Genomic DNA, 72,089 nt, shown 5'->3' with positions numbered 1-72,089 from the left:
CTGTCCCACGCTCGTGTCATGTTGATTAATTCACCTTCACAACAATGATTTACTATTATGCAAAAATTACAATACGTGAGTTTGAAATTTATTTTAGACAATCAACTGGAGAATGCCATGACTGCGAAGAGTGTTTTGCCCAATTTCACTTAAGTGAGACATGGACATTGACAAAATCTTGTTTACTTTAAGTTAAGTCAAACATAAACAATTTGATTGTAGCTTGCAGGTAAACAGGAAATCTATAGAAAAAATAAGTATTTCCTTCAATATTTTAAGAATGATTTCAGACGGTTTTGTTTCAATCATGAACCTGAAAGGAAGGGAAGGGAAGGGAATGTTTTTATTGAGTTTATAAGGTTTTTTTTCTATAGAACTATGTCCATGGAGAGGAGGCGCTCTATCCACTGAGCTCTCCAGGAGTTCTTGTAGCACAGTGGATAGAGCGCCCGCCCGGTGTTCGGGAGGTCATGGGTTTGATTCCTGTCGGGGACTCAGAATTTTTCTTTGTCCCACACTCGTGTCATGTTGATTAATTCACCTTCACATTTCATTACCGAGCTTAAAATTCTCCATCTTTATTAACTTATCACTACTCACGATGAATGCGATAGCGTTGATCCTAGCAGTATGCAGGACACCTATCATATATGAACTCAGTTAAATGACCTTGCTCTCCATGAGTTCTGGTAGCTCAGTGGATAGAGCGCCCGCCCGGTGTTCGGGAGGTCATGGGTTTGATTCCTGTCGGGGACTCAGAATTTTTCTTTGTCCCACGCTCGTGTCATGTTGATTAATTCACCTTCACATTTCATTACCGAGCTTAAAATTCCCCAGCTTTATTAACTTATCAGTAATCATTGTTATACAGCTGTTTCATAATGTTAACTGAACAAGGACCATAACCAATTTACCTTGACCCAAAATGCACTTGACTCATATACGTAATTATATTGTCAATTTTGGACTGACTGATAAATATGGTGAACTCTCATTTAGTGATTTTATTTTGAAACAGACTGTTGTTATTCTTTGACACTACATCATGTACAAGTTAATATGATAACAATGGTCCAATTCCAATGAAAATTATTATTCATTTTAGAATTTATAAGCTGTCTGTGTAAACAATGTGTTATTTGATTTTTGTATTTCTTTTCTATTTCGAGCAGTCTGGCCTCGCGCCCTGGCTGGGAACATTTTATTGTGTTCTTGAGCAAGACACTTAACTCTCACAGTGCCTCATTCCACTCTTGTGTATAAATAAGTACTGGCAAATTTAATATTGCGGGGTAACCCTGCAATTGACTAGCATCCCATCTAGGGGTGGTAGAAATACTCCTAGTCGCTTCATGCTACAGAAACTGGGATAAGTGCCAACCTGATGGGACACTTGGTTCATATGCAGACTTTACTTTCACTTCGGAGTTGCTGTTTGCCTCTTTTTTAGAACGAATGCTCATGCAAAACATTTCATATGAAAATGACTTGATTTTCAAGAGAACAAACCTGCAGGTGACATGCATTTTCATACGAATAGTTTTGCACAGACTCGTTTTGCCATAGAGGCAGAAGTCAACTATTCATCCACGAGCTGGCTCAGGGAGCCTTTGATTTTGGACAAGCAGCACCACAGGGGAGCAAACACTGTATCAGCAATAACTGAACTATTGAGTTTAATACCAGCCCACTGCGTGTCGGTTTGTTAGCATACGTTGCAGGCATAAAACGGGGAAAGTCCCCCTCCTTCCATTCGCGCTTTGCCTTTACCTGTTTAACGCCTGCTATGCAGGCTACAGTTTGTCAGGGCGAATTGAGTCTCTTGATCAATGGGATTACCACTTTCTTGTCGATTAGCACTCTCTATTGGTGAAAGGTTTTGTTCTAATTACAAGAGCCACTACACTTTTTCTGGTCTTTATCTAGCTTGGCTGCAGAGAGCAAAGAACATCTGTACAGGAAGCGTGTGTCCAGAGTACCACAAAAATAACAAACATAACATACAATCCCAGCTACCTTGACAAAAGTCTTTACTTTTTGTGACGTTCTTGTGTTCAAGTCACAGTACATTCCCGGAACATTTGGCCAATAATGTAATGTTATAATGTAAACTTTAAATAATACTATAGACTGCAGCTCAATGGTGACTAAACTCCACGTAAAAAAAATCATGAAGTTTAATATTGACGACAGCATTGTGATTTAGTATTCCCAGACGTACAGGTCTTTATAATCCGTTTTTAGGGTTTGTTAAGTATTCTTGGAATTTAGTAATTTTGTGTTCCCGGTTTAATTAATCCAGCGTTTAGGATTTTTCATGCATTCAGGATTTTAGTAATTTTGTGTCCGGGGTTTGTATCCTATATTTTTTAGGGTTTTTTTTGTAGTATTCCGGTGTTTAATTTTTTTATCAAAGTGAAATTACTTGATCTTGCAAAATTCATCATGTCCATCATATACCCAATTTGCAGTATTGCACAAGTGTAAGTAGCATACTAGTTGTAGTATGTCCCACAAATGAGAGGTTGTCTTGATTTAAGACATGCTGTTGCAGTGGGGTGGTTAAGCTGATAGATATATAATGCCCCTGTTGAGTTTAAGTTGATTTTGCATTTTAGTTGGCTTCACGTTACATTTCCTTTTCTCGTGTCAATTTTTGGGGATCTGACTGCCACAGAAAGTGGTGGGCAGAACAAGAAAAAGAAAGAAATCCAAACAATCGTAGGGATTTTATGGTGTATAATTTAGATCACAGAAGAGATGTTTATGTAAAGTAGATGAACCGATTTTTCCCTTTCTGGTCTGCCCCAGTAAATGTGGGAAGAAAATTTAAGGACTGAAGCTGGTGTCCACTTAATAATAGATGGTGTCCGCTTAATAGGGGGTCCACTTCAAAGGAGCTCAGTCATCACTGTGCTGGTGTAGAGGATTCACAGAAAAAATTGTTTGGTGTGCTTGATAGCTTAGCTCAGTCACGAGCACACCTTGTTGCGCATGAATCACGCGTCCCAAAAAGGATAAAGTTTGATTCCTGGACGGGCATCATTTTGTTTTCATTAAATTTCGGCTAATCTTTTACTTTTATAATATTTGCGTTGAATGAAACGATGAAATTTCACCATTGAAAGTATGGTAGGTATGGTAAAGTCTGCATACGAGCCAAGTGGCCCATCAGGCCGGAGCTTATCCCGGTTTCTGTAGCATGAAGCGACTAGGAGTATTTCTACTCCCCCCTGGATAGGATGCTAGTCCATCGCAGGGTTACCCCCAGCATTAAGTTCGCCGGTACCCATTTATACACCTGGGTGGAGAGAGGCACTGTGAGAGTAAAGTGTCTTGCCCAAGAACACAACACAATGTCCCCGGCCAGGGCTCGAACCCGGACCGCTCGATCCGGAGACGAGCGCACTGACCATGAGGCCACCGCGCCTCCCTTTGAAAGTATGGTAGAGACCCGTTTTCATTTCGTTCATACCGATCTCTTGCCATGATCGCAAAAAGCTTAATATCTTTCTGAACAGAGGAATGTCGTTTAAGATGTGCTACATATTATTTTCAAAAACCAACCAAGACAAGGTCAAGTTTTTAATAAGATACCTTAACAAAGCATCATCTCATGAATGGTACTTTGTTTAGCATCTGGTTCCAACTTCCTCTGCTTACTTTGAATAGGTTAAAACGAAAAGAAATTGCTTTCCATTAAAATTATGTACTGTAAATGTGAGTTAACTTGAAAGTTGCACAAGTTAGGAGAAAGCTTGCGCAGGACATAATACTATTTATTAATGCTATTTTTATGACGTGCGCAGAAATTACAAAGTTTACATAAGAATGCTGAAGTAGGCGCTGTAAGTGATCTACAGTAGAATAAAGTTATCCCACTTTATAAAAAAACAGTTCTCTGTTGCTTCTTTCCGAAAAGAGAACAATTTGCATTTTGAGAACCAGTGCCAGTGCTGGCTCCCTTTGATCAATAAATATAACTACCAATTCATTAAGTTTAAATTTGTTGGCTATTAAATCCACAAGCAAATATTTCAAACTATCTTATGTTGATTTTTTTGAGGGAGGGGTGGATGTGCACAGGCCTATTTTCAAATGCTAGCCTCCTGCGCAGACCGTCTTTGGGCTCGTCACGCAATCTTCATCCCCAGGAACATCTGCTAAAACCAAGGGCACATTCCTTTCCCTTTGTTTGCGCATGTCCTGATCATGGCTTCGGACTTTTAATGCAGCAAAGTTTTGCAAGAGACTTTTAACGAGTTTCGTGCACAAATTTTCCAGTCGATGGATTTTTTAAATTTTTACTGCAGTCAGATTATGAGCTACTTGTATCAGAAATGCACAAAAATTGGGGGTCACGGACTTTGTTTCAGAGATAAAGCATGCAGAAAAGTACCATGATTTTGAAAAATTGTCTCATGTAATTCAGCATGGTCTACAGGGGTTTATAGTTAAAAATATCGGTGAGTCAACAAAGGTAAACAATCTTACTCACATTTTGTAGAAGTGGGTCTGTTGCGTAAACTAATATTCTAAATGTTGCCAACTTTTTCACAAAACTTAAACCCCCAAGAAGCATTTGAAACTGCCGCACAGATAAATGATAAGCAAAAAAGAGTGGAATTCGATGGTGCATTTTCCAAAAAAATCAGACTTCTAATTGATAGATTTTCATTTTTTTGCTAGACATAGAAACTCAGTAGAGAAAATGATTCATCAAATGAAAAATAGAGGTCACTGAACGTCCAAGATTGTTAAATCCAGGAAAAGTTATAGCAATGGCCATCTGCCCTATCATTGTTCATTGTATCACTTAGCATGCGTGCTCAATGCATGACGTGGCGTGTGAATTTGCATGCGCAGTAAGGATGCATCTTAAAATGGTTTTTGCTCACCTGCATTATCCCAAAACCCTCACAGAGAACACCATCAGACATTTTATTGAAATGAAAGTTACTGAGAATGTGTGTTCTAAACAACAAGTAACCGACAAACAAGATGTTCCCATCAAAATTGTCTTACTGTTCAAAGACCAGAAATCAGCGAATGTGGTAAGACACCAAATCAGTGATCTCAGTCAAACGATTGATGCCGTTGTCCAGCCTGTTTACACAAGTCAGAAGATCAAAGGACAATTCAAACCAAAGGAACATAAACCTCCAATTGTGAATCAACAAAACGTTGTTTATTATTACAAGTGTGGTCTGTGCGATGCAGACTGTGTCGGCTTCACGAGTCGACACCTACATCAACGTGTGGAGGAACATAAGCAATCAACAATCGGCAGCCACGTGAAGGATGAGCACGGAAAGGATCCAGAGAACATTGGAAGCAATTTCAGGATTTTGAAAGAATGTCAGAGTAAACTCGACTGTTTGATTTTTGAAATGCTTTTTATTCGTAAACTTCAACCAAAATTGAACAGTGACTTGATCCGCGCGAAGCTATTTACTTAATTATTTTAATTATTTTATTTTTAAATCGTTTTTATCACCTTAACGTTTTTATTACTCATGCTGCAATTTTCTTGTATTGTTTCTATGTAAATATTTTAGAGTTTTAGTCAGTGTCTCATTAGCATTCTTATACTCAATTGTATATATTTGGGCACATGCAAAACTTTTACTTTTCAACCTGAAAATGACCGTCAAGTGGTCGAAACGTCGTTGCTTTTTAACGTTAACTTTTTTAGTGAGATCCGTTTCTAAAAATTTGTCGATTCGAATTTTAAAAAAATCAAGAATTGAGAAATCAAAAGTTCGATTTAGTTTGATTGTCCAATTATTTTTGTGAGTTCGATTAGGTTTGATTGCCAAACTAAATCGAACTCAATCAATGAATTGAGTTTGATTGAGTTCGATTGGATTTGATTGACTATGCCGGGTAATTTTGCCACAGAGGGATGAGAAAACGAGGTAGATTTACATTGATTTTTTTCGCTTAAACATACACTTAACATGCAATTTTGATGACAGTAAGACTCTTGCAATATTCCCATACTTTTCAAACATACCGTAAATCCTTGAATTAGCATCCCCCGCGAATAAATGCCCCCTTTGAATAAGCGCCCCGCTACTGCGAGAAATCTTTAAGGAGCCCCCCATCATCTCGTATCGCAAGAGAAAATCCCTAAAAGACATCCTAGTTAAAGCTAAGCTATGAAGGCTTTATAACTTATTGATCTGGGAATGGCAGGAGTCGTGCAGGCTTGTCAACACTTTTATTACTCAGTTTGACTATTAATGGACATGCCCCATCCTGCTTCGCATGAGATTACTATGCTTTCCACGTTCACTAAAGGCTTTAAGATCTTTTTAGAGCAGAAGACCTACATTTTCAAAGAACATATATGGCTCTCAGAGAAAATACCCTAGTCTGTACATTAGCAATCATATCTGGGAAGCTAAACGTTAGCCTTCTTCCAGAACCAAAACACACAGACCTTAACTGACATCTGGATCGAAAATCTCTTCATGCCAATGGCTGAGCTCCTAGAGAACTCATTGGTTCATTTCAGGAACGAATAGAAAAACTGGCGGCATTTTTCAATCTGAATAATGGTCAGTGGGGATATATAAACTCAAAACAGCATAATCTACTCTGACTGCTCACAGAACCATCAGTGGCAACTGACGAGATTCTTTTAGAATCGAAACTGCAGTCTCGCCTCAGCAATACTCTTGTGAAATGGCAGCGACCAAACTTACTGCTGATGGTCTTTTATCGACCAAAGAGACAGATCCTGCCACTGAGGATACCAGAATGGACACCGATGTCTTACGAAGATGTCGGTTCTAGTAATGACAGTGTCCCAAATGCTCAAAGACAAGAGTGCAAGAAGGAGACAACGAACGAGCCAAAGAAGCCCGAGCACAAAACCAAAGACCCTGTACGCTCTGACACGACAAGCAACGACAGAGACAGAAAGCGCCAAAGAGAAATACCACCAAAGTCCGCTAAAACTACTGGCAGCTCCGATAGAAAGAGATCACGACATGAAGAAGAGCTAAACTCCATCCAGGACAACATTGACAGCTCCAATTACTCTATCAGTCTGCTGAATACTCACCTGGAGAAGGGCTCATGCCCCAAGACTTTGAGATACAATGCACGGGAGAACATCGCGCCTGACAAGGACTTTAAGAAAGACATTAACTCCATTAGAAAGAAAGCCGAACAGGCTCTTGTAGGGGCCCTAGTGAAATTTCACCGCTGGCACAGAAAGGCTTAAGAATAAGTACAGCAAGCTCGAACAAGCTAAGTCTTGCAGAAGTTTCCATGAAACCAACCAGTCTTCCCGCAAAATGCCGGCTAGAAATAGAAATGCGAACGAAGATAAGAAAGACAACAAGCTAGCCGAAGTGTTGAAAGCCAAGATCAGAGAGGTCGATATATTGCTAGAACAAATGAGATCACAAGCCACGAATAAAAAAAGTGAATTTTATCCTGTTGTCTTATCTGACCCTTTAGAAATAAGGGAGGAAGGGAAAAGAAACAACACAGATAACAAAGCAGTTAAAAGCCGGAAAAGATTAGAGCGGAGAAAAATCAGAGTAAAAACACTTTCAAAACAACATTGAGTCACACAAACAATATATCAAAAACCTGTCAAATACACGGCTGACAAATGAGCAAATCACCCTGCTATCCAGAGCTTTGAAATTCATTCCTGCTCCCCTGACAAGAGAAAACATTATCAGGCACCAGCTACTCAATGATTTCAGTCATTTTGCCAGAATGCACCTTAAGTACATATTTCACGGTTACAATAAAAAACCTCATCCTTCCCACGTCAAGTCAGACTGGGACCCCCTTCCTAAAAGAAGTCAAATTTGACGTTGCTAATATCAAACTGAACAGGCTGAAAGACAACCTGTCACACAAAGAGCAAAATGCTCTCAAAGAACTATTGCGTGACAAGAACATTGTACTGAAGAAAGCCAATAAGGGTACCACAACCGTCATAATGAACAGAACAAATAAACTTAACGAGGGTCTAGTCCAACTTGATGATATACATAACTACTGACCCCTAGACAAACCTATGGTTGACACCACAGCCAAAAAAGGTCATCAATTGATTTGATCACTACTACAAGGCCACATAGACGAAATGACGGCTAAATGGCTCTCCCTCACACCCAACCCTCTGTGAATACCAGTTGTTTACACACTTACAAAGATTCACAAACCAACACCTGTTGGTAGACCAATTATATCAGGGTGTGACGGCCCTACAGAAAGGATCTCATTTCATCTGCGAATGGCAGGAGTCATGCAGGCTAGTCAACACTTTTATCACTTAGATTATTTTCTACAAACTGAAGGCTAAGAGAGAAGAAACAACAGATAAGAAAAATGCAAGCCATGAAGAAAAATTAAAAAAAGGAAATAAAAGAAAAAAGAAGACAGAAAAAAAGAAAGAAAAAGAAAAAAGAAGAAAGAAAAAAGAACAAGGAAAGAAGAATGTCTTTGTGTATAGCTTTTTATTTTTTACCAGCAATATTTATTTTCACAGTGTTGTTAGTTATTTTGCTTTATTGTAAATACAGATGTATATGGGAAAGTGGCAGAGAGGCGGGACCCCTGGATCAGGCTGTAGTCCCACAATTATTTATTGGTCTTTTTTATGTTTATGTGAAACAACTTGTGATTCTTTGTCAATACCATTATATAAGAAGAAATATTTTTTTATTTTCAGTTTTCTGTCACTGTTAAAAATACTGTAATATGTCACAATTTGTCTTCATTTTTCATTATTTTAGTGATTTTATTAATATTTGTAAATAGTTAAATTTCTTGCATGCTCCTCCTTTACTTGGTTGTGCTGTGAAATAAAAACAAAAATTATCACATTCCTTTATGACTCAGCAATCAACAGCCTTAAACAAAACCACTTCTTCAACGTTCAACATCTCTTGCAACGTTTTCAAGAACAGATTGCTCAATAGCGAGAAACTCGCCACTGGACAAAACGTCTTTTGCATTTTTGTCCACAGAATACCAGCAGTCACTGGCAAGATGATCATTTGAAAAGAAATCTGCGTGCTCCAAGACGGAAAACACATTTGATGTGTCTAAATTTAAATTTGGAAAGCTGCTACGTCTCTTGGTGAGGCTAGGAACCATGTACTTCTCAACCAGATACAAAACTTGTGCATCACGTTTATGCCACTCAAGTAAACTTTCTCGGTGTACAGGAAATGCAAAAACTCAAGCATACCTTCATATTCGCAGTCAGGGAGATTGATATGTTCTTGTTCAGCCAGTTCACCACCAAACATCACATTGAAAACTAGACTTTTTCCCGCCAACAGCAACTTATGGGCCGGAACAATTTTGCCTTCAACACAAAACTTTACATCACTTAGGCAAGTACTGTTAAAAAACATATTGAACATCGTAAAAGCTGTGATGGTGGGGGGCAAAGGAAAGTCTGTGGAGGAGAAAGAAAGAACGAGGACTGCAAACACTCTTGGAATAGCAATAAGTGATAAAATGAACCTTTTAGAAATGCAGGAGTGTTAAAAAGGTTTTCATTGGTAGATTTTGATTTGTTTATCTCATTGCCACCTTTGAACAGTGTTCTGCTTTGAGCCCCAGGTTTGCGCAATAAATATGATGAGCGCTTGGCCGGGCACTTGGCTCCTACAAATGTGCTACAGCTGTTATTTTCATTTATTTTCACTTGCGTTGTTAGCTGATTTTGCAAATTACAGAAGTTCTCCTATCAAAAATAATTGTCCTACAAGACATACGATTGACGAGTCATTGTGAAATAGTTTGTCAGACTGCCCAGATGTATTTGCAGCTAGCTTGTTTCTTGATTAATGGGATTATAACTTTTTTGAGAATTAGCACTCCCTTTTAGTGAAATGTTTTACCTTGATTAATACAAGAGCTGCCATGCTGTTTCTGGTCTTCACCTAGCTAACCTGCAGAGAAATAATACATTAACTGAACATCTGCGTAGGAGATCTCCGTAGGAGAGTCCTTTTTTTCAGGATTGGTACTGTACCACAGTTTCATATTCTTTCACCAAGCGGAGGCATTAGAAACTCTTACACCACATGAAACTTGGGTGCAAAATTGTCATGTTTCCTGAGCGAAAGAGAAAAGCATGTCAGTATTAAAGGCCCGGGAAGGGGGAGGGGACTCCCGCATGAAAATGTCAGGGATGTTCGTCGTCTTGATTAGGAGTGTCAATTACGGATTCGACATTTGCTTCGAGTATCGATAACTTCTATTGCACGCTCACATAATGTAATGTTCCCAGGCCTCTGAATAATTGGCTGCTTCTCATCGCTTCCTGCCCAACATGGTCTCACACGTTTCACTCGTAGCGGCGGGTAGCAATGTGCCTACTCTTGTTATCAAAAGAAAATATTGGCTTTCACGAACAAAGAGTGCTTGTTGTTAAGAAGTAATATTTATAAAATAAAGAGGAACCACCAAAGTAGACCAAACAGTCCAAACATGTAGAGTATGTGCACGAATGCACTGCTCTACTCTTTGATTGCTACTAGTAATATAAATAACAATACTGAGGCTGTGCAGATGGATGGGTCGAAAATGAAGACCCAAAAATGAAGACCGAAGATCAAAGACCCTGTGGTCTAAAACGAAGACCCACCGCTCTAAAACAAAGTCCCACCAGTCTAAAACGAAGACCCACTGGTCTAAAACGAAACCCACCGGTCTAAAACCTTTTTTTCTTCAGGGAAAGACTATACACTACGCTAAATTGCGCTATTTCTGTAACGCATAACTTAAAATATCATTTGAGCGTGCGACAAACTTGAGTTACTTTATCTCAGTCGGTACTGCGTAACGCAATTAAATTCCAACAGTATAGAAATACATTTTAGTGACGATTTTAGTATATTGTCGTCAACAACATTCTATTTTTCAAATGCGTATGAGAAAATGACGATGAAGTGACTTCATTACTTTGCTATACTGTCCTTATCATATAAAGGCGCAAAGGTCAACTGTGCATAACTCGCAAATTTATTCACCGCATGCTACAAGAATTTAATTTTTCCTGGGAAAATTACATTGTCACTCTCACATGCATCCCTGCATTAAAAATATGATGTGAGCAGTCTGTTATTGTTTCTCTGATCTTCCTTCTGACAGGAAAAAAGTTGATATTTATGCAAATGATGGACTGAAACATGGATGCTCACGCTTCTCGTGGCCACTCGGCATAGATTTCTATTTGATTATTCGACTTATTCTCTCATGGGACTACACGTTGTTTCCTTCTGTAAGAAAACTACTCTAACAATTGAAACAATGGAAACAGCCAGTGTTTACTAGCACAGCTACTTCCAAGCGAGTGAGATTTATTAGCGTGTTTATTACACGATAGTTTGCAAGAGGTAAATTTCCCTTGATTTCATTTGCAAGACAATTTGGAACAGAAGTCTATTGTATTAATCAGTCAATCTGTTATTTCACACACTACTACTTCAACGGTCACTCACGATGTATGATTTGCAGTTTCACTTTACGGTTGCCGTGTTTTTTGTTTTATGTTGCCCCTCTGATGGGGCAACATGCCGAAATATTTTGATGAAAGTTTGTGGCATTGCCCATTTCATAATCCAACTAATGAAGACCAGGCACAACAGATCAACCGGAAGTTATTTTACATTTCCTCCCATTGTTTACATCCAGATGTTCATTACTTTCAAGAATTTTACTTTGCTCAACCTTGTTCCCATTTTGTTCCTCACATTTTGTTTTACATTCATGTAAAGAAGTTTGCTTTGCTGTCTACACCGCCTGCCACCATGTTTTTACTGCACATTATCAACAATGGCCCACCTACCTGAACTGCTCATAATTTCCCTCATCACCAAGTTTATGTTTACTTCCTTCATCCTATATTCATCATTTGCCTCCGTTGAACACTTCGTGAAACACTTCAACACAGTTGTCTACATTTTCTGCCCTCAACCCATATCTGGACTTAACCTCAAGCCACTATACACCAGCACATTGTGGATACCCAACGCACCTCCTTTATCTCTTTCATTTAACACAACTTTAATTTTGGTTATTTTGGCTCTAGTTCGTCTGATAATTTTGTTTTTTAGATTCCTCATTCTTCACCACGTATTTTGTTTTCATTGTGCACCACCAGTGGACCGCAGGAACGCTATTATATACAGATTGCCATCCCTTCCTTCACCAGCGCCACCATCTTCACCAGAATTTACGCCTCCTCTACCACCACGATCACTGCCAGAATCTTCTCCTCTGCTACCACTACAATCTCTGCCAGAATGTTCACCTTGTCTGCCAGCTGGACTTTTGCTACAGTCTTCAACACCAGACATTCCTCCACCATCCCCACCTCCACCAGCACTACCTCCTAAAAGGAAAAATCTTCACGAAACAGCTTATCAGAACACTGGAAACACCACATCATATTCAACTGAACTACCCTGATATTTATTTATTATTTTAGTTTGTTGATGTTCATGTTAGACTTAAAGGCCCTTTTACACGGGCAATTTTAGGTGCGATTTCAAATCGCATGTGTGCAATTTCAGCATGATATCGCCAGAGATTTCAATCTTACAGTGAAAAAACAAATCGTAGCAAAAATTGTCTGTGTAAACGGGCCTTTAGAATATATTAAAAACGTTGTTCATTTCATCATAACCGTGACATGCTGCCCATACTATGGATTATTGCTGACGCTAGTAGGTAGCTATATGCGAACTTTGTGACAAAATATTAGTTGTTTTGAGTGTAAAGCCCTTGCTGTAGAAATATTGCCAATTGTGATGCAAATAGTGCTGATTTTCAATGAGCAACTCAGAGATTTGTTCAAAAGCTTAATTTTGCTCATTCGTTTAACACTTTTCACCGTACCTTTTAGCTTTCTTAGCAGTAATTAGACAGTAACAAATGCAGGTTCTTTTTAAAGCAGGAACATTGGTTTGCTTGAAGTTTTGAATAATCACCCCTGAAAATTTGAGCGCTTTGAAAATTTAAACTGCCTAAAGATCAGCCATTCTTTGACTTAACTTCTTTTGCATAAGTAGTTCAACAGTTCAGTGCTTTCTTTCCAAGGCTCAAAAGCAAACAATTGTAGCCGCACTAGTTTGAACTTAGATTATTTCCTACAGACTGAAGGCTAAGAGAGAAGAAACAACAGATAAGAAAAAAACAAGCCATGAAGAAAGATTAAAAAAGAAAATAAAAGAAAGAAAAAAGAAGAAAAAGAAGAAGAAAGAAAAAAGAACAAGGAAAGAAGAATGTCTGTATATAGCTTTTTATTTTTTACCAGCCATATTTATTTTCACAGTATCGTTAGTTATTTTGCTTTATTGTAAATACAGATGTATACAGGAAAGTGGCAGAGAGGCGGGACCCCTGGATCAGGCTGTAGTCCCGGCATTTGTGGTCCTGGTGGGGGTACCCGAATGGGTAACCACGCCAAGGCTACTGTGCATGCACTACTATTTCAGTAGCAGGTTTACTCTGGTTCAAGAAACCGCACAATGCTACTTTCCCAGCCCTCAGCTAGCACGCTCAACTGAAACAGTTGAGTTTGGCGTTGTCTAGCTGAGGTTTTATTTTATGTATTTTACGTAATTTGGGGACTCACGGGGATGTTCCTTGTCTTGATTAGGAGTGTCAATTACGGATTCAACATTTGCTTCGAGTATTGATAACTTCTATTGCATGCTCACATAATTTGTAATGTTACCAGGCCTCCTGGCCACTTCTCATCGCTTCCCGCCCAACATGGTCTTGCACATGTTTCGTGCGATGCAGCTACCATTGTTATCAAAAGGAAATATTGGCTTTTATGAACAAAGAGTGCTTGTTGTTAAGAAATAATATTTATAAAATAAAGAGGAACCACCAAAGTAGACCAAACAGTCCAAACATGCAAAGTACTGTACAAACGCACTGCTCTAATCATTGATTACTACTAGTAATGTAAATAACAATACTGAGGCCGTGCAGGTGGATGTGTTGAAAACGAAGACCCAAAAATGAAGACCGAAGATCAAAGACCCTGTGGTCTAAAACGAAGACCCACTGGTCTAAAACGAAGACCCACCGTTCTAAAACGAAGTCCCACTGCTCTAAAACGAAGACCCACCGGTCTAAAACCTTTTTTCTTCAGGGAAAGACTATACACTATGCTAAATTGCTCTCATTACTGTAAAGCATAACATAAAATATCATCTGAGCATGTGACAAACTTGACAGTTACTTTATCTCAGTTGGTACTGCGTAACGCAATTAAATTCCAACAGTATAGAAATACACATTTTAGTGACGATTTTAGTATATTTTGTCGTCAACAATATTCTATTTTTCAAATGCGTATGAGAAAATGATGAAGTGACTTCATTACTTTGCTATACTGTCCTTATCATATAAAGGTGCAAAGGTCAACTGTGTGCGACTCGCAAATTTATTCACCGAGCGTAGACTGGAGCCTATCCTCCCCGATAGTAAACCACGTGACAAGCACTCTGTTCACCGTGACAAATCCAGGAATAAATATCTTAGACCATTACATTGGATGGTTTACACTTCTTGTAAGCCACACAACCAGAAAAAGCGTAGCAGCTCTTGTAACCTAAACGAAACCTTTCAGCAATAGGGAGTGCTAATTGTCTAGAAAGTGAGGATCCCATTGATCAAGAAATGAAGTCGTTTTAGGTATCTGGACAATCTCTCACAAACTGGGCTCGTTACAAGCTCAATAGTTGTGGCTGGAAATAGCATGAAAACCACATGCTCTATGGAGCTAACGAAGCTCAAACAACCTTGGACTCTCGTAAGAGCCCTTTAATAGATCCTAACACTTTGATGACTTAAAAAGTCCTTGTTTATGGTTTTGAAGTAAAAACTTTCAAAAATGCGATCTCAAATGTTTACGAAACGGAAGCCCTTCCTTGGTACCAGAGATTATTAATCAGATACCCCTACTAACTTAATCAATCTTGAGTCGGGGCTGAAATAGGGTACAGAAAATCACATATTTTGGTCTGAAATTGGTTATGGAAAATCACATATTTTGGTCCAGCTGAAACAAGACAAGGGTTCCCAGAAGCTGGCCACAAACTCGCACCGAAAGTTTCAGGAGCATCCCCAGGGTCTCATCGCCCCATCAGTGAGGCACTAAAGAGTTGATCACAAATAAGAGATGATTGATATCCCTGCTACCTGGCCCTCTTTGAGACATACAAACCAGACGCAAATCAGGCCCAAAGCTAATAAACATGTAGCCTCTGAGCGGCCGCAGGACTTCCACAATGCAAGGTAAATGTAATAAATGTGGTCATTGATTTAGATTTTTATAACTAATCTGTGCTGATTGTATTGTCAAGCATCACATGTGAAGTTGGACATCGCCCTGGCCAAACAGGGTCACAGGTTAGCATAGCACAGCCAGCAAACAAGCATTTATAATATGCGCCACCTCCCGATCATGAGTTGTTTACACAACGTATTCGGGGTTTTTCTGATTCGAAGTTTCTCTGTTCCCATCTCAATGGATCAGAGTGACATGTGAACTGTCAAATGAGAGCACTTGGAAAAAAGGCTTTACTGTATTAGTTACCTTAACATTAGCCTCCAGCGCAGATGCTTATTGGGCTCATCATGGCGTGATAAAGAGATTGCTGTTGCGCGTTAGAATATTACTGTAGGTACAAAGTTAAGAAAAATGTCACTTTGTAGTTGTTGATATTGCAATTATTTGGCTGCTTCGGTAAGTTTTCAAGACTAGTGTTATATTACATTGTGAGTCCACAAACCAGGCCACATGGGCCAAATAGCTATTTTTAACTTTGTTCACTTGGGCAGAGTTAATTATGCAATCAAAACGTTAATTGAGAACAAAGGCTGGAGATATCTTTTTTTGTAAATGACCCACTGATCTTGAAGAATATAACAGGGTTTGTACATGTCATGGAAAACCTGGAATATCATGGAGTTTAAGAGTTTCATTTTCCAGGCCTTTAAAGTCATGGAATTTAATTGTAGGTCCTTGAAAGTCATGGAAAATTAAAGTTTTGTTTGATTGATTTGTTACTGCAGATGACAAGGCAAGGACAATGTAAGATAGCAAACGGCACGCATTTTGGTGGACACCAGAGTTTGCGTCTCTTGAACTGTTTAAGGTCAAAAAAATACTCCAAAACAAGGAAAGTTTTTAAATTTTTGAAACTGACAGCTAAACCTAAGGTCTTGGAAAACTTGAAAAAGTCATGGAAAGAGTCATGGAAAGTCATGGAATTTGAAGAGCTCAAACGAGTACGAACCCTGTTAATAAACTAGAAGTTGTTGACCTCTCAGGAAACTATTTCATGTTTTTATTAATTAGTTTTGATCTTATTTTTTACAACAGGTTTAGACTTTGTGAGCCAATAAAATTGTACAGGTAAAAGTTTCACATGCAAAATTCCCAGAAAAAAAAAAACACCCAAGTGAGATAGAATCCAAAGGGTGTGGACCGATGAACAATCAACACAATTTGTATGTATAAAAATTATCTCATTGTCGTGAAACCACCAGTCATATAATCAACAACAAGTTTATTGATTGGATTATAACTCAATCTGAGACATACACATATATTTTACCATTATCATGTAGGATCAAAACTAATGAATCATCAAATGACCAAGTTTTCCAAGAGCTACGCAACTTCTTGCAACTCTATCAGGTTTCAAACTTTGTTGTCGAACTGTACTGTTTGCATTCTTTGATTTCAGTGGTTGGTTTACACAAAAAGACACCATCCTTTACTCTTGCCGATGTTGCAAGTGCCCTGGTTGTTTTTCACTGGTATTGAATTATACTGCATTGAATACTTTGTATTAACCAGGACTAAATAACTTTTGGTTAATTAGCGAAGTTGTGTTTCAGCTGCCAGACACAAACGGCTGTATCATGTTTGATTCACATGTCTTCGTAATAATTAAATGACTAGAGAAGGCCGGTTAACTTCTGGCTACTGGCTTGTTTTGTTTTCTTCTTTCCTTGGATGAAACTTCCGACTGACTTCCCGTGGTCACACTGCATCTCTTAGGGATGGTTTGTAACATTCAAATCCTCCGAGCGAGAGCAAAGCACCCTAACTCGTCCTCAGGACGTTATTGTAGAAAGGACTTAGCTAGTTGTTAAGTGTAAAATTATTTCCTTAGAAAAAAGCATATTATCACTTAACCCTAGATAAAAGTTTTTGTTGAAATTTACTCAGCTCTTATTGTGAGCGGAACGGGCCACACTTGAAGGGTTTAAGGGCGGCAACTGTTGAAATAATTCTATTTTTTGTCGCAGTGGGATTTAGAATATGGTTACCACCCAAATCAAATTGACATTTTCAATGGTTAACAATCACCCTGCTCCAGCGTGATTGATTGATTGGACTACGAACAAAGTCATTTTCTTTACTTTCAAATTCTTGCTGTCATTTGTTGAAAATTCTCGGCTGGCTCTGGTTGAAGTCGTTAAACAGAAAAACATAACATTGTTTATCAGGCGTTAATTCAAGGGCTGGCGTTTAAAAACAATATGAAGCCCCAGACACAGGGTGTAACATTTTGAGCATTGTTTTGCGCAAATTTCTTTTTTTTGCTCAATCCCTGGAATTGTTACCCACAATATTGCAGAAGTAGAATTAGATTCTACTACTGCAGGTGTAGTTGCAAGTCTTGTTTTCCCCTTCAATATTGCACGCAGCAATTTCAGTATGGACACAAGATGTAATTGGGCAGAATGTTGCACCGTATGTCTGGGCCTTCATTATATAATCGTGATGTTTCTGAATGCCATCTGTCATGTGATCTTGGGAAAACAAGTGCAAAAACGACACTGAGTGACTTGTCCCCAGGAAATGCGAGAAACTATTAGCACGTGAAAAAGGTAGCCTGCATAGCTCGACGGTTTAAGTAATTTCATTGACAAAATATAAAATCAGAAAAATTAACCGTACCCACAATCACGATCCTCTTACTAGACTGATAAATAATGTAAGCATTTAAACAATTGTAAACATATTCTTAAAAATGATATTGCGAAAAAGGATTTTGCCTTCTCATATATGACTATTTCGTATATTCACATTCATGAAGTTAACTGTGTTATTGGATAACAAGGATCTCCAAATTATTTACTTTTAGCCGTACATTTCTCCTTGTGCATCCCAGGAGGGATGCTGACACCTCTATTAGATTGGTATACTAGGTAACACTAATCAAAGTTTATTTCCTCTTTCAGATCGCCGGTGAGCTACTCAGACAGATGAGAAGGGCAAAACAAGAATAACGCCATCATTGGCTTCTACGCAAAGCTGACCAACAGTGGTATGTGCCATCGAATCAACCACAAATTTTTAGAGAGAGGGCACACTTACTTGGAAAATGATAGAGACTTCGCCCAAATTGAAAAAAGAAAAAAAACAGCAGAAGTTTTTGTTCCAGACGACTGGGTTCATATAATTGAAAAAACAAACTCAAGGAAACCCTTTGTGGCAACAAAGATGCGACAGGAGGACTTCCATGATTGGAAGCCCTGTACGGAGGAACATTATAAACCAGTATTAAGGGACAATGACGGGGAGAGGGTCTTGCAGAGACATTCACTGGATGAATTTTGGGTGGGGTGAGGAAAAAGGAGAGAATGAAAAAATGGCAATGAAGCACCACCCTGGAGAAGTCTGGGTGCCGTTTGGATTCCAAAAGGATGAACCTTGGAAAAAGATTAAAATAACCAGGCCCGGTGCTCAGCAGACAGCAGCACAACCCAGACTTTACACGGAGCACATTTCACTCAAGTCAGACAAAGTCAAGGACCTTAAAAAACTCGCCAAATTTGTTCCTGAGCCCCAGCGGCAATTTTATGTCAACATTTTGAGTAACCCCACCATCGAAGACTCAATCAACAACGAGGATTATGACTAGGCAATTGGCAACCAACCAATTCCTTGGTACATTTTTTGTCATATCATTAATAAATTTGATACAAAACGTTAAAGTAGGAGGTTATCTATCTACATCTACATTTATTAAGTTGATAAAATCTTGGAAGACATCACATCAACTGTACATAAGAACTAAAATAGAATATATATATGTACATATGCAAAAGTCAGATAAAAGTAAATGTGTCAAAATAACACTATAAATAAATAGTAATTTGGCATCGTTGCCTTTGAAATAAATTGGTTATCGTCAGCAAAACCGCTTAAACTGCTTAAAATCATTTTATAACTCTGTACATAAAAAGCCGTAGTTTAATTTTTGTCACAGGAAGGTTATTCAAAGAAAAACAATCTGTGCCGTATAGTTTACAAAAACAATCGGCCTTAGTATCCGTGTGCAAAAGGGAAGCTTGTGACATGAAGAGAAGGAAAAACCAAGTCAACAGAAAGAAAAGCGAATCACGCTTATTAGATTCAATCCTTCCACTATTCTAGACTATTGCCAATTACATGTCGCTGTCCGATTTTTCATTGTTCTCTGTAGTGTAAAGCTCACTGCCTTTTTCAAGTTGTAGATTTCACTTTTTGAAAACGCTGCCCACTTTAAATGCTCAAACTTCACTTTTAAAGACCTTGGAGTTTATTAACGCATGATGGAATTTTAAATCGGTCTATAAATCTTTGGAACTTTATTAATCGAAGGTAGATTTTGATGTGAACTTAAACGGTTTATTTTAGTAGCATCAATAGTAAGGGCTATTTTAATGTTTTGGTTTCAAAAAGAAGAGGAGAAATAAACAGGAAAAAACGGGCTGACGTTGTGTCAAACCGGTCTCACAACAAAATGTCAATTTTTGCAATGCGCGGCACATTATTCGTTTGTGCCAAGAAGACAACATGACCTAATAGCATTAAGTTTATAAATACAATACTTGTATCAGCTCTGTGGGGCTGCTCGTTGGCAATGAATACCATAATTTTTTCCTTGTTTTGTAAAATCCGCCAACAGATATCAAATCAAACGGTATATATCATCTGGTTATTTATAGGAAAATTGTATGATTATCGCAATCAATTACTGATCCATGTTTGGCCGTGTTTACCCAAGCGATCTTTGTTGATCTTTTAAGAATTATCTTTTAACATTTTGGTTATGTGGAAGGCAAAGGCCTCCTGAAAGGCTGGACGAAGTCAGCCTGCAGCAGGTCCCTAGGGTTTAAAGCTTCAAGAGGTTTAGCTCCCCAGAGGGCGTTCTGCCACTTTGAATGTGGAAGAGGAGTAGGAGGAGGAGTGATTCTTTCCTTTGGCTCTTACATATTGTGATTTCACTGAGCTTGAGAACAGTGTGAAGTACATTTACGATGTAGTTGCCATTACATATGGGAGCATATTTCATGTACACATGCACATTGGCGAATCAAGTGACTTGGGGCCTCTTTATATGAGCCTGGCAACTGGGCTGGCTCGCTTACCGAGAGCAATTTTGTGATCTGTTCGTACGGGAAATTTCAGCCCCTTTGACCAGGGAGAAATTTAAGAAACAAAACATTGACAACTGGCAAGTGTCTCTCTTCCACCGTGAACATCAAAAATAGCGAAGAAACTCTTGTTCCAGACTATGGTCTACGTCCATTTATATCTTCTAAGAGGTTGCACAATAAACGTTAAGTGAAATGAAGTGAGGTGGTTAATCTTCCCGTGGTATCCCATCGAATGAAATCAAACTATATTTTCATCGTACTTAATCGAACGATTAAATTTGATTTTGTTCAGTCATTGAGCAAAACTAACTTTAAAAAACTACCTTTATTTTATCTATTTTAACCCATTGACGCCTGTGCCGCCTGTAACCGCCCGTGCGAAAAACTCCTCCATTTCCCTGTGCCGCCCGTAACTGCCCGAAAAAAGTACATGGTGACAATTACCTTTCCTACCCTCCCTAAAGACTTTTTGGTTCTCCTATTGTTCTATTGTTCTTGAGGACAAACCAATCAGAATGGGCTTTCTGAGCATATTTTTAGAGGACTTTAGGGGTCCTAGAAAGACGGCTTTTCTTCCTAAAATCGCATGCTCGAAAAATGCAGGTAATCATGGCGCGTTGCGGGCCAAATCTAAAAACTTCCAAGGTTTTGTTTTCATTCCTGACACGGATAAATTACTGATTTGGGCTTTAAAATAGAAAGGAAAAATACAAATCAATGTTTAGGTGGCCTCAGAATGGAGGATCAAGGAGTACAGAGTCCTCAAAATTTTCTGGTGAAGAAGTTTTTCTTCCTACAACCGCCGTGAAAACATGAAGATTGGAGCGCTTTCGAGTAAGTTTTGACGACAGATTGCAGATTGAAAGCAACTTTTCGGACTTGAGAAACAAAAATGGTAATGTACATTATTACTTTGAAGTTGAATTCAACTTTTGAAACGATTCGTAAAGCCACGGGCGTTAAAATGACTGCAAAAGCGGTTGGCCAGAACTCAAGCTTTCGCGTTAGCGTGAAGAATAATTTGAACATGAGGTTCATGCAGCGAAGCACGTCTGCGAAATTTTGAACAATTTTTTGCTTTTAAATAGGTTTCTTCACCTCAGCTTGAATGAAAATTTATTGTTATTGAACTTCCTTTCATATTTCTTTCATTTAGTTCCCTGTATTTGGGAATTTTAGGTTTTAAAAGCGAACAGTAATTTGCACACTGGATTTCTGCATATTTAATTTATGGCAACCTCCAGGCACTTTGTTTATTTGGTTTATTCGCTTCGTTGAAATATTTTTTGGAGTGTTATTCAGCTACTACAGAACCGCTGAGAAAAGAGCTAAATGGCCACTAATTAACACAGTTGAAATTCGACTGATCTCAAAATAATCCGCTTGTTTTTGTCGTCTTTTTGATTTACGACTTTCATCTTTCTTTCGCAGCGTCGTAATATTTTCATCGCACGGTGAAGAAATTACTCGATTTCTTGTTTTCAGATTGAGTTTACATGAGTTCTTCGCTTTTATTTTTCGTTTTTTTCTCAAATGTTAGCCCTTATAGTGCAAGAATGAAATTCTGTCGAATTTGGTTTCATTTTTTGTCCTCCAAAGTCAATAATTAACTCATTTTCGCAAAGTCAATTTTCTCAGCTTCTGTGGGACATTTTGTCGCACCGAAAAAGAAATAATGCAATTTCTTGTTCACTTATCAGTTTTACACATCAGGTTGAATTCTTTTTGTCAATATTTTTTAATATTTTGGCTCTTTAATTATTCAACTTTAAATAAACGATGTCTTGAAACCTGATCTTGTGTCTGCGGTTACTGCGCATATTGTTTATTTTTGTGCTTTCGCTCACTCAGAAATATTTCAAAAAAACGCCAGGGAATTAGGGGTGGGTCGCAGGCAATTTCATTCAGGCGTCAATGGGTTAACAATGTGAAAAATTATGACAGGGTACCACAAATCCCAAGGGAAAGCAAAACTTTAAAAAAATTGTTCGCTGTGTTTTATGCAACCTACAATAGTATTAGTTGGTAATTTGTGAAAAGCCTCTGCTACCGGCAGTGGCTTACTTGCAAAATGATACTCTGCTAAAATGTGGTGCAATACAACAACAACAACAACTTTACTGACTGGCATATTTACAAATTTACAGAAAATATATACACATTAAGTTAAAAGAGCTTGACAATAGCAACAGTGCGAACCCGCAGATAGCCTGGGCTAATCTAGGAGGGCCACATCTATATTTATATTAGACCGTTAATACATAGATAAGATTGTTATGCAACTACTTATAGAAGGATTTACAAAACCGTTTAATACAAGTACATTTACATATTTTGATTGACACTAGGAGCTACAATCTACTAGAGATAAATTAAACTATGGGTTGAAATTAATCAGGAACTAAATTCAAGAACTCGAGTCAGTGTGTCAACTTCAACATAGTCATCCCTATCTGAACAAGTCTCAAATAAAAATCTATGAATTTTTTTCTTAAAGATTGGTTTAGATAAATCTCTCCAGTCTGGAGAAATTTGATTCCATAATATCGCTCCAGTTCTTGAAAAAGAGCGTTTGAAAATTTCCGACTAGCATGAGCATCACTGGGCACAAAACAAATCAGTTGAAGAGCTTGTTTTTGGAGATCAAGTAGTTTGAAAGTACAATTTGGCTGCACGACCCCATACACAAATCCCATAGGATAAATATGGCAGAATAAGGGAGCGATAAATCATTAAAAGAGTTTCAGTTATTATAAAAATGTGGTTGTCAATGTAATTATCTTTCAATTCAAATTATGACACGATGAACACTCATAACTATTCAATTCTAATGAAGTAACTAAGAACTTCAAAGCAGTAGCCAGCCAAGGCAACATCAGAAAAAAGACTTTCATATATGTTACTGTTACGTTTACGATTATTTTTCAAGCTATAGCCTCTTACAGGAACCTGTCAAAATTGCTAAAATATCTTATGTGAAATTACACAGCTAAATATTTTCTCCAAGACACACAAATGGACACAAAAATAAAAATAAAAAATAACCCAAATTTAAATTTTTCAGAGGCAAGTGCCTCGGTTTGCCTCATACTGGCTACGGCCCTGAACATTTTTAGCAGAATTCACTGATACTGGTTAATACTGTACACTTTAGGTCTCCACCTCAGCAAAGAAAGTGTTTCTTAACGGGAAATTCCTTGGATAACCTCAAACATCAATCATACACAACAGTTAGATCACACTAAACAAACAATCCCACCAAGAGCAAAATGCCAAATATGTTTTCACTTGCTGTGGCCACCATATTGAATATGTGAACAGCAGTAGCATTATTTTTCATTCAACAACAATTACACCAGTGGCCCCTCTTTCACCCTAATTTTCACCTTAACATGTAAAAAAGAACTTACTCTAAGTGATTCGTGTCTGTGTACGTGACATAAATGTAAATATGGGGCTCAAAACTTTGCCGTAAATGACCCATGAAAACCTACCTCTTCGCGTTGAAAACACTGGTTCAAAAGCACAAACGTCACTTCAGAGCCTAATCACGTGATTTCTTCATGTTTGCCGTCAGAGGGTTTTGCTGAAAAACCTGGTGCTAAATGTCTCTAATTTTACAAATACAATACTTGTATTGGCTCGAACAACTAGCATCACTGATATTTGCATTTTGAAAACGCTTCACACTCAAATGTTCAAACTTCACTTTAAAAAGAGACCTTGAGAAGTTTATCGACGAGGGCATCGATAAATGGGTGAATCTTTCGATACACATCGAAAGTTATTAATCAAAGGTGTATTTTGATGCGAACTCAAATGGGTTATTTTAGCACTAGCAGCCTCGACAGTACAGGCTATTTAAATGTTTTGGTTTCAAAAAGAAGAGGAGAAATCAACAAAAAAAAAAAAGAGGGGGCGGCATTGTGTCGAACTCGACCCACTATAATTGTACCAGCTCTCAGTCTGCGTAGCACTTTAATCGCCTGTACTAACACAAAACATATATAAAAGCAACTTTTTTATGACTGGAATACTTGTATCGGCATGAACAATGAGTGGTTAATGTGATGCTTTGTTGATTTCATTGTCCAGCAAAACAAAAGGTTTCTTTTGTTTCACATTCAACAAAAAGATGCCGCTAGGAAAAGTACCTTTTTTGCATATGTTATTTCTCAAAAACAAATTGCAACCCAGCAAAAAATAAATTACAGGGCAATATTTTTAAGCTGAAATGAGGTCCACATGCAAAAATTCAGCTAATTTGGAGCAAAAAAAGCAACCAAATTTGTCACTCCTCGCATTTTATGACTAGCTTCTTCAAATGAAGTTTATAGATTGTACCTGTGTACCTTGACGTTATTCAGAGTTGGAGTTATTTTGTGAATGTGTTCACTAAAGTACTTAAAGTACTTGTACAGGTGTAAAGTACAATGCAATAAGGTCTACCCATCTACCATGTAATTGGCATGCAATCATGCGGGTGTCCAATTACATGTATCCAAATTACAACCTTTTGTAATTGGATACTTAAGCCATTCACAGATCAATAATTATTATGCATGCTTTAATGGTTGAATGTCAGATGGCATCCATTTTCAAAGCAGAATAAATTTTCCTTGTGCAGGAACAATTGCATTAATATTCATGCATTATCAAGTCCAACTGGGTCTTTCCCAGGTTCCACATGGTTCATTGATCAACAGAACAGAAATTTGAACAGTATCAATTTCTGTTTTGTTGCTCCAATTTCTGTTGCATGGTGTTCATGATGTTTTAAATTCCATTCTGCTTGTGTAATTTCAAATCTCTCATCATAAATTCTATTCTGTTTGTTCAATTTTCAGCAAAGAATTTATAAACTACATGCAGGTTCCATATAACAGAATTTGAAACAGGATTTTGGTGGCGATGACCGCTCATAAGGATCAACATGATTCTCCAATTGTTAATGTCTTAAATGAGAAAACTTCAAGATGGATTTCTGAGGTATTGTATGTTATGAATGTTGCTACTATTCAATAACTGCTTGGCAAGAATGATTGCTACAGTTTGCTTTTTGATATTGTTCTGAATTATTCAGGGATCTCTCAACAAAGTTATGAATAACAACAATGGTAATCAGCATATACTCAAAATAAGGAAGATCACACCAATGAAAGTGGCACAATATCCAAAATGTTGCAATAATTTTTCGTGTTGAAAAGGCAAGTCTGGGTTTATTCTTGACTGCTCAAAAAATGACTGTTGACTTGTTTGTCAGAGTGGTCAATATTGCTGCAAAAGTAACGATCCCATGTTGTGCTCAGAAAGAAGGTACTGGCAAAAGGGCTGGCCTTTGCAAAGTCCAAGATTGCTCTTTGATGTTAAAAGCTACTACAAAAGACGACTGCAAATTTTGTGGACACCAATGACCAACATTCTGAAAACAGTAAAGAGGATTCTGACTTGAGTGAGGTGGAGTGGGATGACAGTAGGGTGGATAAGCCTGATAGCATATTACCAGAGCCCTCGTTGAAAGTTAAGGTGGGGTTTCACCTGAATTTTGTGAAAAAATGAATTTTTGTTTTTTCTCAAAATTGCAACTTTGACTATTTAACATTGGGGAAGGACTTTTTCGTTTTTCTTACCATTTTGCTGTAAATTAACAGTCAATTTAAAAGAGGTGAAAATCTGGGGATGTGTTACCATGGCAATGATAATAGCATTTTTTGTTTTTCTTGGCTGTTTATGGCCTTTTCTGACTGATTTCTTGAGGAAACACGAATGAGATACTTGGTGACACATACATGACGGAACATACTGCGAATTGTACCCTGGAATATATTTAATTTTGAAACCGAAGGTTGAGATCACTTTTTGAAATACGTGTGTTCAAGAGTAGTGAAAATATTGTTGTAAATGGCTGGGAAAAGGCAAAGAAGCCTCTACAGACCAAAAAGGGAAGGAAAAGGATTTGGTGGGTGTAAAAAAGGGAAAAATTTGGAGACAAAAAGCATCAGAAGAAGTAGAAATCGATCGAGCAAAACCGAGGACCTCTCACGAGGGAGCTGACGCTTCAGACTCTGAGGACTCTGATCAAGCACTCAGTTCATTGATGAAGAAGATGAAGCTGTTCCATTCAACAGAAGAATCACTGAATAGCTCGGATGAAGAATCAACTGGGCAATGCGAAGCAACTGGCTACAGACTAATTGATTTGCAAAGTCTATCTTCAGTGCTCTCTGCAGCACACAAATGTGAAGAAGGTGAAAAAATTACCTTGACAGATTTTACCAAACCATTTGATTGTTCTTCTGGGCTGAAAAACAAACCGATTTCAGTGTATAATTTAACTTCGTGATTTTGTCGCTTTGATTTTGTTGTTTGTGCTTAAATATTTTGGCACTTGTTTTTCTGTATTTATTGAACTAGGAATTTTGTTTTCAAATGACATACAACAGATGCCACACTAGACATTTCAAATAAACAGTGTCTTATACTGTATGTCTTTTTGTTTCTTCAAGAAACTGAAAGTGGTCAGGCAGGGTTAAAGTCTGACCTTTTCCTCATTTGCAGTGCTTGTAATGAAAGCACTTCACTCCAGACATCTGCCAACATCACAAAAAGGGGAAAGTCCATCGATGTAAACAAAAGAGCTGTTTTCCACTCTCTGGAATCGGGGACTGGTTATGAAGGGCTTGGATCCTTCTGTGAAATCATGAACATGCCTTGTATGTCGACAAGTGCCTACTACAAACAGGTAGACCGCATCCTAGGCATTGCACAAGATTACGCAATGGAAGAGCTCAAAAGTGCAGGTCAGAGGCTACGAAACATCACCCTTGATGAAAATTCGGAGCTTGACATTAATGAGACTTTGGATGCAGCTGTTAGCTTTGATGGCACCTCAGCCAAGCAAGGCTTTACCTCTAACAGGAGTAGTCTTTGCAATCTCAGTAGACAGTGGTGAGGTTTTGGACTACGCTGTCTTGTCAAAAGCTTGCCAAAAGTGTGCTCGCAAAGAGTCACAGTTTGAAGGGGAAGACAAGAGCTTTCAGGAGTGGAGGAGAGAACATGTGGCCTCTGGTGAGTGCGATATTAATTTTAATGGTAGCTCACCAGCCATGGAAGCTGAAGGAGCTTCTATCCTTTGGAGAAGATCCACTGAAATGCATAACATGAGATACAAGTGGATGGTCTCAGACGGGGACAGCAAAGCATTCAACACTGTCAAGAATGGTGATTAAGTTGGATTGTGTTGTCCAAAAGAGGATGGGCAAACACCTTTTAAACTTGAAAGCATGGACAAAAGGCAAACTGGAGGATGGCAAACCCATACGGGGGCATGGCAGGCTCACTGAAACCAAAATTAAGAAGCTACAAAAATATTATGGCCTCACAATACGTCAAAATACTCTAAAAAAAGTCCAATCCAACTGACAGAGAAGTTGATGTTGCCATCTATACCATGAAGAAGAATATCATAGCAACTCTTAACCACAGTGTTAAGGGACAGGATCCTGCTAAACAGCACCACTTCTGTCCTGTTGGAGAAACTTCATGGTGTAAGTGGCAACAGGATCAGGCAACAGGGACAAGCACCTAGAGATGACGAGTGTTTGCCTGAGGCATTTCTTGAACTTGTAAGGCCATCATTCATGACACTGAGTGATACAAAACTTCTCAAGAGATGCATTCGTGGGACCAGGGAGCAGAATGTACAAAGGACATCATGGATAAACTTTCAATTTCTGGTGGGACACACACCAGCCATGCCTTCAGGCTAAAGGATAACTAGCGTTTGCAGAAAGCAGACAACCAAGCTACGGCCAAGGAAAAGAAGTGCCGCCAGGCAGTCCAACTTGTTCGCACACGACGAGAAGAAGTCCTTCAGGACCTTGAAGGAATTACTTATGAGGCTGGGGGATTCTGATTGGTTACCTGTTGCCTCTAGAAACTAAATCTGACTAGTTTTCCAACCATTGATGTTTTTGTTCAAGATTCATCATAATATATAATCTGTTATAAACTTTAAGTCTGTTTTCTCAAAACGACAGATTTTCACCTTTGAGAAAAGATATCTAAAGAAGGATTTAAGCTATTGACCTGAAATTTTCAGGACAGTTAGTGCTCATTTAATGAATTGATATAAATGAAGGAATTTTCCAAAGGCTTGCTGGGGAAAAAATGACCAATTAATATTCACCTAGTTTTTCAGCATGTAACTTGAGATGGTTCCTTTGGTGTGTGATGTTATAATTTTGTAAAATCCTTCATTCATATCAACAATTAGTTCTTATTCTTTGAAATGACATAAAAAGTTTATTTTCTATCAAATTTATAAAGAGAAATCCATGGGTTTTGCACTGCAGGTGGTACTTTTGACAGCCTGGTGTCAAGTTACTTTTGCTGTTACGCAAAAACAGCCATTTTTAGAATCTTTGGTTCGTAAGCTTTCCAGTGATATATAGTTTGCCATGGTTTGGATTAAAACTGTTAGAGCTACTGAAGATACAAAAAGTGTGCTTTTTTCAGGTGAAACCCCGCCTTATACCAGTTCTCTCTTTCGATGGTGATATGACTACTTGGATATTCCTGGCAGAATTCAAGTCAAGCAACAATGGCTGTAGTGGTAGCAGTGCTTGCAGTGATATTTCCCTGGCTGTGGCTCACACGTTTTTAACTTTAGCCATTCATTTTCTGCTTGGAAGCCACCTGTCCCTCCGTTGGACCAAGCTTTTGTGTTTTGCCACAGCACTATTTGAATGCCACAGAAGGTGCTTAATTGTTCTGCAGTTATGACCCTGTCAGAGTTGGACAGCCATACCCTGTAAGAATGTAAGACCAGCATCCCTTTCCCACCATTGAGCAGCAACTTCATGTCAGAAGAACGAAAAAAAAAACAGTGCGGCACTATTTATTCATGATGAAAAGGCTGTTGCTTTTCAGTTTGTCCAAGATAGCACTATCTAAGCTAACATATGGTACAGCTATTACAGTTGCTAATAGCTTAACTTGTCTATGTGTCATGCAGCTTTAGCAAATTTACCCTTGTAGAAAGTTAGCAATTCAATTTAGGTTGTTTGAGTTGTCTAGCAGGCTTTCTAACTCCACTGGATAAGATGTTGGTCTATCGCTAACATCCGTGTCCTCCTCTTCAACACTATGCCAAGTTGCCCTGCAAAATTTTTTGTGGTAAAATGGTAAATTACTGTTAATTTTGAAACAACATAGGTTAAGTTAACTTAAATTAATCTTATGCTATAGAATACAATTAAAAAATAAAAACAAGTGACCACATCTTTTTGTTTTGCTTGTTTTTACTATGTACCATGCATTGAACATAGTTCCATGGCTGTATCCTTTGCCATCAAGCCAAAGTGCCAAGGCAAGTGTTAAGTCAAGATTTTAATCCTATAAGGCCTAAGAATGTGAATTTACACTTCATTGTAAAAGCTCTGAAATCGGAAAAGTACAAATCAGCACTCTTTCAGATACCATCTTTTATTGTTGCTCAATGGTTACCAAGCACTATCACCCAATCAGATGAAGTGTCAGATCAAGTCTTGCCAGGCTAATGGAATGGGTTTTATACAAAATATGTGAGAAATCTGACTTTGTTCACATCAGTTACTATTTTTTACTACTTTTATTTACTATATTACTATTTCAATCTGCGAAATGGCAGCTGTAGATACTCTGATGAATCGGACTTTCAAGACCAAGAAGGAGACAATAGTGGCAGTAAAAGCGACAGTTTCATTTCAAATGTAAATACTGATGATCTTTCTCGGAAGATGAAGGCAATGAAGACGGATGGAGTCGTGATCCAGCACCGGTAAACACAACTCCTTTCGTATCAAGAACAGGAGCTGTTAGTAGTATTCCAGTAGACAGCACTGCAAAAGACTTTTTCAACCCTTTTGTCTCTGATGAAGTGTCTGAGGCCTTTGTGGAAGAAACCAATTGCTACACGAGGTTATGCATTACGCATAAACCAAATCAAAGATTGCAAGAAACTAACATGGAACAAATTAAGCTCACTTTGGCCCCAACATTCTGTTTCGTATCAAGAAGCTTCCTGATACTGACTTGTATTGGTCAAAGGATGCAGCTGTTGGTGTTCCTTATGTGCAAGAAGTAATGCATAGAGTAATTCATATCAATGACAATGAAAAGGCTGCTCAACACAGACACCTTAACCATGACTAGCTATTCAAAACTGGTCCTTTGTTTGAGGCTATCAACAAAAAGTTCTTGAAGAATATCAACCATTCCAAAACCTCAATGAAGCAATTGTCGCATAAATACACGCCAACTCATGTCTATCTCTCACTTTAAAGGGGAACTAGCAACGAAACAATATCTCCCCATCAATCCCGAGAAAAGGGGAATTAAAGTGTGGTTGTGTGGTGACGTGTCAAATGTTTTTTATTTTATAAGTACTGAGATTTATCCACAGAGATGACAGTGATGAAAAATTGTTCTGTCTTTAGTCGCAGCCAATCAGCGACGCGAACAATGAAATTTCACTAATGAAAAATCATTGTTCGCAGCGTCTGATTGGACGAATGATGTTTTTCACTAGTGAAAAGTGATCATACAGCAAGCTACGTCATCCTTGGCACAAAAACTGGCAAGCCGCCTTTTTATTTTCAAGATGTCGTAAAGGTTTGTGGACGTCAGTTCAGTTGACAATTCTATTGCAGAACAAGAAAACAAAGCCACATTACAAAAAACACAATGAGTTGTAAAACTTTTGCAAACCTTTTTAGGAACCAGGAACGAACTTAGAAAAGTTGAAGAAATTCCAGCATTGCAGTTAAACGAATACATCTGCAAGTGTATCATTTCGATCAGAACCAAAGATGGGAAAGACTATGAGCCTTCTTCACTCCAAAGTCTATTGGCAAGTTTTGAACGACATCTAAAAAAGAACAGCTACTCTGCCAGTATCATGAATGACCTCGTATTTGAGAAAACAAGAAAAGTCCCCCTGTCCAAACAGAAAGGGTTAAAGAAAAAAGGAAAAGGAAACAGGCCAAACGCTTCGATAGCTTTAACCAGTGATGAATTGAATACACTCTATGAAAAAGGCCTCCTCGGTACACAAAATCCTGAAGCGTTGTTAAACACACTCTGGTTAAACAGCACTATGCATTTTGGGCTCAGAGGCTGCAAAGAACATAGAGGCATGTGCTGGGACGATGTAAAGTTGAAGGAAACAGCTGACGGCAAGGAATATTTGGAATGTAATGAAAGACAAACCAAAACAAGAACCGGTTCAGACTGCCGGATATCAGGGTAATCCTGCCTAAAATGTTTGCCACTGATGGATCAGTGAGCGAAGACAACTTTCGTTCAAACCTCACACTGAACCACTAAGACTGCGTGTGTAAACAAATGAGATGGCTCCGATGTTGTAAATTTCTGTTAGAACTTGTTGCAGAGTCATTATTGCAGACAAAGAAAACTTTCGCAGAAAAAATATTTCGTGTTTCTAAACAAACGGTAATCAAGTCGCCAACAGGGTTTTTCCCTACCCAGTACAATGCAGGGTGGAACTCCTAAAAAGAGCTATTTTACATTCCGGTTGCTTGGCCTTGAAGTTCAACCACTCTTGGTACAACCTTTGTGCGAACATGGTTTATGTATCACTGACACTTCTCCTTTGTCACTCTTGTTGTCCAGAATTCGCAGATCCCAGCAACAAGTTCTTCCTTCATCCTTGGCTTTATGTGTTTGCGAATGTACCATTTCAATTCATGCCACAACAGTTCGATAGGGTTCAAGTCCGGACTTTCAGGCGATGTTTCCCACCAGTTTATGTTGTTGTCAGTGTAAAACTGCTTCGCGTACCGTGAAGTATGCTTTGGATCATTGTCTTGCTGGAATCTGTGAGCAGGGAGCGTGTTTCTGATGAAAGGAAGGAGCGATGTTTCCAGTATCTGACAGTAAAGTACAGCGTCCACAATGCCTTCAAAAATTACCAGTTCTGTTGGCCCGTGCTTGCTTATTCCACCCCAGACATGGACCTTAAGGGGATGTTTTGGAACTGGTTTGTACATCTCTCCTTGCTTGTGGAATCGGATCGTTGTTGCTCGTTCGATTTCAATGGAGGACTCGTCAGTGAATATAACATTGCCGAAATCATCATTCATTTCTATGATCTTCCGGCAAAATTCCAAACGCTTGATCTTGTTCGCGTCTCTGACCATTTGACAATAACGTGTCTGTGTGCAGATCCAGCCTGCTGCCTTCCGTGCCCTCTTAATTGTGCTGACTCCAATTCTAATGCCAGTAAGCTCATTCTCTAAAACATTTTTCAGTTCAGAAGCCGTGACCTCGGGATCCCACCTGTAGACCTCGTCGATTTTCCTCTTCACAGGTGAACTGGCTTTTGGTGGTCGCCCACGGCAGTCTTGAAGCTGCTGTCCTTGCTTTCTTTCCCTGGCTCGACATATAATTCTAGCGACTGTTGTTCTTACAACAGCAATGTTCTCTTCTTGAAGAATGATAACAATCTCAGTTGGAGTTTTGTTAGCGTTAGCGAGAGCGAGTATCAGATTTCTCGTGTATTCACCATACATGTTTAGTTTTAATTTGACGTCAACTGGATGTCCACAGATGTTCCGACAAAGTTCTGGTTACTAAGGTAGCAAATCTGAATCAATCCTGGAGCCGAACCATTCTTGTCCCCAGAGTCCGCGCTCCTCTGAGCATTTGTCTCTGGACAAGAATGGGAGCTGAACGAGTAAAATAACCTGAAATAATGAAACCTGTGTGTTCTTCGAGCCTCTTCTTTAGACATAATTCAGATCTAGCGAGTTACCAAGTGATGTTCCTTGAGCCTGTTTGAAAACTTCCGAAATTACAAGCAGAAAGGTAGATTGGAGGAGGTAGATTGTGGTGTTTCTGTAATATTACGAAGGACACACACAGAGTAAAACGAAATACACTTTACTTGAGCTCCATGCGATTACAACTGAACTTCAAGCTATAACAGAATACTAACTAGATCTAGACTGAGGCACCACGGGAACAGGTCCCTAGAGGCACATGCTAATGCATATTATAACACCCTCCCTTTTATGGATAAGGAAAAGAAAACTGGCTTATAAATACACAATACGAACAAGCATGAATTGATAAAGAAAGTAACTGAGCTCTGTGATAATGCGGTAAAGGTTTTAGTGTTTTTGAGTGTTCTTAGTGTTCATGGCTTCATGTCAAAACAAAGTCATTTAAGTGTTTTGGTGGACGTCGCGACGCACTGATCATCTAAGCACCAGCTTGGGTGGTGACATCACAGCAACTGAAGGAACTTCCGAGTCACTCGGAGACGAACCTCCTTGACTCGACGCGGGTAGACTAACTTCTCCAGAAGAACTTGTCTGCGACCTGTACGACTGTGCAAAAGAGGGAGCGGGCACCTCTGGTACCTCAGCAGATATCTCATTAGGTATCTCGTCTATCAGTGGCGGTGATGGCTCATTTGTCAAACGTAGGTGAACATGGTTGCGACGTACAACATTGTAAGGTGTCTCGACCTCGTACGCTCTCTCGTCCAGTTGCTTTCGTACAATTCCTTTCTGCCATTTGTGCTTGCCCAACTGGAACGGTTTCAGTCTCACAGTATCTCCTCTCTTTAACGGATCCAGATCTATAAAGCATCGGAAAGGAGTGTTTGGAATAGCTGCCTTGTCAGATATCAGCGATTAAATTCGTAGGGTAATTCCGCAGCAATCAACTTTTGTGCCAGAAGAAGCTAGAGCAGGGCATCGACGAAACATTCGCTTGCGACTTGCACTTGCGTTTAAATGTGTGAATGCAAAGCACCTAGCCTTTCACAACAAGAGACGAAAACAATCAACAAAAGCGAAGATTTCTATGCGAGAAATTGCAAGACGTAAACAAAAGAAGCGAAATACAACTCCGTGGATGAGATCAGTTGCCGCGAAAATTGTTACCGCTCAACTCAAAGTTTGATGCATTTTAATTGGCTTATCACAGTTTGCGGTTCATTTTCTTGTTTTAAGAATTTAGGTCTTTGAGGATAACTTGTTCGCCTGTAAGTTTTTGAAGTAATTTTTTTTGGAAAATTCAGATAAAGTAAAAGTCTTGAATTTGGTGTAAAAAAATAGTTTTGAACAAAATAGGCCCTTGAAGGTCTACAGTAACCTTAAGAGTCTACTGACCAAAGAATTCGAATGTGGGCACTACATTATACCCAAGTGGCCTTGTTGATTTTCAAGAAAAATCCAACATGGCAGCACGGCCATGTAGGATGAATGTAGATGAAGTTTTAGCAGAAATTTTCACAGATAGGGACTCTCATCTTTGCTATGAGAGTGATCAAGAAAGTGAAGATGTTTCGGAATACAGTGGAAAGAGTTCAGAGTCAGATGATGAGGAAGAGGGTCAAAGTGTAGAAGAAGATGACCCGCTTGATGCAAGCGACAGTGAAAGTGAATAGGATCCTGTGGGAGCTAATAATGAAGGCCAAGGGAGAGGAAGAGGTCACCCTCGAGGTCCTGCAAGAGGTGGTCATGATGCTGCTAGAGCTGGTCCTGTCAGGGCAAGAGTCAGGGCTCGACACTAACACTTACGCATTCACCATTGGAGAGTAAAATAAGTTGAGTGGAAAGTAAAAGAACAAAATCAACCAAAAATACTTGCCCAATAAGGCAAGTGGTTTTCTACAGTTTGGAAAGTAGTTTTTGGTGTTAAAACAGCCAGGTAAAAAATAAATGGTAATAAATAACTAAATAAATATACAAGAACAACTCCATTTCGGAACGCAAGAATATCCACAAAATCTGCAGACATATTCCTGGTATAGGAAGACTGGGTTTGAGATGGATGATGCAATAGCAAGTAGGTCTGGGGATGAGAAATGTGATCGGCCATTTTGAGGAGTCTACCATCGATCAACAATCATGAGCCTTTTTCGTTTTGGTTTTTCACGCACTCCTGATGAAGTTCAAAGTGCTGTTCCTGCAGACAGCCAAGAAGGAACTGAACAGAAAGAGTCAACGTCACAGGAAAAATATGAACGGAAGAGAAAGATGACTGGAGGTGGATTTCAAAGAGTGGCATTCAGAGTTTACATGGTTGGATTACAGTGAAAAGGAGGGACAGATGCATTGCAAAGTGTGCAGAGACTTTCCTAATATAGCTGACAAGAATAGCTCCTTCTTCAGCGGAAGTAAAAGCTTTCATGTGAGTAGTATTAAAGAGCAGGATCAAAGCCGTCGCCATACCAAGTGTGTGGAAGCTCAGAAAGCTAAAGAAGCTCCAACGTCAACTCCCATACGCCTTGGACTAAGAAATCTTAATGTGATTACTGAGGAAAACCTAGTCAAACCATTTAATACAGCCTATTATATTGCTAAAAATGAGCAACCATTTTCGGACTTTAATCAGTTGTGTATGCTTCAAGTAAAGAATGGTGTTACTTTAGGAGAAACATACTTAAATGACAAATGTTGCCATGAATTTGAGGCAATTGCAGAGATTATGGAACTTGAAGTAAGAGAGGAAATGAATAATTCTCAACCATGTTTTTTCTCATTGATGGGTGATGGTGGAACTGACTCCAGTAACAAAGATTTTGGAAATAATCTATGTTAGAATGCTTTGTAATGGCAAACCGGTTAATAAGTACCTAAACACTGTGGAGTTACCTAATGGGACAGCAGATGGTGTGATTGTAAGCTTTGATGAAGCAATGTTTAAAGTTGGAGTAAATGACTGGAGAAATGGACTAGTCTCTATAGGTTCTGATGGAGCTTCAGTGTACACAGGTTTGCGCAATGGTGTTGTTGAATGAAACGAAGCAGTTTGTTGCTCTTTCCTTGCTGATGGGGATTGTAGTGAAACCAGAAATTTCTGATTATTGGAGCACAAATCCTCTCCTCAAGGGGTCAATCTTCAATAGTGTGATGTCCAGAAACAGGTTTCATAGCATTATCCAATTTCCTCACTTTGCTGAGAACAGCCAGTTTGATTCAAATGATCCTGATTGTGACCGCTTAATACAAGGTCAGACCTGTTGTTGACTACCTGGTCAATAAATTCAAAACTGTGTATATTCCTGAGGATCACATTTCCATTGATGAGGAACTCCTTTTATGGAAGGGAAATCTGTCATTCAAACAGTACATTCCAATGAAAGGGCACAACTTGGAATAAAGATGTTTAGTCTGTGTGAGAACTCGGGGTATCTATGGAACTCTTTTGTTTACCTTGGCAAAGAACCCAACAGAAACGATGATGACCCTCAGCTAGTCTGAAGGCTTGGGGAAAATGGAGCCATCATTCCCAGGCTGATGGAAACCCTGCTAAACAAAAGCTACATGCTGTATGTGGACAACTGGTACACCAGGCAGGAATTGTTTACTTATCTGCATGAGAATGCCACAGCTGCATGTGGCAATGCCTGAAAGAACCATGAAATGGACAAAGTAGCATTTCACTTCATTGAGGAAGCAGTTCTGTATTCCTTCCTTTTGAAAAATAAATTTGACATCAAAAAGGCACTTCTTGAAATTAAAGATGGAGAGAATTTCATCACTTCTTGCTGCAGCTGATACAGATCTTGCTGCTCCTGTTGCAACTGATCATTTGTGAGGACGCCAATTCCCTGAACTTATACCTCCAACGCCCATGAAACAGAATCCCCAGAAGGTGTGTGGTTTGCATGCGAAACAAGGAGAAAGGAGAGCAGATATCAATGTGGGGACTTCCCTGAGAAAACAGGACTCTGTGCTGCACCATGTTTTCGACTGTTCCACAGACAAGCTGACCTCAGCAGCCCCTAAACTCTGTTTTCCTCATTATGAATAAGAATCTAATGACATAGACTGTTTACAATAGCTTTAGGAAGAAAATTCATCGCCTCATTATAAATTTAAGATGGCCACCAGCATAACTGACTGAAAGAGAAGAGCCATAACATTCACAACTTTTTCTCTATTGAATATTCTAGAGTTAGCGAATGATATTATGGTACGCAGAATACTTGTGTGTTTTATGCAGAGTGTTTGAAAAAAAGTTTACTGGCACAAATCAAGGTTTTATCATAAATTCTAAGATGCTGCCATACCAGTCGTGACTGCCTCACTAGATCATTAAAAAATTCAACGGTATTGACTTTTCTAGTGACAATGGAGCTTCAGTGCTTAAATTATGAAAAATAAATTTCTATGAAATATTCAATATGGCCACCGGTTGCTGGGGTTACACTTGGGTTGGCATTCAAAGGGTTAATATGTGAGCTTGGAGAAAATCACTTTTTAGAGCCTAAATTTTGCCTTATATATCAAATATAACTGTTTTTTGGCACCAATTGTCCCTTAAGAAAATTCAAAATGAAGTCGCACAACCGTCGCACTTACAATATCAAAAGCCGTTGAAACGGAGTTTAGAATAATTTGGATTAAAATACCTTCTTCGCTTTTTGATTTAGGAAGGTTGACATCTTTACCTTCCATACCAGTTTTGCTGGGAAAAATTCAGGCCTTTCACAAATAGCAATCATACATTTGAGTTAATTTCCACAAAGTGTAGTCATTGGAATCCACCGTAGCGACACTTTTTCTTCAAACTCGAAAAGAATTCAACCGATTTTCGATGGCACACACTTCTTCGATCCCTCGAACACCATGCTTTTACTTCTACGCATACATCACCTACATGACAAGATTCCGTTTGTTAAAAGTTCCAGAAGCAACCAGGTTGCCATAGACACGAATGATGTTTGCATATTTAGTCCAGTATTTACCAGCGGAAGAACTCGTGCATAGAGCACATGTGTGAACTAAGTTTCCATCACAACACAGCCACGTAATAATACCAATTAAGCATAGGGAATATGCCCCTCCTACAACCAAAATGTAAAGGAGCATCTGCCAGAGATAGACCGGGATGAAGTTATTTTTCATCTTAGACCACTTTTCCACACTAGATGCTCACCACTCACATGGATATTTATTTGCTCCATTTTGTTTCCATCATGATTGCCTTCTGAAGTTGTCCTTCCCTGCTGTGATGTTTGCTTTTCCATTCACAACATCACAAAAGGACTGAATATCTGGACTGCAATAAGCTACCTACACATCCAGGTTTATGTTTATGTTTATGTTTAGAAACAAGAGGAAATATGCCATTCAATATTCATATCAAAATATTGCTACTCTTGAACAAAGGAAAGCTCTTGCTGCATACTGGTACAAAAAGTCTGAAGAAATGAAGTCCAAACCACATGACTTTTTCGATACATTTCGACCTTTCCTGACCAACAAAACAAAAGATGCTAATCCAATATTCCTTAAAAGCAAACACAAGGATGGCATTATTGAAAATCAAAAGCAAGTTGCTGAGACTCTTGACAACTATTTTCCTAATATTGCATCTGATATCAGTGGTAACCATGTGGTCAGTTTAACTGAAAATGACTTTAACAACCACAGTAATGTTCAAATGATCCAAACCAACTATAGTAATCTTCATTTCAATTCAAACATATAAATAAAAGACATACAAGATTAGTTTGAAAACCTCAACCCTAGAAAATCTTGTGGTGACACTGGACTAATGCCAAAATTAATGAAGAAAGTTGCAGAGGGCATTGCAGCATCAGTGACGAATCTTTACAACAGATGTATTGAAACTAGTAACTAGCCAGCTATATGGAAAAGGGGAGAACTCACTCCTATTTTCAAGAAAGGGGACAAGCATAATGTGGAAAATTATCAACCTATCATGACGCTTTCAATTATTGACAAGGTTTTTGAATCACTGCTTAGCAAACAAATAACCCATTGTTTTGACCCTACCCTATCTCCAAGATTAACAGCATACAGAAAGAATCACAGTTGTGAAACCATGCTAGTAAGACTTACAGAGGACTGGAAACACTCTATCGACAGAAAAGAATTAGTGACCATTCTATCTACAGACATGAGTAATGCTTTTGACTCTCTACATCACAACTTAGTCATCAAGGAGCTCAAAGCATATGGGTTTACTAGTCAATCCTTGGATCTAATTTAATTGTTTCCGAATGACAGATACAGTCATGTAAAACTTGGCACTATTAGAAGTGAATGGTCTAACATGTCACGAGGTTGTCCTCTGGGATCTTCATTTGGTTTATTATTATGGAACTTATTCCAGAATGACATGACCTTGTTGGTTAAAGACACAAACCTTTTCATGTATGCTGATGACCATCAGCTATATGTAACAGGGTCAGACTACAACATCACATCTTCCAGGTTACAATATCAAGTAAAGTTAGCCATGTCAGGGTACAGGGATAACTTTCTACTTGCCAACACAGAGAAGTTTCAATGTCTTACTATTAATCTAAGAAACATTGACCCAGATAAACAGACTGAAGCCCTGCAGATTGAAGATCAGATCATTAGCAACACTTTCCAAATCACCTTACTTGGAGTTGAAATTGATGACAAGCTTAATTTTACCAGCCATATCAGTAACATTTGCATAAAAGCAAGTCAAAAAGTAATAACAATAATAATAATAATAATAATAATAATAATTAGTGAGGGAATCCAACTCACTAAAGGCGGTTTTCAGTGGAGCCCTCCTAAATAAAAATCACCTAAAAATGACATAAGAGTTACCTAATAAATTACTACAAGCTAAAATAAATAAGAGTAAAAAGAGTTCGTATTGGTTAAAAAGTTAAAATTCTAAAGATTCTATAGTTGGTGTCTTATTGAGACTGCGCAATTTAATACCATGCAAAGCAAAATTGATAATCTACAAATCATCCATCCTACCTCACTTAACATATTGCCATCTGGTATGGCATAACTGCAGATCTTCTGACAGTGGAAAAATAAAGCGGATTCAAGAATGTGCACTTAGAGCAGTATTTAACTCCCATTCAGAATAATATGGAAACCTGGTTCGTGCAGAGTTACCTTCACTACTAAATTGAAGACTACAAGATATCGCTATATTAATGTACAAAGTAAAATATGGCCTTGCACCAAGTATTGTTGACAAACTGTTTAAGCAGAAAAGTGCTATTTATTCATTAAGAAACAGTGATTTTGATTTTCCTACTTTTAACAGTATTAGCTATGGTAACAGTATTAGCCATACTTCATATATGGTCTAAACTAGATAATAAATTGAAAGGCTCCTCGAATACTGAATCTTTTAAAAAGAACATTAGGAAAAAAGACCTAACGTCACTCTTAAAACAACAATAGCTGCTGTGACCTTTGCAATTCTCAGAGACTACCTCTTATATACCCATTGTTTTATTGTGCAATTTATACATGCTACATATTTTAATTGTAAATACATTTTTATTATTATTCCTTATTTCTAAATATTTTTTTTGTTGTGTCCCCAATTAGTTGTGAAAACTAAATACATTGACTCATTAATAAAGCTTTTACTCACTTACACAAGATCAGGTTTCAAGACATCGTTTATTTAAAGTTGAATAAATAAAGGACCAAAATATGTTTAAAGTATTAACAAAAAGACCTCAATCTGATGTGTATCCCCCGCAGTAAATGAACACAATACTACCAGTATCAACATAGCATTCTACCGACTTGCGAACCAAATACAGTGGATACAGTTCAGGGCGACACACACCCAGAACCTCCAACACACCGACTTCCTTACCTATCCACAATCCAAGCACATCTACAAACCGGATTCCACAGGCGAGCTAGAATTCAAGCTCCAAAACATCCATCAAGAACTCCACCCCACACTCAGAAAGCTAGACCCCCAAAAGAAATGGTCCAACATCAGCCACACAGACAGGAAAACAGTTAAAGAACTCAAGGAAAACGACCTTGTCTGCCTTCCCAGCCACAAAGGCACCCAATTCTGCATCATCCAAAAGAGCAAATACACACAAGTGGCACTAGACCACCTTAATGATCCCAGCACCTACCAGAAGGTACCCCGCATGTCAGCCAAAACCATACAGAACAAAGTCAACTCAGTGTGGAAAAGCATCTGCCTACAATACAAGTTCCCTCAATTTATCCTAAAGAGTTTTATCTCCACAAACACTGACTTATGCAAGTTCTACCACCGAATCAAAATGCACAAGACTGGCCCAAATATCAAAATAAGTCCAATCATATCAAACATCAATGGACCCACACAGTGCATCTCATGGTTACTTTCCAGAACCCTTGGGCCCACGCTCAGGAACATCCCAGCACATCTCAAAAACAGCCTCAAACTCATTAGACGCATACAGGACGGAGAGCTCAACAAGAACAACAACAAGACACGACCATACTCCCGCAGCCTGGATGCTGTATCCTTCTACACACCCATATCTATCCAAGAAGCTATCAGCAACACTATCAACAGAATCCAGTACACAACACACCACCTCTCCAGACAAGACATCACTGACCTACTTGATGTGACACTCCAAAACATGTACTTCACCTTTGAGGACTGCATATTTTGCCAAACCAAAGGCCTCCCTATCGGTTGCAGCACATCAGACATCTTAGCCATACTGGTCGTGGATAAACTGGAAAGTATTGTGCTCTCCTCACACCTCATCATCAGCCCATACAAGAGCTATGTAGATATCTACTTCCAAACAACCAATGAAGAAAAGACAGACAAATTCCACCACAAAGAAGGCCTCCCAGTACGCGTCACTCACAAATCCTACATGCTGAGACAAGCTCTCTCACCACACCCAAAACATATGCACAAGAACAAACTGCCTTATTGCAATCTCCAACCTGTGCCTATGAAGAAATACCATGTACCAAGTCACCTGCAGGAGATGTAACAAGTTCTACATCAGAAGCACCACACAATCTGTACATGATCACATTAAAGAACACCTAAACAACTCGTCCGTACAAAAACACATTGCAACATGTCAAGAGGCAACTAACAACCAAAAAAAAGCCAAGGTGTTGATGTTAAAATAATTACAAAAAAAACAATCCTGTCAACTTGCAATTATTCGAGGCATTCTACATCCAAAAGTACACATCCGAACTTAATTCCCATGAAGAATGCATCAAACTCAGAGACCTTCTTTTTTGAACTATTTTGAATTGCTTTATCAATTGTACTCATTAATGATTGTCCATTTTATTGTATATTTCCGAAAGAATGTATCGAACTCAGAGAACTTTTCTCCTATTTCATTTCATTTTACCTTGAACTGCTTTATTTTAAACAGCTTTATCACTTATACTCATTAGCTATTGTCCATATTATTGTATACTGCCATCACCATATTTGCACTCATTGTCCTTAATATATTCTATCATTCGCATCACCTACACCACTTTTATATCACACTACGGAATATTTTCTTTCATTCCCTGATGCTGCTGTAGAACGGCAAAAGCTTGAAATTAAAATACAGTACAGTATCCCAAGACCTCAATTGAATCAAGAAATTTATCCATTCCCAAATGCTACTGAAGGACAACTTCAAACATTTATAATACAAAATGATTGTTATTAAAAAAAAGAACTCCTTTTTGGAATACCAAGAATGTATCCACAAATCGTATGCATCCTGCCTGGCATAGGAAGACTGGGCACAAAATGGATGATGCAATAGAGGAGGTGAGCATCACTGGGAATGAAAATGTTATTCACCATTTTGACTGCATTCTTTCACATTCATTGCCAGGTGTGCCTTTGATTATCTTCGATCAACATGAGCCTTTTACATTTTAAGTTATGCCAAGGAGTCAAGAAGGAACAGACCAAGAACAGCCAACATCACGAGAAAAATACATTTACAGAAAAGGAAGATGACTGGATGTGACTGTTTTACCAAAATCATATTCAATATTCTGAGATATCTTATTTTCTTTAAAGAAGAAAGTAACACGGGTCTCATCCACTCGTGGGCCAAAAATTGTGGAAAAAGCATAACCCTGTAGTTCCTTAGCAAGTTACAGGGTCTTGCTGCAAGGCAACACCCATTGCTACTGTCAAGGGGTAAGCAGAGTACATTTGACACTTCTGCATATGTATCATGATCATCTTATAAACAAATTCTGAATAAAGTCTGTGCAATCCATGGTTCCGTTTTGGAAATTTATCTAATTATTAATTTAACAAGCCTTTAAGTTAACAGCTGTTGCATCAGCCACATATACACAAACCTGGAAGAGAAAATAAATAAAACAAATGAAGATCAGCTAGTAATCTGCTGTTAAATTTGATATTAAGTTATTAAAGATAATATTTGACACTACATGTATATTAAATCCCTAGGCTCATGTCTACCCAAAAGTCTTCTTTTTATGTTGGGCTTATGTGTTTCAGCTCACTTTTGCAGGGAAAACCTTTTTTCACTTGCTAGTTTTAGTATTTATCATCACTCCCTTACCCTTTTGGTCTCACTCCCATAATAATTATTATCAGATTTTCATGATGTTATTCCTGTTACCCTGGTGGAATTGAATGTGTTGTAGTGTTAACCATACCCATGAGTGTTACATGAAGGCAATCAATAACTAATGAGTACTTGATGAAAAGCAGTTATATTAATCAATGACAGTAATTGTCATTGATTAACATAACTGCTTTATTATGATGATCAATTACTTATCAATTGAAAATCACAGGAAAGTCATTCATTGATTACTCGTCAATTACCAAGGAATATTAGTCAATTAACTTACATTGATTATTATTAACATTGATTTTCATGAATAAATTTTTATCAATTAATTCTGCCAAGTGTGACTCATGACTGAAAGTGACACAGAACTTTTATTCTTTCAGGAAAAAGATTCTTGAAATTCTGTCGCAACCGACACTTATCATGATGATGGATGACCCATCAAGGTCCAATAACCTGGGGGAGTTCCTTAACCAAATCCAAGGGGACTCGTCCAAAGTTTCGCATCTTCTGGGATGTATGCGCCCAAAGGTAGCATCGTAATCACATCCAATGACCCAGAAGATACAAGGTTAGTTGCTTTGGAATATTTGCTTTTAAACAGTTGAGGAATAAGTAGTAGTAAAGAATTGATTAGGTAAAACAGTCTTTAATGTTCTTCATTACAGAATTGAAGGATGAGTGCAGCCATTCACTTTTGTTCATGATGACAACTTTGAATTAGATGAAAGGCAAGAGAAACAACTAATGGTACTTGCTGAAGACAACAAGGTAACTATCAAGTCAAGCACATTGAAAATTCTGGCAAAAAGATGGGAAGTGTGGAACATCATTCAGTTCCCACAAGTTTGAAACGTACAAAAACTTTCCTTGAAGATGAAAATTTGAAGGATATTGAAACAAATGATGAAAATTGCTTCTATTTAAAATGTAGATGTTATCACAGCTATAAGAAATATGAAGTTCCTCATACGATAGAAGTTGCTCTTCACATTATACCAGGACATGTGATGGATGCCACCTGTACATGTGCTGCGGGTAAAGTTGGCTATTGTAACCATACATTGGCACTTGTGTTGAAAATTTGGAAATACTCCTCGTTTGAGAGCAAAACAACTGAAGATCTAAATGATGAATCAGATGAAAATCCAGCTCTGGAATTTGCTTCAGTTACAAAGCTGGCATACGAGAGGTCAAGGTGATTCAATTCATCCCCAGCCAGCGATGGAGTTTGTTATCAAAAATTAGGCCTGACGATGAGAAATCTGACAAGGCTGTCTGCTGTCAACTTTATGAGGCCCACAAAATAACAAATTACGATTTAATAGTTGAAGAGAGGTTTAAAAAGCCCATTGCAGCCATCAATCCTAAAATGGGAATTGCTACCCTTGCCTCAAACACACCCAGTGAAAGAGTGCAAACCAAATTTGGTAGCAGCCCGTTTGGGTCTACAAACAGTTATCAGTTTTCATATACTGAGGCCAGCTTACCTGTGTATGTTAATATCAGTTCCATTCCAAGATGTCCTGATTCAAATTTTGCTATTAACTGCTACCCAAGATTTCCTCTTAAAAATGCTGAGCGTAGATTATACCCAGACAATCTCACTAGTGAGGAAAAAACCTTTTTATCTTCACTTGAAGTTGATGAGGATGAACTCAAAAAAATTGAACAGGAAACAAGGGAACAGGTAAGCACTAAGAGATGGAAGGTAGAAAGAAAGTTCACATTTACAGCCTCAAGGTTCCATTTGATTTCCAGAATGCAAAGAAATCATGATAATTTTGCTAAAGAAATGATGCATCCAAAGGAGTTTGTAAATAGACACACAGGACACGGAAGAAAATATGAAGGAGCGGCAATTCTTGAGTATCAAAAACTCATGAATGCAAGGAAAACACCAGAAGTAATGCCGAAGTGTGGACTTGTGGTTTCAAAAGAAATTCCAGTCTTTGCAGCTACTCCTGATGGGAAAGTTATTGATTTTGGTCGTAGTCAGCCATTTGGTATTTTAGAAGTTAAATGCCCATCAACAAAATCTACTGTTACCTTACTCAATGCTTGTGCTGATCCCAAATTTTTTCATCAGCAAGTGGGTGACCACTGTTGTTTAAAAACTGACCATGAGTACTACGCTCAAGTTTAAGGCCAAATGGCAGTGACTGGTGCTGCTTGGTGTGACTTTGTTGTGTATACATTTAAAGGATTGTCAATTCAAAGAATTCCATTTGATCAAGAATTCTGGGATAACATTAGTCAAAGACTCAAGTTATATTATTTCCAACATTTTCTAGCCTTTGCTATACAAGAATACAAAGCCCAAGATAATGATCCAAGGCCAATGAGATTGCAATCCCTAATAGTGGACTGTTCAACTTTCTTTAAATTACACTAACTGTTATTAAAGTAAGATAGTGTTTACTTTTTGTAGCTTGTCAATGTCTTTTCCAGGCAAACTGTAGCATATTTACTTTCTTGCAACTAAGGGTAGTTTAATATATTGCTAAGATATAATAGGATCCTGGACATAACACAAATGTGTGCAAACAGTCCATATCTGGTTTACAATGCCAAATAGTCTGAAAGGTAAGATACTGTCCCAGATGTGAAAATTCTTCACATTGTTTATCGCTCTCTCCACGTGAATTCTGGGAGATGCAATTTCTTGTGTTTTTATTACATCCTCAGCAGGCATCTGGGCAGAACTGCCTAAAAATGGGGGGATGGGAGACACACCAACTGGTAAAAGATCTTGAATGGTGAAACCTTTGTCAGCCATAATTAAATCAAAAGGATGGTCTAAGAATCCACTTCTCTCAGTTATTTCCCGGTCAGATATACTGCCAGTATAGAGCTGACTTACAAATGAAATATGTCCAGCAGGAGAAATGGCAATCAACCCTTTACGTGCTGTGTGGTTATTGTAACTGCTGAAGAATTCACTGTTTAAAAGTCAACTAATTGGCATCTGAACCTTGATCTCAGTGGAATCTATTACAGCCATGGTATGTTATTATCCACTACTTTTTGGGATGGCCAGATGTTCAGCTGCCCAAACCTACACATGACTAGGAAGAATTACTCCTTAGAGTTTAGTTTTCTAGGCCTGCCTAAAGCTGGTCCAGCACCAGGCTGAGTATCTGTTTTGTAATATTCAGGGTCAACATCATTGCTGGCAGAACTCCAAAAGTGGATGTTCTCCCCATTTTCTCCTGGATTTAAGTATGTGTATGTCACCATGAAAACGTTATACGTAGGAAAGCCGCTATAAAATGCGATGTCTTCATTAGAAGTAAAATTATCTAATGCAAAAATTGTCTTCTCCAAATTCAAACACTTCTCCGAAAGCCTGACAGCATGAGCTCTAATTTCTTCCACCTCGCCCTCTTGTTTTCGATTTTCGAATTGCTCTCTTCAAGTAACCGCTCCAATTCTACAACCTTTTTTCAAAGATCATCATACAATGGCTGGTTTTCTGTAATGCTAATTTCTGCTAATTTCGCATGCTGCAAAATTACCTTCAAAACAAAACTCATTCACTGAATTACTGAAATCCACACTTTCTGAAGATGCACCCAGAACTGCACTCAAATCGAGTGAGGTTGGAGTCAGTTTTCCATCATCATGACTACTTGCTCTGGGTCTAGGCGGTGGTCTCTTCCAAGGGGAAGTCCTTTCCAAGCAAAGACTGATGACTGAGACTGAGATTTTCATGTTCTCGTACTGTGGCTTACCCAAACAGTCCGCCATTAATTAATTCGGTGTATAGTTTACTGTTTTAAGATCCAAGAAACATCCGTTCAAATGATACACTATCAAAACATGCAAGGTGTTTCTTTAGGACAGCTTGCTTCATTATTCTTCCAGTGAGCGATCACTTTGCCGATCCCATTCTCACACACAGACCATATATTTTTCCAGTCTTTCAAAATCAACTACATGTGCGACTAACATTTCATCCTTGGTGACCAAAAACTTCCAAATGGCTGACAATGTTTGAAATTGCCTTATAATTGCAAACCCTTAATCATTGGCTACATCATGTATGCCTACGGATTGTTCTCTTGTAATGCCGAGATCCTTCATACTAGCCCGAGTATCTGAATCAAAAGAAACTTTATTGAGAAGAAACACTTCAAAAAGCACTTACTATTAAATTTTATCATAAATTCTACTAAACTGCTTTATTTTCCTTGGTACCCTGACGCATTTTTTCCTACTGTAACTTTCCATTTAGTAGCCCCTGTCCTCAAAAATTGCCCCCTAAAAAAGGTTTTCAGGGGCCACTTTGGTTCTCAAGTAAAATTTTCTGGTTGAAACACTGTATACCAGAGTGCCAGTGCAAGTGGTGCAGTTGAAGACTGAGTTTCCAGCAGAGAAAACAATGCCACTACCAAAGGTTTCCACCCACATTTGGTTGGAAGCAGAGGAACAATGCAGGCTTGTCGTGGTCAGCAGTATTAGTTACATTTTGAGTGAAACAAATTGTCCTCCTTTGAAAAAGCTTACATTTTGGCAACCAAATTTGTCTTAGTGGCGACCATTGTGCAGAAGGAAATGCCCAAAGGGGATTTCTGAAAACCTTGAGTTTGGAACAATGTACCTAGTCACCTTGATTTTATGTGTGCACTGATTGCTTCAAAGCTAATATCACACAGCAAATAAACAATTTTCAATGAAATTTTACCTACCAAGGCACAAGTCAGACCATAATAGCCAAAAGGACACCACCAGAATTACTCACCAAAGCACAAGGAAAGTAGCCAATATAATTAGGTCAGATCTTTTTACACTCAGATCTTTCCGAGTCAGATCATTCCACACACAAAAAAATAGGTCCACAATGCAAACTTGCATGGCATTTCAGTCAAATAAAAGTTGATGTGCTATGGATATATCAGAGAAATTGTAGCTTTACAGTGAATATTCATACATTTTGTTGTGTTGTAGTGATGAACGTCAAGTAAAGATACCGTAGAGTCCTGGTTATAAGATCCCAAGCTGCAGACGAAATAACAGTTACAGGAAAAACATGTTTGGACTTAGTTTCCAGGAAATTCGCTCCCTTAGGTTTCAGTTACACGGAACTCTTTACTGTGGTAAATGACCCTTTTACCATGGGAAACTGCATTTAGTGAGCATGACCAATATTTCCGGAGGTAAATTTCCCATGGTTAATATCCATGGATACATAAAACAGATCACATGCAGCACCCTTGACATTTAATGTGGTAAGTTGCACTGGTGTTTTGATGTCCAAGGTATTACAAGCAAATCACACTTCTCGGTTTGTAATTAATATGTAACCAAAAAGGAAAAATGGTTTTCCTCCATGTGCCATTTTTGTTACCTTCGCAAAATCCTGTGTAGCCATTGTTTCACAACGTATACTAAAACCCAGCAGAACAAAGAACAAAAACAAAAGTCAGCAAACGTATATATATATAGCCCAAGTTATTGGGGGGGGTTCATTGAAAGAGTCATTAAAGTAAACACGTTTTGCAGGTTAGGCTTGTTTTTCGCAGCAGGGCTGAAGACAAATGACATCATTGAAAAGCAAGCACACACAAGATGGTTTAGTTTTTGGTTGCGATTCTGGACCGTGCAATCAACAATAACATGGCCTGTTTCGTCGGGATGCCAGATGACGTGCTACACAACTGGGACAATTAATGTTCCCAAACACAATTTTTGAATCGCATTGGCTTGGGGATGTTTACTGTGGAACAGCTTTATTTCTTTGGCTACATTTCCCCTGGGATTTGTTGATAAGTTCCAGTGGAGACAAAGAGTTCAGTTAGCCTTAGCTCTTATGCAGACAGGTTAGTACTTGATGTAAGATCACATATATTGTCGTGAACTTTCTTTTGATGTAAGATCACGCATTGTGTTATTTCATATTGTCCCGAATTTTCCTTTAAGTCTCTCATGATGTAAAATCTCGTATTGTCTACTTAATGCTTATGATCTTCGCATTAAAGGTACACATTTGAGAATGTATAAGAGAAAATACGTGAAACGAAAGATATTAGGAATGCATGTCTTTCTAAAAGTAGTTCTTGCCTTGTCTATGTTCTTGTCTTTGCAACAATCTAAGGCAGCCACCTCTAGACGGCCGCCACCTTTTGGTCGTTCCGAAGATGTTTTTCTATTGTCTATACCCCCATTTAGCGGCCACCCAAAATTTAATTCACATGCAGTTGTTTTTTTTTTGTGGGGGGAAAGGCGATGACAGATAAGAGTCCAAAATAGAAAGTGACCACTGATACAAACTCCATGTTCCAAAGTAACAGACGCCAGACATGTTGTTTTTCCCTAACCCCCCCCCCCCCCGGCTCATATCACCTGAGGTATGTGAGATAGTAAGAGTCCCTTGTATAATAGATGCTCCAAGGACAAAGAAAAATGTAGTGGCAACTATATATTAAGTGTTCTGTAACCTTCAACTAAAGCAATGAGACTGATAGATAATTGCTTGGGTCAAGTGGTAAGCCCTTTTTGAATTTTTTTTTCATTTCACTAACACCTGCATGAGAAGCTTGTAGAGAAATGTCCTCAATCATGTCCAAATCCCCAGGCTCTATTGGATTTTTTCGAAGAGAACGTACCACAGATGGTACAAAACTATCAGAAGGAAGAAGAGAAGTGGTATGAACCTGGTGCAGAGGAGAAATCAACCACAGTTCTGCCTGATTTTGTAGAACATAAGTGAGATATTAAGAGTCCCTTGTATAATAGATGCTCCCAGGACAAAGAAAAATTTAGTGGCAACTATATTGTGTAAGTGCTCTGTAACCTTCAACTAAAGCAATGAGACTGATAGATAATTGTTTGGGTAAAGCGATGCCTTTTTGAATTTTTTTTCTTTTCACTAATACCTGCATGAGAAGCTTGCAGAGAAATGTCCTCAATCATGTCCAAATCACCAGGCTCCATGGGATTTTTTTCGAAGAGAACGTACCACAGATGGTGCAAAACTATCAGAAGGAAGAAGAGAAGTGGTATGAACTTAGTGCAGAGGAGGAATCAACCACGGAACCTGATTTTGTAGAAAATATGTGAGATAGGCAGAGTCCCTTGTATAATAGATGCTCCCAGGACAAAGAAAGATTTAGTGGCAACTATATTTTAAGTGTTCCATAACCTTCAACTAAAGCAATGACACTGATAGATAATTGCTTGGGCCAAGTGGTAATGCCTTTTTGAATTTTTTTTTTTTCACTAATACCTGCATGAGAAGCTTGCAGAGAAATGTACTCAATCATGTCCAAATCCCCAGGCTCTATGGGATTTTTCGAGGAGAACGTACCACAGATGGTACAAAACTATCAGAAGGAAGAAGAAAAGTGGTATGAACCTAGTGTAGAGGAGAAATCAACTACAGTTCAGCTTGATTTTGTGAACATCTACTCGGCGCTCTGTCCTTTATGGACACCAATGAGGCGAGATAACTAAAAGGGTACGCCTTAAGGCTCATTTGCACAGCAATTTTCGGTGCCATTTTTGGCGAGATTTTCACTGCAATTCTTGTCATGCTCGCGCTAAATCCGAATTCAGCAGGATTTAAGAGGGATATCACTAAAATTTCTGAGAAACATAATATGGAAAACAAGGTTTTGTATCAGCATAAAAACATTCCCCATAAAGAAGGACAATGTTGTTTTTGACATAACTTCGAAATCTCAGTCAGTCATGCCATGGCAAGAACTAAGGGGCTCAATGTTTTGTCGGATATTGGAAGTTCACTTACCAGACAAGCCATACTGACTGCAGTAAAGGAGGGTGGTCTGGCTGAGACGAACGTGAACCAGCAGTTCTCCTCGGACCTTGCCAGCCAAAAAAACAAACAACGGGCTTTCACTTTTCGAAGGACCGCTCTGCCCTCACATTTGAGGAAAAGACTAGACTCTGGTAAGTATAAACTATATCAAAATTTTCACATGCTATCAACTGGCGAGACCAAATTTTAAAAAAAAGTGAAACATTTTTTGGTCAAAAATGGGCCTGTTTACAGTTTTCACCGTAATATCATCAGCAGCAGCAGCCTCCTCATCATCATTGTTAATGTTAATCAGAATCATATAACCATAAACATATATGCTTCTGTAGTGGTAACAGTTTACGACCTGAAGAAGGGCTACGCCCAAAACATCGTCGTCGCCTAAGAACCTCTGAAACTTTCATATAAACATTTCACTTTACTTTCCAAGTTTTATTTTTCGTTTACAAACAAGTATTGTACGAGCTGTCTTCCATTATGATCGCTCTCGTGGGTGTATGGAGAAGTAAAACAGTGATCTTAAAAAGATTATACAGGAACCTTTGTTAAAGACTATAGTGACTACAGAATTAGAGATGAAAAGTGAGGGTTTGCAGAACAGCTAGACTGAATCCAATTTCTTGCCAAGATATCTTTATTACACAACCTCCAATGCAGTGCAATGTTAAATACTGTGGCAGTTCCACTGATTTGTTCCTCTTCTTTCTGTAGCCCTTGGTTACGTGCCTGATGTTGAAGAAGTTAGTGAGTTGTAAAAATTTAAAAAATCTCCTAAAATGTATAAATATATATTTTTTCAGTATGTTGGATTGTTTGTTTCATCAGGGATTTGAGTACGTTGAACTCACTAGGTAAAAAGAGGTACCAGGACTTTGATCGTAGAATCTTTTTTTCCTTATTCTACAAAGTCTTACTAACTCCTGAACAGCTACTAATGCAATCAATATACCTGTTGGGGTATTTCAACAATATCTTACATGAAGCAGTTAAGGTAGATTGAAGTAGTTTAAACATTGCCATCATGTCTAGCCTACAAGTTTTGCAAAATAAAGCGGCTAAAATAATTTTAGATCGACCGCTGTATTTATCTGCGTCGCATGCGTTAGCAACTCTGAAGTGGCTACCATTAGAGAAAAGGCATTTCCAGCAAAGATGTGTGCATGTATACAGATGTCTAACTGGCTTCATAAATCATGAATTGACTTTAGTAACACAACAACATCAGCATAATTATAACACCAGACATAAAGTCAATCTTAGACTCCCCTGCGTTAGAACGAATTGGAGAAAACAAAGAACTGCCTATCATGCTGTTAATGATTTTAATTCTCTCAGCCAGATAATACGAGACTCTGCTAATGTGAATATTTTGAAGACACAGGTTTTTAATTTTTTAACGTAAGTGTTTTATAAATTTCATATTTTTAGTTCTATTTATTAGTATTAATCTTTGAGGTCCTTTTCGAAAACCACATGTACGTGAAAAAGTTTCCTCAATAAATTATTATTATTATTATTATTATATGTCTTTAACATTCAATTTCGACAACTAAAACATCTAGTGCAGATTTATGGAAAAAGAAATTCAGTTACTATGATATGTTGCCATGGCAACATCAAGAGCCCAGATGACCCTATTTTCAACTTTTGGAAGCAAATAAATTAAAAACTATACAGTAAAAATTTTTGTTTTCGATATATTCTTGTTTAATTGCTAGAAATATATTTTGAAAAATTTTCTAAATAAATCGGTCAGGGCGTACAGGGCCACCTTAAATTTGTGTAAAAGTGACCTGTCTTTCAACCCCATTGATAGTCAAACAATTTCTTACGCTGACCAGCCTTAAATATATGAAAATCAAAACATTTCATGTCATTTTGAAGTTATTAGCCTCAAAAGGTTAAAAAAGGGTCTCTTTTTGACTTCGTTAAATGTTGCTATAGAAACAGATTTTGATGTCGTAGCCACCTAAATCTGTTCATCGGATAAGTCTCTACAAACCTACGCTGAACCTTTTCACTTAACATTACTGCTGTAGGTATAATCCAATGCCCAAGATGCATCATTGTGTAAATGCTTAAACTGTTGCGAGCCACTTCGAGATATAAAACTTAATATCACACCAGAAATTTCACATGACAACGAAATAATACACCCATCAGGATAGTGGGAACAATGCAAATTCATGAGAAACTCTTAGTGTTAAAGCTCCCGTAATAAAAGGAGTCCAGGTGGATAAATGCTAAAAACTACCAGCTGTTCATTAAAGAGAAAGTGCTATGGTTTATTTTGTTCCACAGCACAGTTTCAATCCTATGTAGTGTTAGTTAGATACTTGCTCTGCATTTTGCGGTCTACAAGATGACAGCACTGTCTGATGTATCCTCATTCCAATTTTCACAGATGAAGTCAATGAGAGCAGGAAAGAAGTTTCCGTAATATGTGAGTATTGACAGTGTGTGTAACCGGTGTAAAACATTTTACTTGCAGTTCCCACTGAAACTTAACCGTCGGTTAAATCAATTTTATTTTTTAATTACTGGAGTGTTATCCATCTTAACTTGGTATTATCGAATGGCAATTGCGCAGTCAAGATGTACAACGTTACAAATTTTCACCTATGGTTTGAAAATAGTGAAGAAACCAATCTTATCAACTGTTTATATTCTTTATATGATATAGACACTACATTATATTATAATCGGACAATATTTAGTGACAAACCAAATTAATACAGCATATTAGATCTTAATAAGTAATACAAATGTTTCAGACTATATACAGTCAAATTGAATTTAAAGCATTCAGTCTTAAGAGCATTCTGTAAGGTTCAACCAGTACATGCTGGCTGATAGAAAACAATGTTGTAGTCGCACAAGGCAAGGAAAATCTTGGCAACTTCCACGTCCTCTACTTGATGTGTAATACTTTAAATAGCGGAGAAGTTGTTGGCCTATCCGATGAAACTTACACCACGAGGATGTTTCCTGCGGATACAAAAATAACCTTTCCTGCCAGCATACAGCGGGATGAACCCGAAGTGCAAGGTACTGGCATGATAAAGTTTAAAATTTAGAGTTTAATCAAAACAGTCAAGCTCACAATGGTCGTTATAATGGAACGATTTCCTGATTTAAAAGAAAAAACGTTACTGAAAACAAGCAAGAAGACATGCATCTTCGAAATTTTCAAAAGATAGGAAAAATTAGGAAAGAGGCAGCAACATAGGAAAAAATAGGAACTTGATGCCATGCCTTTTCTCTTTTTAAACAATGTATGTGAGGTTGTAATGGTAAAGAAACTGTAACACGGGTTGTACTGAACAACTTCTCAAGCTTTCTTCTAAATGATGTGTCACAAAAATCCTTGTTGCCCTGTCTTTCACTTCGGCTTTTCTAACTGAGTTGTTTTTGAAGGGTAATGTTTTGCTTACAAATTAGAAAACAAGGTTGGCAACAACCAGAGGGACCAAAAGGAGGAGAGAAGAGACGAAGAAAAGAGTGGTGACGACAAAGGGAGTGGCCATGAAGCAAAGAGCAGCAACAAAGAGGAAGGGGGGGACAAAAAGGAGAGTAGCAACGAAGAGGAAGGTGGCAACAAAAAGGAGAACAGCGATGAAAAGGAGAGCAGTGATAAAGAGGAAAGTACCCACGAAGAGGAGAGCGATGAAGAAGCCGGCGACAAAAAGGAGGGCAGTGACGAAGAGGAAAGTACCCACAAAGAGGACAGCGATGAGGAAGACGGCGACAAAAAGGAGAGCAGTGACAAAGAGGAAAGTACCAACAAAGAGAAGAGCAACGAAGAAGATTAAGGCAGCAACAAAAAGGAGAGCAGCAGTGAAGAGGAAAGTACCGACGAAGACAGGAGCGATGAAGATGAAGGTGGGGACAAAAAGGAGACCAGTGACGAAGAGGAAAGTACCGACATAGAGGTGAGCGACAAGAAAGACGAAGGCGGCAACAAAGAGGAAAGTGCCGACGAAGAGGAGACCAACGACAAAGAGGAAAGTAGTGATGAAGAGAACAGCGGTGACAAAGAGGAAAACGGCCTCAAAAAGGGGAGCAGCAACGAAGAGGAAAGTACCGACAAAGAAAGTAAGTAAAATAAGTAAATACCTGCTTTCTTCATTTATGCCCAAAAAATTAACCTTAGCCATCGATAAAGAAAGTTACAAGTAATTAGATTTAGCAAATGTGTTTGGTTTGTACATGTTGTATAAGATCTTGTCAAATCTTGTTAACAAATTAGTTCTATTAGATGGCAACAAGCTTTAGCAACTTGTGCCCTTTTGCGTTTTATTCTGAAAGGTTTCAGTTTTATTTGCAGATTTGGCAAATTGCTGTGTATGTTAAAATCAGCATGTTCACTGTGTACTACAATCACAACAGATGTAGTTTTCAATCGGTATTTTCTTTTACGCAATTATTTGTTCCACAATCTCAGTACATGCATAAATAATGAGAAACAAAGTCAATTTTAAGATTTCTTTGTAACTTCCAGGTTCTGAGCTCCCATTTTGTTAACTTTCAGTTAGACAACATTACATCTGGGTTCTTTTCTCTATGTGAAACCAAAGTTTCATCAATTCCTGAGCCTCAAAACCATCTGACTATCATAACAATTCTCCGGGTTGGTCGAAAAAAATGTGAAACACAACAGGATGAAAAACAAAGTTGAACCCCGAGGGGCGAATGGCAGTCCTTGGCCAAAAAATCTCAAATTTTCTTGGTATGTAGGGACAAAAACACCACAATAGGCTTGCATCTCATACGTCAAACATAATAACTGATATCAACAACACAGAGTGGTCCCTGATTTTTTTTTTGAACTACAATATTGTACTAAAGGCAATGTATCAAAGCACTCAGGCTTACAACAGTGTAATGTATTTTCTCCGCAGCAGAAGAGTCATCAAAGACTGCAGCTATCAAAAGGAGAAAAGGTCGACACTGTTGCACAAACGCTAGCTGTGTTTCAACGATGTCATTGTCCCTGGAGAGGGCGTCTTTTAAAGACGAGTTCCATTCTTTAGGAATGGCAGATATAAGCCTGTAGTATAGGGTGAAGGGGATCTCCAAATTAAATTTTTGTCTTAATTCAGGTCTTTTCAGTAATTTTTGTTTTAATGTGTCATTATCCTTTTTAGGAATGCTTGATATTATGCCTCATCTCTGACTAATAGACAGGGTTCCTGAATGAAATGTATAATTGAAACTTGCAATCATTTCAGTACACAGCTCCCACCAGAAGAATTTGTAAAACTTGGGGGTAAAGCTGTCAGTCCCAGGTGTTTTATTGTTAGTGAATTCTTTCAGTGCATTCAAATGTTTGTTTGTGGAAATGGGGTTTTCACTTGCTAATTTGTCCTCCTGCGAAAGCGGTGTTATGTTGTCCAGGGCTTGAAATTAACTTTTTCGTCCAGGAGCCAGCTGGTGACTGACGGAAAAATTTTGGTCGCCAGATCGTACATTTTGGTCGCCAACTTGTTTTATATATAACTTACACAACAACACGATTTTATACGTTTCTTTGCATGCAAGAAAAGTCACAATTGAAGAGCGAATACAATTAGAAAGAACACGAGTAACACTTAGTTATAAAACTACAGTTGTTCTCAATAGCCCTTTCCCAAGATATTTGAATCGCAGAGGAATCTGGGAACGCATAGCTCAAAAGCAAGGCTAGGGTAAGTACAATTTCCAATATGGCGGCAAAGGAAACAGTTCCCAGAGGAGTAATTTAATGCTGTGTCCCACTTTGCCACAGTTATAGTGGCAAAGTCGTTAATGGAAAGACAGTAAAACTTCACAAACTTCCAAAGGATAGTAAAGCAAGAAGGATTTGGATCGCTAGGCTCAGAAATGTGCGTCAAAACTTTTCTGCAAAGCCTGGAACAAGGGTTGCAGCTTGCATTTCAAAGGCAGAGAAGGCCCAAAGCCGTGCTGTCAGTTCCTGACATTGTTCCCCTCAAAGCCAGCCCTGAAATCTCCTCATCGACGGAATACTCCTTTGTCTAGCAGATCGGGGGAATCGTTAACATGTTCGAAAGTGTGAACTCGTCAAGAGCTTTTAAAAGATTCGGGTGGACCACTAGATTCATCGAAAACTACTGGAAAAAACTTTGATCATTGTTTCCATGACTATATCCCTGCCAAGGTATGTGCGTTTGACTCTGGAGATATTTCTAGGGATGGATCAAAAGATACAGGTGTTCAATTTCATTCCGATTGTGTTGACAGTGGTATTCAAACGGAAATTGAAATGAAAGATGTTGGAATACAGGTGAATTTACCTTTGCTTACAGCAGAGGACCTTAAAGGCGAGGACCCAAAAACCAGATTTTACACTGGATTCCTAAATTTGGAACATTCATGGTAATTTTTACCAGCATATCACAGATAGATGGAAAGATAAATTATTGGAATGGAAAGGATTCACTAAAGCTAAAAGAATATTTGGAAGATAATGTTAAGCAGAAGCCAGGTCCTCAAAGAAAAATGAGACTTGTGGATGAGTATTTGATGGTGTTCATGAGGCTAAGGCTTGGACTAATGGAACAGGGCTTGGCACAGAGATTGTGTGTCTCAGTTAGTGCAGTTTCACGTGTTCTGATTACCTGGTACAATTTGCTTGCTGAGTATTTAAAGCATTTGATTGTGTGGCCAAGCAAAGACATTATTGCAGCCAATATGCCACAATGCTTCAAGAAATTTCCTAATGTTGAGCAAACAAGGAGAATTGCCGCTGTGAAAATTCATGTTGAACATAAAATGGAACAAATAAAGAATTTTAGGATTTTGCAAGGTGTCATCCCAGCTACAGAATGGCATAATGCAAACAATATTGTGCTAATTTGTGCAGCTCTTTCAAATTTTGAACCTCCTCTTGCAACTTAGAAGTAGTTATTAACATACAGAGTATTGAAGATAGCTTTACTTTACCCTTCCTTCATAAGTTTTTTTCACAGAAAATTTGCATAAAAAATTACCAATAATGTGGCATATTTTACTTCATAGACCATTGCTCTTGTCCCAAATTATTATTAATTTTTTAATTTGTTATTCTTTGTTCCATGTGATATTGTCTCTAAATCTTGGCTGATAATTTATTGCAATTCCCTTGATTCCATAACATATGTGCATATATTTCTATTGTTATTATGGTATCAATATCAGAGGGAATTATTTACCTTTACCAATGACCATTTTGAATGTGACCAGCTACTTTTGTCTTCCCGTTTTTCCATGGTTGTATTTTTTAAGTTCATGTTCTCATACATGTTTCTTGCAGTAAGTTTTGAAAATTAATTACAATTAACGAGTGCAAAGCGTGAGGTGAGAAAAATCTGCCTGTAGTTCCAACCGTTTGCCTGGCAAATGGTTTTTGTTCATTGGTTACTTTAAGCCACGTGACGTCAGACGCGAGAAAAAACAAAATGTGTCTGACTCTGGTGACAGGCCTACACAGACTCTTACAGCTCGTGACATTTCTACATTTGCCGTTCTCTCATAAATTACAGCCTCTTAACCTTTTATTTTGCTCTTCACTTGTTTTTGAAGAGCACTTAATGTTGTGTTATCAGAATGATTTTTTAAAAATAGAGTGGAGCCGATAGACTGTTAGAGGTCAGAGCTCTGCATAGTTTCAGCTGTCTTCTATTATTTTGTACAGTTTGACACCTCTGTAATTTGCCATGTGCCGAGTAGTGTGGTTTGTCTTGCCTCATTTCTATTGCAGAAATGTATGTTTATTGCAGAAATGCATCTCTTTAATTATTTGCTCTGGAGGGACAAAGTCAGTGAGCATCAATGTTGATTACTGGCATTCTATATTGTGATGCCATGCCCAGTTGTTAGATTAAAACTGTGTTAAGCTATATGGCTTTTCACCACGGGTCATATTTAGCTTTGTCTGGCGTCACCAGAGACTGCTGTAGTCTTGGAGATCTGTTCTGTGTCATCAAAGTTATGTTCCTTCCATCCTGAATTTGTTCGAGCTTTTCATCTCTTGAGCTTCATGTTTAGATTCATAATTCCTTTGTTCGTTTTGGCACAACATGATTTAAATTAAGCTACATTTAGATGTTCACTTCTGTTGAATGTTTTGTGTCATGTATACATTTGTAAATTGGTTATTTGAGACATTTTTTCACGCCAGTAAATTGAATTGCCTTGTTCTATCTCATTCTTTCATGCCAATCATTTAAGGGGGCGGTAGAGCATAAACAATGGTGTGACTACAGACAGATTTTTCTTGCCTCACGCTTCGCGCGCCCTCGTGTATCATGCTAGAGCCCACTAATCCACCTGTACTGCAGGCTACGATCTCTAACACAGATAACCCAATTTAGTATTTATTGATGTAACCACTGACTGTATGTAGTCAAAACACAGGACATTGCTGACTCTTTTTTCCACCTGCTTTATGTGACTTGACATTGTTGAACATCTTAGTGAGTGGCAATGTCCTCTCAGTTTTCTAGCTTTTTTCTAATACAAGAGGCCTAGTAGACTTGCCTCAAGTCGACTGCGAAAATGCGAAAGCGAGCGAGTCTCAAGACGACGAAAGTGAGGGACGAAGTCCCGAGATGAGCAAGGAAGTCGTGAGTAGACTTGTTCCACCTGCATAATATTAAATTTAATTTGCATATTGTTGGCGTGAAAAAAACTGGGTATGATGTAAATATTTGACAGCCTGCGCCGCCTGCTGGTCGCTTGGTGAAATAAACAGTTTGCAAATGACTTGACTGTCTGAATTCCATGATGTATCCATATGGAGATGACCTGACCCCAACAAAATCAGTTTCTCAGGTCAGTCTCTCCCCAAAATCACAAGAATCAATTTGTATCTTGTGTGCAGAGAGCATTTTAAATTCGAACTTTCGCCAAAGGCTTTTTACAGGCTTAACAGGCTTAGTCATCAGCTTGCTTGAATTTGGAAATCCTCGTTGGCGCGAAGCTGGTCAAAGAAAGCTGTTCAACAGTAATTATTTGTAAAAACTGTGCCAGAAGCAAGGAAAACGTGGTTAGAAAGGTTCTCGGAATAAGAGAGTTATTTGGATCGTCCAAACAGAGGTTGGCAGTGGGCCGCAGCTCCATTGAGTCAGTAGAAAGGTAAACCAAAAATTCTAGCGATCAAGTAAGCACAAAACGAACAGCCCTCTTATTTGGCGAAACCAGCACTGAATGCATTCCCTTGGTGATGACAACTGAAAAGTCCACCTAAACATTATCATGGCCAGACGATTCAGATATATCTGCTGTATATGTAAGTAGGTCTAACTATGCCTAAAACATTTCACAGCTAAGAATGCAATTCACTAAAATTCACCACTAGCTGTAACTCACTATAAATTTCAATAAGTTTACTTTTAAAAGTTTACTTTTAAATGTAATTTTAGCTTTTTAGCCTTTTTATTTCGTTTTTAATCTTGACAGGCACATTTGAACATTTTATGAAATTTGTGCATTATAAATGTTATTATTATTATTATTATTTTCTTTTTTTTCTTTTTTTTTTTGCAATACTACACTTTACTACTTATTACAAAAACTTAAGTTAATTACATCACTACCACTACTTACAAATTACAAATTACAAATTACAAATTACAAATTACAAATTACAATACCAATCAACATTGGTTACATCACTAGCAATATAACAACCTCTTTAACAGGAGTTAATCCAAAGTAACAACAATATTACTAACAGAGACAAAAAAAGATAATACAACTAACAGATACAATACTACTACTGGTACTAATACACTATTCTAACAACTGACGAGATTAAAGATGAGCGAAAAAATATAGGGCCATGAAATACTAAGTTGAGGCTGTTGAAATGAAAAGGAGAACCTAACTATCATTCAATTAAATTGCCTGTTTAAACAAACGTTCAAAGGAGATAACAGGGAGTTGCAATGACTGGAGTATTTTGTGCCACTTCTGTTGGAATGGGTTTTGTGTTCCCGTAACAATTGAAACATGCTTTTCTATTTTTAATTGCATCTAATCTGATTAACATATTCTAGTGAGAAAGGTCAAACATTTTTGTACTTACAAGAGTAAATGTAAAATCTATGAAGTAGTAAACAATGATTGAATAACAAGGCACTTTTCTCTCCCTTGAGACCTAAATATTGGCATAAAGTTAAAACTTGTGAGGCTGGTATTAAATCAACAGAGACGAAAAATTGTTGAATGCTCCAGAAAAGATGAACCAACATTTCCTGTGCTGTTTGACAAAACCAACAAAGATTTGATTCCGAAAAATTAATTTTAAATAGGAAAGTGTTTGTAGCTATTCTCCTGTGGAGAAATTTGAACTGGAAGTTACTTAATTTCGTGCTTAATGTACATATCCTAGGTAGTAGATAAATTGACTCCCAGTCCAACTTTTCCACATCAACTAGTTCACAGTCTCTAATCCATTTCTCTTGGCTTTTTTCTGGGCGAGTACACTCTTTGGTGATGAGGATTTTGTAAGCTGCTTGACTTGGTTTGTTGGAAGAGTTTAACTTAAGCAGTACATTTTCTAGAATTTTTTCACCTGGCGATGTCAATTTCAGAGATCTTGTAGCACTCCTGATAGCCGAGGTTACTCTACAAAATTCGAGGAACAAAACTGGAAAACAAAATTTATCTTTGAAACAACTGTAAGATATTATTCTTGAATCACTTGTCGTGAGATCACCCCTGCATTAGCCCAGTGTTTATAAAATATGGTCTTGTCTGCGACTCTGATCATTGAGTTATCCCAAATATGTCCAGCACTGAAATTAGCTTGAGAGGCAAAGAAATGCCTATAATTAAGTCTGTCCACAGTTCAAAAAGTTCAAGGCTTTATTAAATTCTATTATGTCCAGCATCTCTTGTCCTCCATCTTGGTAATCTGCTATCACTTCAGACCGCTTAATTTTGTCGCCCTTGTTATCCCAAAGGAATTTAAAAGAAGATCGTTTGTTTCTTTCAGAGATTTTGAACATAACTTTGTTGATGACAGAATATAAACAAATTGTGATGCAGCTAGAGCCTTAATAACTGCAATTTTACCAATTAAAGTTAATCTCTTGTTTCTCCAATTATTTAAAATATCCTCTACCTTATGAACCTTCTCTTCATAGTTCTTCTTCTTACTTTCTTCACAATCAATGCTGTAACAACTAGAACTTTGCTTTTGGGTATCACATTTTTCCATGGCCCCTGGGAATTATGCCACCCACTCTATATCACTTAAGCATTCTTCATTATGCATAGTTTTGTGTTTTTCATTTTTGGCCAGTGCTTGTTAGCACTGAAAGTTTGATCTGCTGGTTTCTACCGCATTTTTTCCTTAGCTGCTTCACTGTTGTGTGAGCCCTGAGTACAAATTCTTACTTTTGTTCCGTTGTCAGTTTTTTGTGTCCTTATATTTTGTACTTAAATATTTTGTCTTGTTTATTTTTCAGTTGAATCACACACACATCACAGACCAACGGTCACTTTTGTTTCTCTCATGTTTATGACCAGTATGATTAAACTTGTGCATTCAAACTGTGACACCTGTAGCACTTACTAGACCTACGAATGCAGTACCAAACACCCAAAGCCTTGATCTTGCCATCTGCCCATTTAAGATTTTTATCAGAGCATATAATCTGGTTTTATCCTTTACTGGAGCCAATCCAAAGAGCTTCAGTTTTTTCACAATTTACTTGCACGCCCAAAACCTAACTGAATTTTTCCAATATAGCAAACGAGCGCTCAAGCGATTTTTGAGTGCCATCTAAAATCAGAATGGTATCACCTGCATATTGACTAAGCTTACATTCAGTGCCGCCTACTGTGATTCCTTTAACCTCATTATCTTTACGGATGGTGGTAGCTAACACCTCTGCACACAAGATAAAAATGTAAAGCGATAGCGGACACCCCTGCCTTACACCTCAACTTAATTCAAAGAAACCCGCTGACCAACCGTTACTTATAACACAGCTTTGGATATCATGGTAAAACAAATTGATCCACTTAATTAAAGAAGAGCCAAAACCAAAATGATGGAGTGTTTTTTCAACAAAAGCCCAGTCAATAGTATCGAAGTCTTTCTCAAAGTCAACAAAGAGAAGTAACCCGAGAATATTCTTTGATTCTGTGCATGAGATGACATTGTTAATCAAGCAAATGGTTTCTGCATTAGATCGTCCTTTCAAGAAACTTGTTTGGTCATTGTCTACTGAATTTTGCAAAATAGCCTTAAGACCTGAAGCAATCGCCTTAGATGCAATTTTGTAGTCATAGTTTAAAAATTCAATAATTGTTTTGAACTTCTTACTGTTTAAATGGAAATGACTGGACTTGGTAATTAGTGGTGCATTTGTTGAATTTAAGAGAAAAAAAATTAATGCAAACTATGTAGCAAAGCTAAGCAATCTGCCTTCGTGCTTTGTTTAAATTAAGCTTAATTCCTAAAAAGAAATGAACCTACATGTATATTTTGTCACATCCCTAGGTTGTGATTCAATACCCAAATTCTCCTTCAAGGGTTGTTAAGCTTACTGTGACCTTTGAAACATATGGAAGACAACTTGCATTGGGAGACATTCCATCTATGTCAAGAGCATTTGTTTCAATGACTGATGTGAAGAAGGAAGTAGTGAAATTGATCTGCCAAGAGGTTACTTCAGAAATAGCTGGACTGTGTTCCACATCAAACCCATATGTGCTGAGAAAATCATCCCCTGACGACCTGACAAAATTTATATGGGAAGCTGTTCACGATGAAATGAAAATCAGAGCTTCCATTTATTTACAATTTCTGGAAGCAGCAGTTGCGAATGATTCACAAAAGAGAAATGTTCTGAAGACAAACAGACTGTTACAGTTCCTATGTTAGATGCTGGGTGCCAGCTAGTGTCAATATTTAATGAAAACATGAATGCAATAAAGAAGTTGAAATCACTCATCCTAAAGAAAGGGGGGCTGAGGAAAGTATCATTCAAAAGATTGTCGCCCTTGTACATCTGCATGGGATACAATGCTACAAACACCCTTTTTTAGACTGCTGGGAAAGGATTTGACAAACACCTAGAAAATTGGAAAAGTCAAGTGGAAGAACATGTACAGAAAGAGAATGCTATCCCTGCTAAGACTGGATAATTTAGTGGCAGAAGGTGGGGAAGAGTGTGAGTTAGTGCAACAGTTGTATGAAGAATTACAAAATCTTAGAGCCACCATGCACCCAGGTTATTCTTTCACTGGTGACAACATTGACATGAGAATCCTACCTACACAGATGACTTTGACCAACAGAAACAAAGATCATCACATGTTTCAGCGTGTGTGCTTCAAGAATAGAATTTCATCTAACCATCTTCCTAATTCGTCCCCCAAAGCTGATGCAAAACAGGTGCAATTTTCAACCTTTCTCCCAAGTGCTGAAAGACCAGTCTACCCTGATTGAAGAGTTGATTGTTTTGGTTGGCGATGTGTGGGCTGAGTACATTCCATCATTAGCCTGATTCCATAAGTGCCTCCCAAAGTGTATTGTCCATGCACAGATGGAAAACACAAAAAAGAAAACTGAGAAGGTATGTGAAATAAATTTGCTTCTTTTGATATACATTGGAACCTTAACTTTAATTTAGGACACCTCCTTCATAAGGGGTCACATAAATTTGTCTCAAGTAACACTCAACCATACTATCTTTTGTCCAGATGATTTTAAAGGATGTGAAGGTTTCACCACAGTAACACCTTTATTCAAATTGTTTTTTGGCAAAATAATTGTCTCCTCTATACCTTGCTAACAGTAAACATATACTGATGGACACAACAAAGAGCTTCTAATAAACAAATACAGTCAAACCTGAATTATCTGGACTATTCAATTATCCAGACTTTTTGCACCGGTCCTAATTTCTATACCGGAATGTTAAGTAGCTGCTTTCTTGAAAACATAAAGTTGCAAAGTGCTCAATAATCCTTTCAGAAGGCTGCAAAAATAGTGTGTTATTTGTTTTGCTTTCAAAATTCATGCACGTGCAGTGTTTAGGCCAGGGCGCGCCATAGCGGGAATCCCGCGTTACAATCAGAGATGGCCTCCAGAAAAACGAAAAAACGGCCAATTTGGCCCTTTCCTTTTACAAGACTGCAGGCTCAACACAGGCATAATATTTTAAAAGCCATCCCAGGGCTCGAAATTGTGATCGATACGTTCACCAATGCAACAAGCAGCTCATACTTGGCGACCGTAAATTCTGGTTTAGTCGCCATATTACGGCATAATGGCAACTACATTTCTCTGTGTTGACGATCAGTAACGGTAATTTTGTCACACATTATGTCCTTCTAGAAAAATCATATTGAAAGATCTTTGTTTCTAAAACATTCAACATAAGAAAAGAAGTCAATCCGTCCTTTTGCTTTGCTGTATTGATTTTCTCACATCGGAAAACTTCTTTATATATAATGGCTGACCGTGTTTGAAATCACCCTATAATGCATGGCAAACCCTTGATCATTGACTGCGTCATGTATGCCTAAGTATTGTTCTCTTGCAATGCACAATTCTTCGTACTAGTATCTGATTCAAAAGAAACTTTATTGCGAAGAAACCCTTCAAAAAGCACTTACTATTAAATTTTATCATAGATCCTAATAAACTGCTTTATTTTCCTTGGTACCCTGATGCATTTTTCCTTCTGTAGCTTTCAATTTAGTGGCCCCTTTCCTAAAAAATTGGCCCCTAAAAAAGATCTTCAGGGGCCACTTTGGCCCTCAAGTAAAATTTTCTGCCTGAAACACTGCATGTGAAGAGTCAAAAGTCATTCTGATACATCCAGCTGATTCCTTTTGTTTGCATTTCTATCCCATTAATATTTATATTTTTTATTATCTGGACTCTCAATTATCCAGACTATTTTCCCAAATCCCAACAAGTCCACCTAACCAAGGTTTGATGATTGAGGTTCAACTGTGTCCACCTCATGATATCAGTCTAGGATGTCTACCCTACCGTACCCTACTTTGTAGGGTAGGGTAGAAAGTAGGGTAGGCTACTTTGTAGTTGTGGCAATGCAACTTTTTCGAAAGAGCTGAAGTACACTTTCAAGTCACACTCAACCGTCCTTACCAGCCTACTTAGGCATTATCAAAACAATTTCAGCGAATTGAATGTCAATCAAATGCATTTTTCTTCAGCTTATCAGAACACACAAGTACAACATGCATATCATACTACTTCCGGCTTTCAAGCAAAAGAAAGACATAGAAAACGGAAAACCCCAACTTCAATCAGTTTAATAACAATCATTATTATATAGACACAGGTGTTTCACTGGAAAATACACCACTCGTAAAATTCATTCAAAACCACATTCTGGAATTGGGTGATGTATTTACCACATCCTCACTTGTGAAGATATCGATGATTTCACTGATATCAAGGTTGTCTCTTAAATTGTACTTAAATTCATTGGTATAAGATCAAAACACCTTCGGGTCTTCCTTGAAAGTCTTCTCCAATGTTCGGCAATCTTTGAAAATCTTCAGTAATCTTGGGAAATATTTCAAAAAATGTTTGGAAACATTCATGTGACCTTCGGACAAGTTTTGGAGAATTTTCGGAAATCTTCACAAAGTGGTCAGAAATCTTCGGAAAATCGTCAAAAACAGTGTCATCAGTATGTCTATAATAAAAGGAACATTAAACGTTAGCTCAAAGACATGAATTTTATGTTCTCGTGACAAGAACGATATCACACTCCACTCAAACATAAAATTCATATCTTCTCGCCACCGTGTAATATCCTCTATTTATAAGCCCTACTTTCCGTGGGTTGGAACATGAATGGAGTAATTGTAATGTTAGTGTCCGTGTGCTCCCTGTTACATTTTCTATAATTAAATTAACACAGCCATACAGTGCCGGGATATTTGGCACAACCATGCTTTTGCTTTGTTTAGTAGTAACTTAAATTCAATGGTTTCAAAGAGTAGCAAATCCAGGGCAGCTCATGAATTCCTCTGTCACTTGAAGTATACTTAGAATTTTAAATATGAACTCTTATCGACCCAAGTAATGATACATGATACTTGAGTTCTTCACTTATTCAAGGTCTACTCACTACGTAACTGTGAACCCACCTATTGAAAAATTTATAATATAATTTTGTGCATTGAGAATTTGTGAACATGACACAGTTATGTTTTCAGGTAAACAGTATAAACTTCTTCCTTTCTCTAAACTGCAAAACCAGCCCAAAAAAAAAAAAACAGCAAAATCAGCACTAGCCATGTGCTCGATGCTAATAACACTTCTGTAAGAAACTATGTGTATCATATCAGGCCTTATTACTTGAATGCCATCTAAGAGTGATAGTCCCGTGATCAAAGTCGATAAAAACACAGATGTTATGTGCTACAATCTATTCACGAAACTATTCTCACCATAAAATCAACAGAAACATAAGAATATTCAGCCTAGAGTAGACCGGAAAATAAATATTCTCGTATAAAAAAAAAAGGGTGTGACTACGCCACGCAAACCAAATGTCGGACAGCCCACCCCTGCGAGAGACCATACATGCTTTAGCTAGAAGATAAATTGAAATGGGAACGCTTCACATTCAGCAGAATTATGCGATGATACCCAAGTGTCCGAGAATAGCTATGAATGTAAAGTGGCCGGGTATTCTGAAGTTACTCCGAATGTAAATTGTAAAACGCGACTTCTGCATTTGCACTTTTCCGGACTAAGGTAGTTCAAAAGTAAAGCACGTGTAAGCTTATAAGTTTGTGAAATGAAAACGTGCAAATGTTCGCACCAGAACAACAACAACTGCCGTAACAGCTGAGCACGACAAATTAGAGATGCTGGCGGGGTGTTTTCTCTACGAACAGCATAGCAAGAGAATTGGTATAATAACGCGGTTCAAATTGCTTTAGGAATGAAAGAAACTTCAATGTTAAGTTAGCAATAAGTAGCAAGCTAAAGCATAAGTCAAGCTCTTGAACGGCTTGAACAACGTTCAGTTGCCGTTTTGACGAGTGAAGTGTAGCCTCTGGTGTATAGCGGAACTTAAAACAGTACAGGTCGGGTACAAACAAGCAAGGTTTGATATAATTCTCTTGGTATGATGTAACAGTGCTGGAACACGGTGTAAAGGAGACAGAGAGCGACTAACCTGAACGCCAAAATCTGCCAACATACGAGCTCTTGTTGTCCATGTGAACTCAGCTGAAAACAGTGTCAAATTTCGTGTCCTGGATCGAGACTTATACCCAGATCCCACGCATGTTATCCGAACAACCGTGAATTGCACAACTCGTCACGCAACTCATTAGAGTGAATTCGTATGACCCGTTTTTTATATGCTAATAAGAATAACTGAATGGTAATTAGAAAAACAATTAACAAAGCACGTACCACACTGAAATCAATGGCAATTTCCATTCGGTGAAAAATTCAGGTTTGAATTTCTGGAAATTTCCATCGACGAATGGAAGAGCATTTTCTGAAATTTGGGAACAAAAGAACAACCTCGCGAGGTGTATCCAAATCTTCGAAAATTTCTTACCCGGAATTTTGTCCTAAATTTGATTTTCCTTCCGGTATTTTCTGTTGAATGGTTCGCTTTGCGCAAATTCAATAATTTCCGCTTTTTTTTTTTTTTGGAAAGTTTGATTTCCCGGGAAATTTCCTTACCTTTTCTCCCCACTTCCAAATTTTGGGAATTTAAGGTTGAATAGAAAAGAAAACTCTCCTAGCGCGCTCTCCTGTAAACGCTTTATTATGATCCAGAGCCGACTTAGTCTTTACTGGTGTCCGTCTAAAAAGAAAAACAAACAAAGAAAAAGAAGAGTCTTGGAAGAAAGAAAAAAGGAAGATTTTGTGTGAAAGTGAATTCTTTCATAGAAAACCACAAAAGTACAGTTTTTTACCAAGTAACGGACTGAGGATTGTCCAGAATGCTTCCCAGTGGTTTTCCACTAAATTTTTGACTTACAAATTCGAAGGAAAAATGTTTAAATCTGTATATACAGTTATTTTTCCTCCGTTTCTGTTTCTGAAAACACGACGCTAATAAATATCGTATAGGGGCACAGTGGGGGTTTTGTCGCTGGAGCTTTGTTTCGGGAGGATGTTCACCTTAAGCTGAAAAAAGCTAGAAAGTGGGAAAAAAAAAACAAAAACAAAAACCAGTTTTCCACCATGAGTAGTCTGTCAACAGATGTTTATTTTTATTTTTATTTTTATTATTTTTTTTATTTTTTTTTTTTTTTTTGCTACAAGTAATTTTTCTCGAGTGCGCGACCGATGTGAAAAATAATCAAAATCAAACGTCTCTCTATTCGTGTTTTTCCCTAGGGCCACCACCTTGCGTTTATGCTTTTTCAATTCCCCTGCTTAATACTTTCTTGTGACCTCGACGAACTCGCGACAAACCAGCGGGTCTATGGACAGATTACATCATGACTTACAGCTTGACTTACACTAGCCTCCTACTCAAACACTCTTTGGGCTCATCGCGCAATGCTACAAAAGTACTGCTAGCTATTTTTCTCCCTCTCTGCGAAAAAAGAACAGAAAAATGGGCTGCGTTCTGACCTTGCACATGTAGACTATCTCCGACTTTCCTTTCCTACTTTCATACCACACTTTAATTACCGCTCCGAAACGTGGCACTTCTGTAATAAGAAGTCAGCTGACATGTTAGAGATGGTGAAGAAACGAGCGCTCCGTTTTGTTTGTAGGGATGAGTCCTCGCCTTATGAGGAGCTATGTAAGCGTATCGGTCTCTCAAGTCTTCGTGAACAGCGATTAGCAAAAATATTGTACTGGCCGGGGATGCAGGACCATCAAGCTTACGTGTTCTTATAACAGTAAGGTGCTCCACTTATAATCTTAGGGGCACCACAATACTGGACCTTCCAAAAGTAAAATCAACAACTTTCGGCTTAAGATCACGGAGATACGCTGCATCGAAATTACGGAACGCTATACCGGACGAGTCTCGAAAGATACAAACGTACACTACTTTTAAAATCAACTTAAAAACATTAGATCTCAAGGGACTCTAAGTGCGAAGTGGATCTATCCTTAATCAATTTTTACTGCTTTTAATGATTGTATTTTCTTATACATTTTACTTGTAACTACATTGTTGATTCTTATATTTTAATATTAACTAGTTCTTTATCTCAGGGAAGGTACGTTTTTAATTGGCGGGGGTGGGCCGGGGCTTCGGAGGGGAGGGTCATTAGCAAATTTTTGTACAAATTGGGGAGGGTCAAACCTGTTTTATTCGCAACCGGGAGAGGGTCAGTTTTTTTTGGCGAGGAAAAAATTACTCCATGTTGCTTAGTTCACCCTTGCGAAGTGTATAGAAACCTAAATTTTGTATATACAAGCAAAGCTACCAGTCAAGATTAATCTAAATTATTTTCAAGTGTCGAAATGTTACATCAAAAAATTATCTTGTACCAACTAACATAGTTGTCCACCCTCAAGGACGACAGCTTATCGGAGTTGTACAGTCCAACCCAATCAATGTCATTGTACTCCTGGTTCAGCCATTCCATTCGCTCCCCTTCAGTCTCCTCTTTCTTCTTTTCCTTGTGCATTTTTATCTGGGCAAGGTGCTCGACATACTCTGCCACAAGTTTTTCGGGGACAATGTATTTATCTGAAAACTTTCTAATACATCTCAGTGTCCCCACTGACTGGTTCACTTTCCTCGAACAATCGCTTAATCTGAGCAAGTTGCTCCATCTGACCTCGTGAAATCCTCGCATTCACCACAAGCGCATTTTCCTCTTTCTATTCCTCGCACATCCTTGCCCATTTTCAAGTTTTCACCGTGCAATCACACACCACGCAATTAACTGCTTTGTGCGCAGACACGAGTATGCGAGTAACACTTCCGGTCATTTTTGTCTTGGAGGAGGTCGGGGGAGGGTCAGATGTTTTTGTGTAGGTATTTGTGAAGGGTCATGCATTAATCCATTCTGGGAAGTGGGAGGGCCACGACTTTTTCCCAAAAAATTTCTAAAATACCCCGACCCACCCCCCCCCCCCAATAAAAAACGTACCTTCCCTTAATTTACTTAAATTTATATACCTTTACAAGGCTCTTATAATTTCTTTTTTTCTTTCTTCTTCTTCTTTTTTTTTTTTTTTCGTGGGTACCTGTAAACTAGCTTTTTAGCTAAGTGTACGACCACGTTAAATATATTGATTGAGTGATTGATTGATCGATCGATAGACTGATTGATTGAGAGACTACACTATAAGGAGCACTGAGGTTGCGTCGGGGTAAGGCGGAAGGAGCACAGGCTAGGACTAGAGCCAGTACTAGCACGTCCCTATCTAATTTCTGAGAAGGTCGTCTAGAGAATGCACGCAAGTTGCCCTTTGTCCTGGATAGGGCTTGTTCCTCATTGTGACACAATTCTTAAACGATCTTGAATGGCCACCCC

The 72,089-nt window shown here is 38.2% G+C and overlaps 1 protein-coding gene and 2 pseudogenes across 1 annotated transcript; all 3 read left to right on the top strand.

Annotated features, from left to right (window-relative positions):
- Window positions 1–23,115: 23,115 nt before the first annotated feature.
- Window positions 23,116–31,187, top strand: LOC145500016 (uncharacterized; annotated as a pseudogene).
- Window positions 31,097–31,744, top strand: LOC145500015 (uncharacterized protein KIAA1958-like; annotated as a pseudogene).
- A 12,413-nt stretch (window positions 31,745–44,157) lies between these two features.
- Window positions 44,158–55,452, top strand: LOC145501283 (uncharacterized). The gene has a single exon (XM_081480771.1). The coding sequence runs from the start codon at window positions 45,219–45,221 to the stop codon at window positions 45,990–45,992; it is 774 nt and encodes a 257-aa protein (XP_081336897.1). The 5' UTR covers window positions 44,158–45,218; the 3' UTR covers window positions 45,993–55,452.
- Window positions 55,453–72,089: the final 16,637 nt, after the last annotated feature.

The sequence above is a fragment of the Orbicella franksi genome, chromosome 10 (assembly GCF_964199315.1).
Source record: "Orbicella franksi chromosome 10, jaOrbFran1.1, whole genome shotgun sequence".
Taxonomy (NCBI): Eukaryota; Metazoa; Cnidaria; class Anthozoa; order Scleractinia; family Merulinidae; genus Orbicella; species Orbicella franksi.
Note: the sequence above shows the minus strand (reverse complement) of the source record. Positions and strands in the feature narration are given on the sequence as shown.

Excerpts from the sequence above, each read along its gene's own strand:
- LOC145501283 (XM_081480771.1), top strand. The coding sequence starts at position 45,219 with ATGGGAATTGCTACCCTTGCCTCAAACACACCCAGTGAAAGAGTGCAA.